At 45.1% G+C, this 72,089-nt stretch overlaps 1 protein-coding gene across 1 annotated transcript; it reads left to right on the forward strand.

The window, feature by feature from the left end:
- Positions 1-31,425: 31,425 nt before the first annotated feature.
- LOC308164485 (importin-4-like) lies at positions 31,426-56,638 on the forward strand (the record flags this gene model as incomplete). Its single annotated transcript, XM_080538565.1, has 28 exons — positions 31,426-31,491; positions 31,946-32,032; positions 33,496-33,575; positions 33,890-33,931; positions 34,134-34,266; positions 38,783-38,962; positions 39,283-39,348; positions 40,133-40,255; positions 40,619-40,702; positions 42,004-42,153; positions 44,308-44,361; positions 45,754-45,863; positions 46,059-46,167; positions 47,205-47,340; positions 47,474-47,593; positions 47,906-48,019; positions 48,435-48,579; positions 49,447-49,524; positions 49,854-49,911; positions 50,128-50,233; positions 50,344-50,414; positions 50,687-50,809; positions 52,391-52,567; positions 53,165-53,391; positions 54,860-54,992; positions 55,502-55,606; positions 55,983-56,052; positions 56,142-56,638. 28 exons carry the CDS (start codon positions 31,426-31,428, stop codon positions 56,270-56,272), a joined length of 3,078 nt encoding a protein of 1,025 aa, XP_080394691.1. The 3' UTR covers positions 56,273-56,638.
- Positions 56,639-72,089: the final 15,451 nt, after the last annotated feature.

The raw sequence follows: 72,089 nt of genomic DNA on the forward strand, positions 1-72,089 counted from the left end.
ATATTCCTGATGCTGAGCTGCACTTTCCCCTCTTTGTGTATTCCGGTAAGCTGTCTCCAGTTAAAAGGTAGAAACCCATGCTACTTTACTGAGCTCTCTGAATTAATTCAGGAAGAAACCACGCTTGTCCTGAAGCCAGAGCTACTGATAGACTATCCTTCAGCTCAGAAATAGATGTACTGCCATGATTATAAAGTCTAAATCAAGTTACTATTTAAACACCATCTCTGATTCTGGCGGTGATCCAACTACATATTGGAAAGCAGTTAAATCACAATAAATAGTTCCTCTCGCTGTCAACGTCATCAACTTTTATCCAAGTCTAACATCATATAGGCGGTGGGCCGAAGCTGTCTATCTGCTTTCGTTTGTGAAATGATCGATCTACAACTACAGACTAGTTGATTTTTTCATATAAGCTAAATAGTTTTTTTTGGAACATGTTTCCGTCAGTTGGTAGACGTTGGTCGATCAACGTTTTATGAAAAGTAAACTTACGATCCATAAGTTAATAAGGAGAATGATTGGGGCTACTATGCCGCTAACCAATCAAAACCAGTTAAAGCGTCACCTGACTTGACGTCTGCCAATGATATTCCTTCAAAATACGGAACTAGGAAGTAAACAACGTATTATCTGGAAAGACGAGAAGACTGAGTTGTTTCGGATAACTTTACTGTCAAGTAATGTTTCAGGTAAGATGTGCACGTCATACTAATTCATATCACATAATTAATGAACAAGTCCATGTCATGTTGTGTCAATACAAACATGTTCTAATATGCTATTTTAGTGAAAAATCCAACCAAACGTCACACGCGATTGTGAAGCTAATGAATTAACAAGCTATCTAACTTTAAAGGGTACAATAGCTAAGTTACCAATGTCAACTATGTCTATTCTCAATCATTTCAGTAATAATTGTGCCAAATTGGGACCAGTAACATTAACTTGTGTGTGAGTACGTTACAGTATATGTGTGTGCAAGCATGTTTTTGATATTGTCAATCGTCTCACTTTTACGAGGTGAGCTGGTAAGACAAAACCCAAGACTAAATGTATCTTCACTTGCCTTGCCTATAATTGACAGGACGAGACAAAGATTCAAGTGTTTAGAGAACATTTATAACACTATTGTGTTTTCGCAGTGCAAACACAGACACATGTCTGTACATGGTAGGTTGTTAGATTTGCATGTGCATCTCCCTTTCACACATTTTGTTTTTTTGCAGGAGCAGTATACAAGCTCTAAAACTGAAATATTTGTCCCGTCTGCATATTATGCACTGGGCGGGAAGAAGATGTGGTTTTTTATTTAGGCTGAACGTAGTGGTAGTCTTTGAGCGGAGAAGTCTAGGCTTTGGTGGTGTATCATTGTCAGTTTGACCTTCTGCTTCTACTACATTGTAAGGGAGGGGGGGAGGGAAGGGAGAGAGAGAGAGACATATGATACTCTATGCATTGTAATAGTAATGCTTCCAAAGTTATAGCCTAGTTTATTTACAACTCTCCTAATCTGTTTCCCCAGGTAACCCCAGATGCTCAGCCCTGGACTGCACTGCACATCTTCTGGACCTGACCTGACAGGGCTGACCCTGACCCATTGATGCCTTGTTCATATCTTGTTCATGTCATATCTTAGCTTGTTTATATCATATTGTTAATAATGTTCATGTCATATCATGTCATATTAATCTTAGCTTGTTTATATCATATTGTTCTTACTTATATTGCTATAAAACACACCTGCAGCCTCCTGTACTGATTTTTCCCTTTTCTTGCGGGCTCTTTCAATGTTTCGTATGTTGGCATACTGCATATAGCATTGTCTATGGTAGCCAATATTGTGGTTATAGTGGTTCTCCAGCTGCACAGCCGCAGAGAGGAAAGCGCAACAGAGAGTCGTGAGATCGGCCCAGAAGATCATCGGCGCCCCCCTCCCCTCTCTGGAAGAGCTGTACAACACACGCTGCCTCAGGAAGGCCTCCAAGATCTCCAGAGACCCATCCCACCCTGGGAACGAACACTTTGTTCGGCTGCCCTCGGGCAGGCGGTTCAGGACCATGTCCGCAAGGACAAATAGACTGAAGCTCAGCTTCTACCCTAGGGCCATTCAGGCCCTGAACACAGCAAATACCTAGATTCTAGGCCCTGGACAATCTAGACAATTTGATGGCAGCTACTAGATTGTAATCAAGTGCAATACTGAAACACAACTGTGAACATTTCAAACCTGCAAACTGCGACACTTTAAATGAATGTGCAATAATACTATGTGCAATATGACAACCCTCGGGTACATAAGGTTCAGAGATAGGAAATGTTAGGATATGTATAGCATAGCATAGAGTACAGCACAGTGTTTTATTTGTATAGTATAGTATAGTGGATAGTGTACATAGCCTTTATTTATGTAAACCAGCTCTTTTCCCTTCTTGTTTTTAGTATTTTTTTTCCTAGCACCAGGGGAGCCCCCTCTCCCAAATATATATAATACCAATATATATAATAGCAATTTGGCTTTCTGCAGTGTGAAGATTCACCCACTGTAGAGAACAATGTACAAATTTGGTCCAACTTGCATCTGAAAATGCTGTAATATTGTCCGTTCGGTTTGTTAAATGCATACAACACTCCATAATTCATCACATCTCGTTATTTCCCCGCGGTTGCTAGGGTTAACATACAGTCAGTTGCTAGGGTTAACAGCCATTGTTTACATTTCGGGGTCCTAATGAAGCCGTACTCGAATTCTGATTGGTTTATCAACTAGAGCGACCAGCGATGTGCCTGAGCAGACAGACTATTAAAAAATAAGTTTGTGAAAATCTCCGACATAATACAGCTGCAAACAAAATTGTTATAGACTTAAGAGAATTACTTAATATCGTATGTAAGAGATCGTTTACTCCGTAGATGGAAAAAGATAAACTTCGCGATAAACGCGTTCGGCCCACCACCTACTTGGTGAACAGGTGGGTTTTGAGGGCTGATTTAAAGGTGTCCAGGGTAGGCGTGTTGCGGATCACTGTGGGGAGAGAGTTCCAAAGGGTGGGGGCTGCCACACTGTCTCTTTCCCCAAAATGTTGTTCTCTTGTTATCCACCTTTCCCAGCAAAAATTTTAATATTTTACATAACCAAATCCTCCTTTTACACATGCACGCCTGCACACAAATATACAGGTACTCTAATGTCTCTTAAGTAATGCCTCTGAACATATTTGATGTAGTAAATCACCAAATTACTGGTTATGAATAAATGTGTGTTTATTATTAATAAACCCCACCCCTCCCCTACATTGATTATACATACATTGATTGTATGTGTTCTATTGTAAAGTGCTTTGATTTGCATTTCATGTACGAAAGGCGCTATATAAATAAAGCTTTACTTACTTACTTACTTATACACCATCATTGAATTTGTTTCTAAGAAACCACTGACAGTTTTCTACAGGAAGTGTAATGATAACACCAAGGTACATTTATACTATTTCGAATTATTTGGGATATTTTGCTTTGTATTAGTTTAAAAGTGAAACAGCGTTTTTGCTTAGCAGCTGAATTAGAAATCTCAACTCGTCCCCATGTGATAGTGTTGTGGCCAGAACGTTTGACCTGCCTAAACATGAGTTTTGAGTGAAGTGCCTACACTAAGGTGACCAGATTTCTCAGATGCAATCTGGGGACATTTCCAACTTTTTAGGAAAAATGTATACATTTTATCATGATGAAATACAGAAACGGGGACAATTGCTGTTTCATTTATTTTGACCTTATTTTGACCAATTCATAGCTTTCATGTGACGTCACAGCATAGTGGAAACGCCCACCTGACGGGCAAAAGGCACTGCCCGTGAAGTTGCAGAGCACCAGGAAACACAGTAGCATTGGTTAGAAAACAATCATGCCAGATAGTTGCTGTGCAATCGGGTGTACAAACCGGCGAGGAGATAGGCAGAGACTCACCAGAGATTCATGCTTGGCCATGATAAGTGTGAGATGTGTGTTGTGTTGTGGTATGTGCTCTTGTGGACGTAACTAATGAGTGACTATACATACGCATCCAATGTCCTTCCAAACGAGCAGTCTTGCTTCGTCTCAAACACAACATGTAAGGTATGTCCAACTTGGCGAACGTTTCCCAGTGTTTCCAATTTGCGCGAGTTCCTCAACTTGCGAGAGTTTTTCAACTTAATGTGATGGCTATCATGTCTGTCAAATTATCAAAAACGAAAGTAATATAATATATTATGTTGCCGCGGTGTGGTATGTACGCGTATGTAAATGTTTGTTTGTATGTGTGTCACTTCTGGGTCGGGCCTATCCCCGATCGGAATTCAAAAGCAAAGTTATCAAACAAAATAACTTGTATCAAACCAAAACGTGTATCAAACAAAACAATAAATATTTTCTAATGTGGTGGTGGTGGTTTATCGTGATGGTTGAAAAACTGTGTCGCACCCTCACGTGTCAGGACTCATCAAGCCCAAGCAAGGAGTACTTTAAATCAATGAAACGAAAATATGATTGAACATGACTGACTGGTTGATATTAAACTGGTTTAAATGATTATTGACACAATTAATGTATGGATTGTCATTCGATGTTGTCTCTCTGTTTTTGTTGTAGCTAATTATGCATTCAGTATTAGATGTGTGTGCAATGTGAGATTACAAATACATTGCTACTCGAACCAATTATTAATTAGTCTGTTCTCATTTATGTTGACCATCGTGTAAGGGTTTGAGTCAATAACATTTCACTTGAATATGCATGCCTACACATTATTCCAAGTGCCTGTTAGCTGCGACGTTTGCAGGAAAAGTGCTATACAAATAAATGTTATTATTATTATCGACATCGAAGCTTACACTTATTCAACGTCTATGCGTTTTACTCAAGTGTTTTTTTCCCGTCTTTTTTTTTTTTTATGTCTTTTTGTTATCAGGATATGGGCTATTGTTTAGCAGGAGTCAGCCACCTGTTTGGTGGTGGCGTTGTGTTGTGTGTAATTAATAAGCTCTAAACGGAGATAGAACCTTATCATTCTAAACGGAGATAGAACCTTATCATTCTAAACGGAGATAGAACCTTATCATTCTAAACGGAGATAGAACCTTCTCATTCTAAACGGAGATAGAACCTTATCATTCTAAGCACACGATACATAGCGACCCAGACGCACGCTGCTTTTTCGCCATGCTTAAACTGGGCATAGTCATGGTCTTTGCTTGGCTGGCTGGCTGCATTAACCTGTTGTTGTTACTTGTATGTTCATTACGTTACTTCAAATGAATGCCCCCTAAGTCAAATCCATCAACTGAAGATAACTCGTGAGTTTAGAATGATAAGGTTCTATCTCCGTTTAGAATGATAAGGTTATATCTCCGTTTAGAATGATAAGGTTCTATCTCCGTTTAGAATTATAAGGTTCTATCTCCGTTTAGAATGATAAGGTTATATCTCCGTTTAGAATGATAAGGTTCTATCTCCGTTTAGAATGATAAGGTTCTATCTCCGTTTAGAATGATAAGGTTCTATCTCCGTTTAGAATGAGAAGGTTCTATCTCCGTTTAGAATGATAAGGTTCTATCTCAGTTTAGAATGATAAGGTTCTATCTCCGTTTAGGGTAGTTCAGAGATATTGAGCGTCAAAGTTTTTACATTCCATTATGTTTTGTGAGATGGAACCTTTGTATTTTATTAACCGTTTGCGTCCACTCGCGATGTTGCTATGATACTTTTTGCCCGTCAGGTTGGTGGTTGCTAGGGAAGAAACCACGTGACTGAAAGCTATGAATAAGACACAAGCAAGAATACTCAAGTGTAACAACTGGAATGTGCCTCTCAACATTAGTGTCAGTGTACTGTAAGTGGTATTAAAAGTAATTCTTCAGGTTGACGAGCCAACCATCAACCAAGATTTAACACTTAATTTCCTGCATTCTGGTGAATTTGTACACACTATTGTGCTTTTTATGCCCATTTTTATCTCCACTACCCTACTCATACTTTAAGCCTAACATAATGTTTAAGCCTAACATAAGACTAATGATGTTGTCAAAATTCTGTATATTGTATTGTATTTTTATTAATAATTTAAAACAACTTTATACACCCACTGCATATATTTCATTGTATTATCATTGACTGTCTGCGTGCTTTCCCCACGCTTGGATGTAATTCACTGAGTGGTGAAGAATGACCTTGTTATTGCTCCATTCAATCATAATGAGCTCGTTAATGGGGAACAATCAGGGCTGAAATGCTTTCTATTGAATGTAACGATCGTCCATTAACGGGTAATATGCATACATTGACGTTATAAAGGGGTGGAGGACCCCATGGGTAGGACCCTTGGCAGCAGGTTCGGTGACAATACAAGCCAAGATAAAAAATAATAATTTAAAAAATGAAATGCTTGAAACGGGGACTTTTCCGGGGACGGTTTGTTGCCGGGGACAGGTCATCCAAACCGGGGATTGTCCCCGGAAATCGGGGGCGTCTGTCACCGTAGCCTACACATAGACGCCATTTTGAGTGAAGTGCCTACACATATCAAGTCTTGTTAGCCGCCCACCGTCTTCGTCCGTTGTAAAATCAATAACTATTTGAAGCCTCCAGTAATTTAACTGTAGTCATTCTTCTAATAGTTCAGACTAATGAGGTATAGTTAATGTAAACACACGTAACGATAGCGCAAGTTCCACCAGAGAACCGACACGGACGGTTTCATGCAGTCCATTTCATGCAGTTAAAACCTCAGCACACACCGGTGTAATTTAGAGCATTCATTGACATTTGATGCGAATGAAACAGCTGCCTACAGTACAGAATACAGATACGGCTCATGTTTATCTTACCTGGCTGCACTCGTGAAATATTCACCTCGACGTTTATAAACTTGTTCTGATCCACCTGCTCAACTTCGTCACGACCAGGACGCAGTCACTAGAAGGCTTAAGAGAACTTCCGGTTTTCCCGGAAACTTCAAAATAAAAGATCGAAATATAAAATGTCTACTAAAACGCTGATAGAGATATTATTGGACCGTTTTCCACTGATATTGTTGATGCAGTAATCACAATATATTAATTGCAAATGAAACAAACATTTTAAATGAAATCATATTTCTTTTTATTATTATTATTATTATTATTATCTGCCATGTATACATTGGATATACAGTCCCTGACAAAAGTCTTGTCACTTATCCATTTTGTAGAAACAACAGTTTATAACCTGACTTTTAATTAATCCATTGGTTTTAGAAATGGCTCATATGAAAGCAAAAACCATCCCAAATTATGTTTAATATACCAAAATAAATTTGCTTCACTGAAGAATTTTAATGAACACAGAAAGGTCAGATTTTGGCAAGACAAAAGTTTTGTCGCCTACAGAGAGTAATGTGAAAATTAAACAAATAATTTACTTCAAATACTAAAATATGTTGCATAACTTCAGTGAATTAAGTAGTGGTGCTATGAGATCCATATCTAATATATTGTATGACTTCCATGAGGTTGAAGGACTGCATCCATGCGGTTCGGCAATGATTCATACAATTTATTGATGAAGTCATCAGGAATAGCAAAGAAAGCAGTCTTACATGCCTCCCAGAGTTCATCAAGATTCTTTGGTTTCGTCTTCCATGCTTCCTCTTTCATTCTACCCCAGACATGCTCAATGATGTTCATGTCTGGTGACTGGGCTGGCCAGTCCTGCAGCACCTTGATCTTCTTCGCCTTGAGGAACTTTGATGTAGAGATGGAAGTATGCGATGGAGCACCATCCTGCTGCAAAATTTGACCCCTTTTATGGTTGGGAATGTAAGAGGTAGCTAATACTTCTTGATATTTTAGGCTATTGATATTGCCTTCCACCCTGCAAATCTCTCGCACACCTCTGGGTGAATCTTGGATCCATGCGGGCTCCAGTAGGTCTCCTGCAATATTTGCGGAGGCTGTGATGTATTTCTCAGATTCATCTGAGAAATCCACCTTCTGCCACTTTTCCAGCGTCCATCCTTTTAGCAGGCTGTGGGTCTTGGCAAATGCCACACGTTTTTTTAATTGCCTTTTGTTTAGTGCTGGTTTCTGGGCACTGATTCGACCATGGAGGCCATTTCGAGACAGAATTCTACAAACTGTTCTGGTTGACACGGGGACTTGAGGTGACCAGGCCTGGTGGAGCTCTGCTGCGGTGGAAAAGGGTCTGGCCTTGGATTTTCGAGCCAACAAACGGTCCTCCCGAGCAGTTGTCTTGCGGGGTCTGCCGGACCTGGGCTTGTCAAAAACATCTCCAGTCTCTTCAAATCTTTTTCTTATTCTTTGTACTTGACGCTGAGACACATTGAAGGTGTCAGCCACCTCAGCAGTCTTCAGCCTCTTGATAATCAACGCTTTGGTCTCAGGGTGAATCTTAGGCATGTTGTCAGAGGTCAAGTTGCAGTTGATGTGAAGGTCTGGTGTGCTGGGTCATTATGCAGTAGAGCTAGGCTATAAGACACACCTAGGACAGCAGCTGGTAAGAGAGGGAACACAACACATCTGTCTGTGTCTGGTGTGATAAGGATGGTGGCATGACCCTATTACATCACCTGAAAGGACTGTGTCAGGAAACACACACACACACACACACACTATGTGGTATCCCTCTTTCTGAGACCGGGGAAAAGTGCACACACAAGCCAGAGACGACACAAAACCGGAGGAACAGTTAGCCACTCTAGGCGTATTTTATTAACACAAAAGAACCAGGGCAATAAGGCCAGCTCAAGGCTTCTCCAATACTCAAACTCAGAAGGGGGGTGGTAGAAGGATAGTCGGGGGGCTCTGTAGGCGTCCTCTCCGGCTGTCGGGGCCTTTCCAATAGGCTGCGCCCGACTGGTGTCTCTGGGGTAGCTGTGGGTAGGAGGTGGGCCAGAGGTGGCTAGTACGGGTAGCCGTTTGGTGTACCGTCCCTCTAGCCTCCGGCTGTCGGGGCCTCTCCAATGCAGTCAAAGGACCTCGGTCTGGCAGCAGAACAGACAGTTAATTACAGTAAAACATAGATACAGTGCCGTAGTCAGGCTCTCACCCCCACGTGCGTGCTTCTCCCTCCTCTACCCCCTTTGTCTGCCCTCTTTATCTCCTGTCAGTTGGTTTTCTCCCTGCAGCTCTTTAATTGGGGAATGCAGGGCAGCTGTGCATATCTGTGGGGTTTCCCTGCATCTCCCCAGGGGCTGGAATGGGCGCTGTCCACGGTGCTGTGTTTCACCCTCGGTCTCAGTCAAGAGAGGGATGCCACAACACACACACACACAAACACACACACACACACACACACACACACACACACACAAATTGGAGATCCTGGGTTCGAATCCCAGCGGTGCCTTTCAATTACGGTAAGCTTGCACTCACAGCAAAGTCTATCTTGAAGCTCCACTTCCTTTTATAGGCTTCTCTCAATTGGGTTTACACTTAACACTTTTCAGAACACACTGCTTTGGTAGTAAGTGTCTTGGTCTGCGGTTTCAGGGTTCAGGCTTTGGTATGTGGACACTATCAGCCTTCTTGTTAAAGACCATGGTACTTAGAGTGGGGCTATTCTCATAGTCCAATTAAAGTTAAAAAGTGGGTGAAGCTTTTCCGTGTTACTTACCATACCACTTTGATAGGGTCAGGGTTAACAAGGTTAGGGGTAATAAGGAGAAACTCTACAATGGAGCATCGTTAGGGGGCCTGCTAACTCAACGTGAGAATGGTTTAACGTTTGCTGCAGTCAGATGTTAGAGGAGACACAAAAGTCAGTATCAACAGTAACCACTAGTGGCCCGTCTGGGTTATTATAGAACGCATACACAAACAAGGTTATTTAAACCCCAACAACTGCTGTGGCAAGCATACTTCCGGAAATGGAGATTGAAGCTTAGCGAGGCAAAGACAGTGTCGGCTGCCTTCCACCTTAACAACAGGGAGGCTAAACGTGAGTTTAGGCAGGATGGGCGGATTATATGTGGCGCACGGAGTGGGAGGCAAACCTCCAAACTCCGCGACCACATCCCAGTCGCCGGCCCTGAGCCCCTCGGGATGGACTTGCCAAGGCTATCCTGGGTGAGGCTCAATCATCTCCGGCCCGGCGTCGGGCGTTTCCGCTCATCAATGCACAGATGGGGCTTGGCCCCAAATGCGTCGTGCGAGTGTGGCGCAGAGGACCAAACCGCAGACCATGTTATCCTGGATTGCCCGGTGTACCACCCACCCAACGGGATGCATCGTCTGTCGGTATTATATGACGAGACGATGACGTGGCTTCTGGAGGGGTGTCCAGAAATATAGCCCGGGTGAGCCCCTCAACCAGGTCTCGGGGTGGTAAAAGGGTAGCCCCTCGGCCCCGAGCCTGGTGGAGTGGAGAGGAAAACAACAACCCATACGCCGAAGAAGAACTCCTGTGGCCATTATGCCCAAATAAATGTCTTATATCCCCTTTTTAATTATTAACGTGGAATGGCTAATTTGCCCACTCCATTCTCAACACTACTGCGCCGCCTATTTTGGTGCAAAGTTTATGTTGATTTGAGCAGACACACCTAGAGGTGACACCAACATGTTTTTACCATTCCTGATTTTTGCTTTTACTTATCTTCATTTGGCTCCACTAGGAGAAAGCTACATGAGTTGGTTTTAAGGACAATTCTCAAACATCTGACTCCGGATGATCATCCATTGTCCTCTCACCTCTCCAGTGTTTCCTGTGTGTGTATTTGGGCTGGTAGGTTTCTGTGTGTTGGAGGAGATCGGACCTGTGGGAAACACAATACTTTTAGCAACAAACACACTTCATTGTGTGTGTGTGTGTGTGTGTGTGTGTGTGTGTTAGACTCTAAATGACACTAATGGAGTTGGAGCTCACAGTTCTGTATGCCACACACTAACCTTAGATGGAGCAGATAAGCTGATACTGTAAATCATTAACCAGAGGGGTTTATAGTTGTTTTTGTTTTTTACTTACTATTGTTTTTATGTTCAGCACTTGGAGTTGCATTCAATGTATGACTTGTGCTATATAAATAAAGTCTGATTGATTGATCAATGAGGATAATAATCAGCACTGTTAGTTAGTGTCTATAGTTTTATTGCACAGTGTTGATGTTATCCTCAATCAGGGACTTTGGTCGGAGCACAGGTAAGGGAAATAGAGAAGTGAACGTTTGTTCCCTTCTCAATAGAGAAGTGAACATAAACGAGAAGTGAATATGTTGTGATCATTTGAGGAGAAAGAGGAAGAGGAGTGTGAATAGAGACTCAGGTGGGACAGAGATGGTCATCACTGTGCAGCATGGATCATACTACGTACCTTACAACCGCCATTCTACTCTTAATGTCAGCTAATGCAAATTAAAACAGGTACAAATGACATATATATATATATTTGTATCTCCTGTACTTCACATGTTTATTGTACAAACCTCAGGCTGAAAGGGGGATAATTATGCTGTTACATATCCACATCTATTTTCCACCCTCTGTCACTTAAGAATATCATGCAGGTTCATGTTATCATGCGTCATCAGACCATCTCACATGTCATGTTGTTTATAATAAATGTACAGTAAAGTGTAAATGTAAAGTACAGAGGACCAGATGGTCACCCAGACCTCTCCTTCTCTCCCCAGGGTGGTGTTGTGGAGCAGGAGTGTTACCAGCAGGTCCCCTGGTTGGAAGGGTTGGAGGGAATGTGACATTTATCACCACCATCACTCCACCAGACATCCCATTTCTTATAATAGAGTGGATATTTAATGGTACTAGTATAGTAACATCCATGCACCCTGGTCTTGACACCATAGGGCTTGGATACAAAGAAAGGATCACTACTGGATCTCTGGAGCTCTGGGATCTGACCCAGAATGACAGTGGAGACTACAGAGCTGTGATAACACCAGCTAACGGCCCCCAACAGAATGGAAGTATTACACTGGGGGTTTATGGTGAGTTATCATTATTGCTTTTTTGATTTCATTATGATGAGGAAGGCTGTGTGGCACAGTGATACAAGTGTATAACCAGGTGTGCCATAATACTGACCCACTGTTAGATGTCTTAATTAGAACAATTAATGTACGAAAATACTTTCGCTGGTGAAAACGGAAAACAGAACAGCTCTGGTAAATTTAAACGCATCAACATTTGACATGTACATATTGTTTCCCCTCTCAAAATATTGTATACATGTTTTTATTTTCTAATGCTATTGTTGAGCTTTCATGTATGGCATTAGAATCAATTGTATGCTAAGTAAAGAGAACGTTGCTATTGTGATTTTAACCAGCCAGCCAGTCTCCAGTGTGGTGATTACTCTCAGTGCTTCTCTTAGTACAGTTCCACATCTATTCTACAGCTCCTCCTCTGGCTCCTCCCTCTCTTACTTCTGGCTGAATTGCAGCTCTGAGGTCACAGCCAATGAGGGACTTTAGCTTGGTGACGGAGGCAGAACTCTCACCATAGCCAATGTGTCCCACTACGACCATACAGTATAGAATTTAATTCAGCTTTTGGTTAACATGCAGTTTTTAATGTTGGTGTTTGACAAGGACCATTTGTGACGGCCCTGGCCCCATATATTGTCCTGGCCTGTAATAACATCTGTTTCCCTGTCTGCAGAGAGGCCTCCTGCTGGACAGGGTTACTAATCAGGGGAATGCAGATCAGCTGATGGACAGCTGATTGTGCCCCACCTGGTTCCAGGATCCGGGACATATAAAAGACCCATGCAGGCCTCAGTATGGAGGCCCCCTTCTAGGCACCATTATTTGTCTTATTTGTTTGTTCCTTGTTTCACACCATGCAACACTCACCTCACCACTTTCCACTACACTCACATTACACCACTGATTTACTGACTACCACACCTCATCTTATTATTGTATTTAGCCTCATTTAGTTTATAATAAAACATTTATTTTCATTACTTTAAAGATCGTGTGTGTGTCTCCCGTCTTTTGTCATGGTCATGAGCCTGGCCGTGACAAATTGGGGGCTCTGTCCGTTTTCGTTTTTCTAGCATTATTTTTGATCACCTTTTGGTAAGTAAATATTGCTTTTTTTTCTATTGAATTCTACCCGGTACTTTTTTGCTTAATTGATAGTTAAAACATTGTGGTTCATTACTTGTGGTGCGACTCCCATGGCTTGTTGCCTTGATTGGCAGGGGGGTGCCTTGAGGCGCGTGTCTCTGTTAGTAGCCTAGGCAGAGATTTTGGTGAATGAACTGCAAACTGGTGTCGTAGTCGATTCCCCACCAGTTCAAAAATTATCGCCTGCGGGTGTTTTTTTTGAAAGCCTTGAGTGGCATATTAAGCATTTTGGAGACACACTTATCGCATTTTTGTATATAATAGCCTATTGTTAATTGATCTGCGCGATCGTTTTGTTTGTAATGGTGCTTAGATAGTTTTTTTTCTATTGGGGCAAGAGGGTGTATACAATTGGCTGTCAGTTGCGCACATGTAGGCTACGGGGCTGCCCTGGTAGGTTTACGGTCTCTCTCCTTTGAGTCTGGCTGAGCGTTTTTCTGTAGTGTTGCGGTACGGCGGCTAGAGCAATTGTCTCGGGGACACATTCTTAGCTGTCAGGTGGGCGACCAGCTTGCTGGGGGTCTAACCGGGCTGACGAGTTAGTGTTTAAAGATCCTCCCGCTAACGCATGAAGACTAGGGTTGAGCTTACTCAGTCAGGTCCTGGGGTAGGCAGTCAGATAGGGGCATGCTCCGTTGCGAGGTTGTCAATTTCCTCTGATGCGCGCTGAGTTGTCAGTGTATACGCCATCTTGGGTCCATAGGCCTACATTGTCCTGTACTTAATATTGTGATTTAATAAAATAAAAATGTCTGGAGTAGAGGGGTTTATAGCAGCTCCATCCTATGACTTATTGTACCGTTTTACTAAAGCTCAATTGTTATTGGTTGCAAAACATTATGATGTAGCGGTGGTAGAACAAAAGAAACATGAGCTTAGGGCATGTTTAGAGTCGAAACTGGTCGAGATGGCAATTTTGCCACAGCCTGTCAAGGGTTTAGCTTCGCCTGTTGCTAAGCACCCTTTTACATTTGACCAGGAAAAAGAATTGCTCAAACTGAGATTAGACCAGGAATTTGCACTTGAGAAAATGAAATGTGAAGTCCAAATGCAAACTGAAACGGCTAGATTGGAGTTAGAGAGACATAGGTTGAATTTGATTGAAGACGGTAAAATCAGTAGTGAAGTCTTAAGTAGTGGGGGTTCTTTTGCTTCCAGGGGAGCAAATAGAGGCTCATTTGATACAGCAGGAAACTTGAAACTTTTACCTAAATTTAATGAAAGGGATCCTGACTCGTTTTTTTCGTTGTTTGAGCGCCTCGCTGACACTCGTGGTTGGCCAGATGCTGAACGCACCCTCATGTTACAATGTGTTTTTACAGGTCGAGCACAGTTGGCATATTCGTCCCTGAGCCGTGAGGATTCTCTGATTTATGAGAAAGTGAAGTCTGCAGTGCTTAAATCTTATGAACAGGTTCCGGAGGCCTACAGACAGAAATTTAGGAATTGGAGGAGAAACAAGAGTCAGACACATCTTGAGTTTACAAGAGAATTAGTTTTGCATTTCAATCGCTGGTGCAAGGCGTCTGATGTAGATGATTTTGATGATTTGTGTGATCTGATTGTACTGGAGCAATTTAAAAATGCTATTCCCCAGAATATAGCCACCTATATTAGTGAAAAGCAGGTGACTACTCCTGCTGAAGCTGCTGCGTTGGCAGATGATTTTACATTGATTCATAGCAGGGGTAGGTTTGGAGAGCCGCGCACGTTTGGTGAGTCTCGCGCTTATGTGCCAGAGCCTGGGTTTCAGAGGAGTACCTTTGGTTTTGATATGCCACCTGCTGGTCAGTCAGTTGCAACTGATTTTGGTCGTAGAGGTCAGAATAGTTCAAGGAGTTATGAGAATCAGAATAGTTCAAGGAGTTATGAGAATCAGAATAGTTCAAGGAGTTATGAGAAAGTGTGCAGTCACTGCCATAAAAAGGGGCATGTTAAATCTGAATGCTATGCTTTAAAGTCTAGAGGTAAGCCTTGGGCTCCAGTGTCTCATGGGGATGGGGCTAAAGGGGCTGGTTGCGCGGCGCCGGTGGTGCAGCGGGTTAAGTCTGCTGCCCAAGCCTGTGATTCGCTGTCCCAGGTGCGCTCTACACATGTTGAGTCTCCACAATCCTCTGACCTTGAATCTTACTTGCCATTCCTTACAGATGGTTTGGTGTCCCTCGTCGGTGGGGATGAGAAGGTCCCAGTAAACATTTTACGGGATACTGGGGCATTTGATTCGTTTATTTTAGCTTCTGCTTTGCCATTTTCTGATGCCTCTGACACAGGTGACTCCATTCCCATTCGTGGTATGGGTTTGGCTGTATTGCATGTTCCTCTGCACAGAATAATTCTTTCATCTGATTTGTTTCAGGGTGAGATGACTGTGGGTGTGCGCCCAGCGTTGCCCTGTGAGGGGGTGACCATGATCATGGGTAATGGCTTGGTTGGTGCACGAGTGTGGGCAGATGTGGCGCCACCTGTGGTGGTTACGTCTGTGCCAGTATTTAAAAGCAAGCCTGATGAAAGTGAACGGGAGTTTCCTGAGGTGTTCACTGCGTGTGCCGTAACTCGTGCCATGAGCCGTGCCACGCCTGACCCTGACAAAATGGTGGATGATGTGGAGCATGTGATATCACTGTCTGATTTTCCCCTGTCTGTCCCTCACAGTGAACTGGTGAGAGAGCAGCGGGCAGATCCAAGTCTGAAAGAGCTGTTTGAGGGAGCTCTCCCTGCTGGGGGGGTGAGGAACAGCGCCCATGCCTATTTCATTCACAATGAGGTATTGGTGAGGAAGTGGGTTCCCCATGGCGTTGAGTTTGTGGGAGACCCCATTTACCAAATTGTTGTGCCCTCCAAGTATCGCAGCTTGGTTCTGCAGGTGTCACATGATGAGGGTGGACACCTAGGAGTTTCTAAGACCTATGATCGCATCCTCCGTTACTTCGTTTGGCCTCGCCTTAAGAGGGATGTGGCAGCCTATGTAAAAACATGTCATACATGTCAGTTGACAGGAAAGCCGAATCAGAGCATTACACCGGCTCCATTGAGTCCGATTCAGGCAACCAGTCAACCGTTTGACCATCTCATTATTGATTGTGTAGGTCCCCTCCCTCCGTCTCGTACTGGGGCTAAGTATTTGCTGACAGTTATGTGCCAGGCTACCAGGTATCCTGCAGCTTATCCCTTACGCAATATCACCACCAAGTCTGTAGTCCGTGCCTTGACTCAGTTCATTTCAATCTTTGGCATACCAAAAATCATCCAGTCTGACCAGGGTTCTAATTTCTCTTCCCATCTGTTCGCTCAGGTCCTGAAACAGCTGCGCGTTAAGCACAACAGGGCGTCAGCCTATCACGCGCAGAGCCAGGGCGCATTGGAGCGATTCCATGCAACTTTGAAATCTTTGTTGCGCGCCTACTGTACTGAGCTGGACGGAGATTGGGAGGAGGGGCTTCCTTGGATGATGTTAGCAGCCAGGGAGGTGAGCCAGGAAAGTACGGGTTTTAGTCCCAATGATCTGGTGTTCGGACACACAGTACGTGGCCCCTTGGCCGTTATCCAAGATGATTGGAAAGAGTCCGAACCACCAAAAAACTTGCTTAGTTACGTACTCGGCTTTAAGCATAGGCTTTATGAAGCCGGTGAGCTGGCAAAAGAAAAACTAGCTAGTGCACAAAAGAAAATGAAACGCCTTTATGACCGCCGAACTGAGCCACGGAAGTTTAGCCCGGGTGATCAGGTTCTGGCACTCTTGCCCATGGTTGATTCCCCCTTTTGTGCTAAATTTACTGGTCCACATACTGTAGTAAAGCAAGTGTCTGATCTTAATTACCTGATTGCTACACCTTTGCGTAGGAAGCCTAATCAGCTCTGCCACATTAATTTATTGAAACCGTATTATGACCGTGTGTCTGATTCTGTGGAGCAGGCGTCAGTTCCTGTTCTTCCGGCGTGTGTAGCCAGTACAGTAGGGGATTCCCCTCAGGTGGTGGCAGAGCCTGAGGAGGATGGCCTATCCAGTCCCGACCAGGAGTTGTTGACTGGAAGATTGAAAAATTCAGAGTCCTTTCGTGATCTTGGGAGCTCGTTGGGGCATTTAACAGAGGTTGAATGTACCCAACTGCTGCATCTTGTTAAGGATTATCCATCCATTTTTACGTCACATAAAAGGGAAGGACAATGTAGTGGCAGATGCATTGTCCAGGGCCCCTTGTTAAAATTGTTTTTGTGTTAACTAATTTCGTGTTTTTACCCTTCTACTGTTCCTGCTCCTCTTAATTATGGCTTCATTGGTACCTGTTGCCGAGGTTGGAGTAATGGTGGTTGGTCCTGAATACAGGTGATTATATATTATTTTACTGTGGGGTGTTTCCCTGTTGTGCAGTGTTCCCTTTGGGACCCTGTTTCTATGGGAGGGGGTGTGACGGCCCTGGCCCCATATATTGTCCTGGCCTGTAATAACATCTGTTTCCCTGTCTGCAGAGAGGCCTCCTGCTGGACAGGGTTACTAATCAGGGGAATGCAGATCAGCTGATGGACAGCTGATTGTGCCCCACCTGGTTCCAGGATCCGGGACATATAAAAGACCCATGCAGGCCTCAGTATGGAGGCCCCCTTCTAGGCACCATTATTTGTCTTATTTGTTTGTTCCTTGTTTCACACCATGCAACACTCACCTCACCACTTTCCACTACACTCACATTACACCACTGATTTACTGACTACCACACCTCATCTTATTATTGTATTTAGCCTCATTTAGTTTATAATAAAACATTTATTTTCATTACTTTAAAGATCGTGTGTGTGTCTCCCGTCTTTTGTCATGGTCATGAGCCTGGCCGTGACACATTTATTAGAGATGGTCCAGTAAACCTAGAAGTGAGGGTGACTCCTCCAGGTGTACTGTATGGACCAGAGACAGACAGACAGACAGGTGTACTGTATGGACCAGAGACAGACAGACAGACAGGTGTACTGTATGAACCAGAGACAGACAGACAGACAGGTGTACTGTATGAACCAGAGACAGACAGACAGACAGACAGACAGACAGACAGACAGACAGGTGTACTGTATGAACCAGAGACAGACAGACAGACAGACAGGTGTTCTGTATGAACCAGAGACAGACAGACAGACAGACAGACAGGTGTTCTGTATGAACCAGAGACAGACAGACAGGTGTACTGTATGAACCAGAGACAGACAGACAGACAGACAGGTGTACTATATGGACCAGAGACAGACAGACAGACAGACAGGTGTACTGTATGAACCAGAGACAGACAGACAGACAGACAGGTGTACTGTATGAACCAGAGACAGACAGACAGACAGACAGACAGGTGTACTGTATGAACCAGAGACAGACAGGTGTACTGTATGGACCAGAGACAGACAGACAGACAGACAGACAGACAGACAGGTGTACTGTATGGACCAGAGACAGACAGACAGACAGGTGTACTGTATGGACCAGAGACAGACAGACAGACAGGTGTTCTGTATGAACCAGAGACAGACAGACAGACAGACAGGTGTTCTGTATGAACCAGAGACAGACAGACAGACAGGTGTTCTGTATGAACCAGAGACAGACAGACAGACAGACAGACAGGTGTTCTGTATGAACCAGAGACAGACAGACAGGTGTACTGTATGAACCAGAGACAGACAGACAGGTGTTCTGTATGAACCAGAGACAGACAGACAGACAGACAGGTGTACTGTATGAACCAGAGACAGACAGACAGACAGACAGACAGGTGTATTGTATGAACCAGAGACAGACAGACAGACAGACAGACAGGTGTACTGTATGGACCAGAGACAGACAGACAGACAGACAGACAGACAGACAGGTGTACTGTATGAACCAGAGACAGACAGACAGACAGGTGTACTGTATGAACCAGAGACAGACAGACAGACAGACAGACAGGTGTACTGTATGAACCAGAGACAGACAGACAGACAGACAGACAGACAGGTGTACTGTATGAACCAGAGACAGACAGACAGACAGACAGACAGACAGACAGGTGTACTGTATGAACCAGAGACAGACAGACAGACAGGTGTACTGTATGAACCAGAGACAGACAGACAGACAGACAGACAGACAGGTGTACTGTATGAACCAGAGACAGACAGACAGACAGACAGACAGGTGTACTGTATGAACCAGAGACAGACAGACAGACAGACAGACAGGTGTACTGTATGAACCAGAGACAGACAGACAGACAGACAGGTGTACTGTATGAACCAGAGACAGACAGACAGACAGACAGGTGTACTGTATGGACCAGAGACAGACAGACAGACAGACAGACAGACAGACAGACAGGTGTACTGTATGAACCAGAGACAGACAGACAGACAGACAGACAGGTGTTCTGTATGGACCAGAGACAGACAGACAGACAGGTGTTCTGTATGAACCAGAGACAGACAGACAAGTGTACTGTATGAACCAGAGACAGACTGACAGACAGACAGGTGTACTGTATGGACCAGAGACAGACAGACAGACAGGTGTACTGTATGAACCAGAGACAGACAGACAGACAGACAGACAGACAGGTGTACTGTATGAACCAGAGACAGACAGACAGACAGACAGACAGATGTACTGTATGAACCAGAGACAGACAGACAGACAGACAGACAGACAGGTGTACTGTATGAACCAGAGACAGACAGACAGACAGACAGACAGGTGTACTGTATGGACCAGAGACAGACAGACAGACAGACAGGTGTACTGTATGAACCAGAGACAGACAGACAGACAGACAGACAGACAGGTGTACTGTATGAACCAGAGACAGACAGACAGACAGGTGTACTGTATGAACCAGAGACAGACAGACAGACAGACAGGTGTACTGTATGAACCAGAGACAGACAGACAGACAGGTGTACTGTATGAACCAGAGACAGACAGACAGACAGGTGTACTGTATGAACCAGAGACAGACAGACAGACAGGTGTACTGTATGAACCAGAGACAGACAGACAGACAGGTGTACTGTATGAACCAGAGACAGACAGACAGACAGGTGTACTGTATGAACCAGAGACAGACAGACAGACAGACAGACAGACAGGTGTACTGTATGAACCAGAGACAGACAGACAGACAGACAGACAGGTGTACTGTATGAACCAGAGACAGACAGACAGACAGACAGACAGACAGGTGTACTGTATGAACCAGAGACAGACAGACAGACAGACAGGTGTACTGTATGAACCAGAGACAGACAGACAGACAGGTGTTCTGTATGAACCAGAGACAGACAGACAGACAGACAGGTGTTCTGTATGAACCAGAGACAGACAGACAGACAGGTGTACTGTATGGACCAGAGACAGACAGACAGACAGACAGGTGTACTGTATGAACCAGAGACAGACAGACAGACAGACAGGTGTACTGTATGAACCAGAGACAGACAGACAGACAGACAGACAGGTGTACTGTATGAACCAGAGACAGACAGACAGACAGACAGGTGTACTGTATGAACCAGAGACAGACAGACAGACAGGTGTACTGTATGGACCAGAGACAGACAGACAGACAGACAGGTGTACTGTATGGACCAGAGACAGACAGACAGGTGTACTGTATGAACCAGAGACAGACAGACAGACAGGTGTACTGTATGAACCAGAGACAGACAGACAGACAGGTGTACTGTATGAACCAGAGACAGACAGACAGACAGGTGTTCTGTATGAACCAGAGACAGACAGACAGACAGACAGACAGGTGTTCTGTATGAACCAGAGACAGACAGACAGGTGTTCTGTATGAACCAGAGACAGACAGACAGACAGACAGACAGGTGTACTGTATGGACCAGAGACAGACAGACAGACAGGTGTACTGTATGAACCAGAGACAGACAGACAGACAGACAGGTGTACTGTATGAACCAGAGACAGACAGACAGACAGACAGGTGTACTGTATGAACCAGAGACAGACAGACAGACAGACAGACAGGTGTACTGTATGAACCAGAGACAGACAGACAGACAGACAGGTGTACTGTATGAACCACCTGTCTGTCTGTCTGTGTTGAATATGTGTTGAGCAGTGGAGAGCAGTTTTGCACTGGGGGAGGAGCAAGCCTGCCACGGCCAGAACAAACTCATTTGAGGAAGTGATCTTCTGCGTCAGCGCCAACATGTCCAGTGTTGCCCCTTTTTAACCTTCTACTAGAACAGTGGTTCTCAAACCTCTCCTCGGGGACCACCAGCCGTTCCACTTATTTGATCTGTTCCACCACCAGCACACCTGATTCAACTAATCAAGTACAAATCATAATCTCTTTTTTGCAAGGCATGGCTCACATCGGCAGATGTTTCTTGTGAATAGCAAACTCAAAATGTTTGAGAGTTTTTTATAAGTCAAAGTATCTCTAACCCACACCCCCAATCTTGTTTCATTGACTGGACTCCAGGTTTGCTAACTCCTGCCTCCAATTAGCTTTTGTAGAAATCATTAGTCTTGTGATTCACATACATTTTCCAACCTACACTGTCAATGTTTGAATGATGTATTCAATATGGACAAGAACAATACAATAAGTTGTGTGTTATTAGTCAAAACAGATTGTGTTAAGGTTAGCGCTAGGGTAAGGGCTAGACAGTCATTATTGTAACTTAGATGAAGATCAGACCATATTTTAAGACACATTTATAAATAAATGCAGGTAATTCCAAAGGGTTCACTTACTTGTCCTTGCCACTGTAGCTGCCTCTGTATGATCTCTGTGTTCCAGATGGACCTGACACAGTTATTATCATGGGTCCTAATGAAATAGAAGTAGGCCAGACGTTGACATTGACCTGCTCTGCTGACTCCACCCCCACCGCCAACTACACCTGGCTGTTGAATGGAACAGAGATACCAGGACAGTCACCTGTGCTCACTAAAGAGAAGAGTGAATACTCGGACAGTGGGGATTACAACTGTACAGCCTATAATGATGTCACTGGAATCCAAAAATCTGTCGTCCACGGCCTGTCCGTAAAAGGTAAAAAACCAATAAGTCTGTTGCTGAATACATTTTCCATGGGACCCAAATAGTATTCGTTCTAAAAGTATTCGAAGATATATCCACGCAATTGTGCTGCTGTTATGTGTCATTTTTTCGTTTAGGACACTTTAGGATTAGGACTTTAGGAGACAAGATCATAGTTGTAGTCTTGTCACTGTTAATTCGCCTCATGTTGAAATAATTGAATAATTACCTCAAAGTAATCCAGCATTCTCTGACTAAAGCACTTTTTGGGGGGGAATTGTTATACTGTTAATCAAGAGTAGGCTATTCATGATTCGTTGTCTGGTAACTGTAGCTCTTCTCTCTCTGTCTATGTGGTCCTGACTCCTGTCCCTTGTGTCTGCAGCGGAAGGCTCTTTAACCCCACCTGGTCTGTCGTCTGGTGCCATTGCTGCGATTGTGATTGTTGTATTGGTGGTTGTGGGAGGGGCAGTTGGTGTGGCAGTCTACTTCATGAAGAAAAACCAGTAAGTAAAATGTTGGTAACACTATATTTGAACTATACTTCATGATACGTCATACTGCTGTCATAAACATGATAAACTTACATAAGAGACATCAAAACCTATACTGCTGTCATAAACATGATAAACTTACATAAGAGACATCAAAACCTTTTAACCCATAAACTCGTGAGCTTAGAATTATAAGGTTCTATCTCTGTTTAGGGTAGTTCAGAGATATTGAGCGTCAAAGTTTTTACATTCCATTATGTTTTGTGAGATGGAACCTTTGTATTTTCTTAATTACTAACTCAAAGATTTCAGCATTTTAAAAATAACACCACACAGGCATTAATAAACACCTAATGGATCAGATTATGTAAAACACTAAATTTTGACAAAAATGGAGATAGAACCGTATAATTCTAATGTCAATATATATATATATATATATATATGTTATAACACCTGCTGTATCATACTGTAACTGTTTACAATGCATGGAAAATGACATTGTCGTGACTTGTTACATGTTATGTATGTATGTATGTCATATTTATGACAGCACTGCTATGATGTACAGTTCATTATTTTACTATTTTTCATTAAGATAGATATTAGTCTTCATACATCTTGCAAGGTCTTTATTGGTGCTTGGTGTGCTTGTCTATCCCCAATGAAGGCCTATGTGTCAAAGCCTTGTTTCTATAATAAACACAGCATGTTCTGTAGTGTGATTTGTTTACCCCTCTTATGTGGAAATCTCTTTGAGAAATGTATTTTCTTTTTTATGACAAGAGTTTCTGCAAATTGCAATAGCAAAGTATTATAGTACAAAGTGTAATTTCCTATAACTCTGGAATGTGTACTTTCTCTGTTTTTCTTTTGTACAGAAGTAAGACAACTGACCCAGTGATTAGAAAAGGTGAGAGTACAGTGTGCTTCATACATTCTAAGGCTATGGCTTCTAAACGTAATAATAACAAACAAAAAAGCAAAGCCAAACTCCAGGAAATTACAAGGAGATGTAATACCAATACTGGATAGCTTTGTTATTCAGGAAATAGCCTACTGAAGATGTTTGTATCTTTGTTTGAAAGACCGTGTTTTACACTGTTGCTACTTGTGTAAAAGACATGATAGCAGCGTCTCTACAGCCTCTATTGCTTGTGCTTTTCCACTCCACAGACGTGACAGAAAATGACTATGAGAACACATCCCCTGTATATGAAAACACCTCCCCTGTGTGTGAGGACTTCTCCCCTGTGTATGAGAACATACGACAACGTCCACGTCCATGACAGTGATTTGCATCTAGTGTGTGTGTGCATGTGTGTACATAATGCACATGCATAATACATACACACGTGTTTTGTGTTCATTTGTGCATGTCTACACTGAATGTGTGTTATTATACAGCATATACACAGTGGCGGGCGGTGCATTTCACACCTAGGCCTTCAGTGATGTCCGACACATTCCTACCTGAATTATTCTACCTCTTAATATCATCGTTATGACGCCATGGCTCTAGAAACTAGACAGAAACACAGTATAACCGGGCGTTGCATCACCTTAACATAGTCAGACAAGTACAACAGAGTTATATTAATATTTCCGAAGCATTTTTAATCAATAAATCCGCATTTACAATGAAGAGTGTTAAACTAACATATTTAAGATCGCTACATTACCCACGTCTGTCGTCTCGTCCACCATAATAGCGACAAAGGGTGCCTTTTTAATCTCCATTTTGATCTCTTCTCCCATCACTTCAGCAATAGCAAAAATCAGGTCGTTTTGTATTTTGCCTGACGTCCCAGTAAACACTTTGTTTGTGGACAGGTGGTAATGTAAATCTGGCTTTCATCGTGTCCCCTAAATGAAAGTTATTGTTTACCCAAAAACAGGACACAATCGATCAGTATTATCGATCAGTCAACGAAAGGGTGACACTTGTTCGTTGAGCTGTAAATCCACTCGCGTGTCCCCAAAGGTGTTCAAAAATCCCACATCTACCGGCATAGTTACACATCTCAATAGTGAATATCAATAGTGCGTATCAATTGTGCGTATCCAATCAAAAGACGTGCTGGGTGCTGACATCATTGAGCCTTACAGCAGGCGCCGTTGTTGCTATTGCTCACCAACTCGAAATCTACGTAGGTTTCCACTAGGAACGCCACAGGTTTTCTCGATCAACGTTAAGTTACAGGTCGTATCCGCGGCACGGTTTTTTGTGCAGGCGGGCAGATTTTGGAGCCCCCTGGCAACACATTTTGATTGGATAAAAGCTCTAACATAAAGGCCAGCCCTCCAAATCTCAATCGGAGACTGGAAGCAGCGCAACCAAGAGGAAAGCTATGAAATGAAGAGAATAGACTATGGGGAATCATTAATACATATTTGTGGAAAAAATATATTAAAATAAAATGTATATTCTGATGATGTTTAGGCCAGCAGAGAAGGCCTTGCTGGCCCTGACGGCACACCACTGCATATACAGTATAGTCAATTAGGTTAAATCAGGAGGCGTCAGTATTGACTCAATGGCCCCCTGCCTTATTCATTAACATAAGATCTCTAAGATTGTTTTTATTTGTATTTTCTCTATTGTATATACTGTATTACAACCCCATTTAAAAGCAACAGTTGATCTATGTGCGATTTGTAAAAGTAGTCTTCTTTTCTTTTCACCCCCCACTCCACCTCCGGCCCCCCCACTCCTTTCACCCCCCACTCCACCCCCACCTCCCCCTGACTCCACCTCCCCCCCCACTCCACCTCCCCCCTTCAATAAGAGAGTAAGAGAAGTAGACAGAAAGGAACATACTTCCACCACCATACCATTTCTGCTTCAAAACACCCGTTATATTAGTACATCACATACTGTCATTTCCTAATTTTATTATATTTCAATGTTTGTTGTTGTGGGTTTGTGTTTTGTATTTTCAATTGGAAGAGTCTTCTAAATGTAAAGTGGCTTATTTAAAGAATTGTTCCACTTTTGCATGCATTCTTTCAGACAATATTCAAATTCAAATGCAATTCTAATGAGTGGATGTGTTTCCTAGAACATGTAAATGCAATTGCTAATCACATTATTGCATTACAATTTGAATATTGACTCAAATAACGCAGGCAAAAGTGGCAAATGAATATGCTATTATGGGATTGCATAGTCATTTTCACATTAGAATGAACATTTGAATTTTGTCAGCTACAAAGCGGATGTGTTAACTAGAACATGTAAATGCAATTGCGTATCACATTATTGCATTACAATTTGAATATTGACTCAAATAACGCAGGCAAAAGTGGCAAATGAATATGCTATTTTGGGATTGCATAGTAATTTTCACATTAGAATGAACTGTTGAATTTTGTCAGCTACAAAGCAGCGCATGACTTTGAAAATTAAATGTCAAATGGCTTTGCATTATCATTTTAATATTGACAGCGAATGTGCACATCAGGTACATGAAAATGAAAATTGCATGTGAATTTGAATAATATTAATAATATTAATAATAATAATATTATTGTCTGAAAGAATGCATGCAAAAGTGGAATCTCAAATTGCATTAACATTTGAATAAAGTCCACTATATGCTTCCATAATTGCTACGCTCGCGTGAACACAGGTTCTTCCATTAGCGCTCGCCTCCCGCTTCGATTGCAGACTGAAGTTAACGAGCGTGCAGAAAGATGCCACGAAACTCGTGTCCGGTAGCTTTCTTTAAAGGAATTTCAAGTCCCGCAAAACGAGAACTGGTTGAAATGCGTGAGTCTCAGAGTCTCAGAGCCCAGTGCTGCCCACCCAGCCACGTCGCGTCGCGTCGGGTCTACTGTAAAGCGGGTTAACATGTCCTTTGCAAAGGTATTAAAATAGACGCAAGGAAACATAACGTCACCCATGTGTTTCCTTGTTGGAAATTATGGATCGTGAATCGTGATTGCTTCTGCACTCTGCAGCAATCGGATTTTGATTGACAGGCAGCTGCATCTCTTCCCCCAACGGCGTTCCGGCACAGAAAGTCTTGCCGGAACGCAGCACCGGACCGTTCCGGCCCACTTTCACCTATGCTCAAGTGTGATTCTGTATTCTTGTGATTTTTTAATTTAGGTGACCTATCCTTAAGTCACACTCAGTATCACTCAACCTTTCTTTTCCCCCTTCCTTCAGTTTCTTCCCTTCAGAGAATGACCCTGAGAAAGAGAGCCTGGTCAAGTCTAGGTTTGTAGCTTGCATGGCAACTTGCCACGAACTGACTAAGATTGAGGGAGAACTTTCCGGAGACCCACTGGACCTCAAGATGTTCAATGCTACCGGCTGGGTTAGTCTGTCTCAATGCCATTTCTGTTCTTTTATGGATCTTATACTTATACTATAGTCACATGCCTATAAACCTTAATACAAGAATGACATCCAACATCCAAACTTTCACACTACCAAGTATGAACTGATGTATTGGCCATGCATACTAAGGTAAAGTGCTAGTGTGGGTATTGACACATAAATGTCATTCCCCTCCATTTGTCTGTATACCATACATTTTTTGTGCACAGGAACGCTACATTGTTGTTGCTTTGTGACAGCACCAAGCCAGCACCTAGTTGCCTAAAACATAAGCAGACAGGTACCCAGGCTAACTCCATCAGGTCAAAAAGGGGCGGTTGGTTCTCGATGGAGAGTTGAGACCTGACATGTTATTGACATGTTACTCAACACCAATAATTGTGATGTATAGATCCTGGAGGAGCCCACAGAGCAGGAAACAGCTCTCCACAATCCCATAATGCCCACTGTTGTGCGGCCACCCAAGCAAATTCTCCCTGAGATCCACCAGAGTGTCAATCACCTAGCCCAGAACATGGTATACTATGGACATACTCTTATACCTCTTAAACCTCCAAATATATGTGTGCCTAACTCATTACATAGTCTGAACTGAGTATACAATATTCATATACCGAGGAGGTTTTTAATGCAAACCTTCTATTTCCTTTCCAGGAGCTATTTGAGTTGTCGGTAAGTAGTCTGGGGCTTTTTCCTCCTGTATCTTTTTTAGATGTATAGAGACAGAAGGAGAGTCAGCCTTTTACACATGTTTCCTTATGGTTATAATTCATCTTGAAGACAACATGCCTGGTTAGAACCTGGTTAGATTTGTGATTACCTCAAGAAATGAAGGAAGAATGCATTTGAAGGAATTGAGACTTGGACTGACAGATGGACCTGTTGGTTGACATAGTGGTTCCCATCTTGTCTTCCTGTCTTTCCTCCAGCAGTCCTATGAGATTGGGATAGTTCGACAGTTCCCGTTCTCCTCGGTGCTCCAGAGGATGAGTGTGGTGGTCAGGAGGCTCGGGGAGAAACACATGGACTCCTACCTCAAGGGGGCGCCAGAGGTTGTGTCCAGCCTCTGCAGAGAGGAGACAGGTCAGCCATCTACTAAACCCCTGAATAGAGGTTGAAACGGGCCTAAAATTTCAAGCCCAGTCTGTGGATGGGACACCCTAGCCCAACAGAGGAGAAAACTGCTCACTAGGAAGAGTGGAGAGAGAGAGACTGCTTGAATACTCACCTTAGTTACTTACTATCAAGAACTGTATTTACTGCACCTGACGTTTTCTGGAAATATCGAAGGTTTTTCCATTGATGCCAATAGTTCTCTATATAAAAAAAGGCTTCACACTTTCAATTGATCTTATACTCTTTGCAGGTGCTGGCATGCCAGAGAGCATGACAGGGGAGAGGCAGATTAGGGAATTGGAAATGTTTATACAATTTTAACGCTACCTGGAAACACAATTTACTAGGACTGATAGAAATAGCGAGAGAATGTAAAAAGGTGCTCAAATACCAAACTAAATGATACTCATTATTTCTGCAGGCAATGTATTACAGTGCCCTGTGTAAACAATGGGACAGTAAAGCATTTTATTTTTCATTAAAAAAACAACAACCTAATTTTAATATTTGTTCTATTTATTATGAAGTTAAAGTAGAGACTCAACTTTTATTTTAGGGTATTTGTGTACGATTATTAATTATAATTATACTATATGTAACTATATTATAACATGTCTGGATATAAGATTGGGCAGGTGTAAGGAATATAGTTGTATTGCATTGCATTATGCAGACTGATGGAATTTTTTGTCATGTTTTTGCTTAAACCTATTCCATCCTCTCAGATCTACCCAAGTGCCCTTACAGTGTTGATTTATTCTGCTCCATCTCTCTCTCCCCTGTAGTACCAGAGAGTTTCCCAGAGACACTGGAGGCGTACACCAGGCAAGGGTTCAGAGTGATCGCCCTGACACATCGCCAGCTAGAGGCCAAGCTCTCCTGGTACAAAGTTCAGAACCTCAACAGGTACAGTACATATATATAAATATATAATCATATATACTATTTAGCTGACACTTTTATCCAAAGCGACTTACATTGCAGTAAGTGCATACATGTGTCAGTATATTATGGTCCCAGCGGGAATCAAACCCACATCCTAAGCGTTGTTAGCGCCATGCTCTACCAACTTAGGGATAAACTCACTGGCTGCGTCAACCTCGCCTTACCTCAGCAGCACGTGTGAGTTTCATTTAGGCGCCCATGTTAACGGTATAGAGCCGCCACATAGCCCGAGTGAGAGGCGCTCTCACGCCCGCCTGATGCTGGCTCCTGCGACTCGCTCGCTACTGAGTCAATAAGGGAACAGGTGTCCAAGAGGAATCTTATCCTTTCGAGGCATTCTTGATTTTGCAATTATAATATTTATTATAATATAATATTATACACTCAAATTAAAACAGTATTTAGAATATCTATGAGCCAGGAGAGACTGAAATCCATGGCTCAGATTTGTCTTGTGAGAATATGCATGTTTTTTGGTCCTGACATAAATCAATTCTCTTTCTTATGCCCTCCAGGGCTGTAATTGAGACCAATATGGAGTTCCTAGGACTCATAATCATGCAAAACAAGCTCAAAGAAGAGACTGCTGGGGTTTTAGCAGACTTACGACGTGCTAACATTTGCACTGTGATGGTTACAGGTAAGGCAACCTCATTCATAACAATACAAATGTTATCAGATAACAGGTTACAGATAACGTGCAGCTGTTGTTAATCTTGGAGATTTGTAAATGATCTAGCTACTTACGGCTAACTCACCCCTCCTACATCTATACTGATATCAATGTAAGTGTAGCATCTTGTTTCCTCCATCTCTCTCTCTCTCTCTCCCTCTGTGTCTCTCCTCTCTGTCTCTCTCTCTGTCTCTCTCTCTCTCTTTCTCTGTCTCTCTCTCTCTCTCCCTGTCTGTGTGTGGTATCTCTCTCTCTCTCTCCCTGTCTGTGTGTGTGTCTCTCTCTCTCCCTCCCTCTCCCTCCCTCTCTCTCTCTCTCCCTCTCTCTCCCTCTCTCTCTCTCTCCCTGTCTGTGTGTGTCTCTCTCTCTCTCTCTCTCTCCCTCCCTCTCCCTCCCTCCCTCTCTCTCCCTCTCTCTCTCTCCCCCCCCCCCCCTCTCTCTCTCTCTCTCTCTCTCTCTCTCTCTCTCTCTCTCTCTCTCTCTCTCTCTCTCTCTCTCTCTCTCTCTCTCTCTGTAGGTGATAATATGCTGACAGCCATATCAGTAGCCAGAAACTGTGGGATGATAACCCCTCATGAGAGGGTCATCATTGCAGATGCCTTGCCTCCTAAAGAAACCCAGCCTGCCCAGATCAACTGGCATTACACAGAGAATGCCACTCAGCTGAACAAGGACAACCACACGGTGTGGGGAGAAGAGCAGTCTAGGACATCTGGATCATATTTGAGTTGTGCTTGATTTAGCTTGGAGTTTCATTTTTGGAACTTTTCTATTGGTTGCATTGTACTAATCAAAACTAAATCAACGGTTGCTCAAGTATTTGAAAGTATCTACAGTAACATACGATTTGTATGTATTTGAATTGACCCAGGTCTGGAGGATATGGACTAGATTTACTAGACACAGAGTATAAACACACATTTCTTGTTAAGCAGGTCTCCCTCGCAAAGGGATTTAAACATATTGCATGTGCCATAAAGTTGCATGGAGTATGTGTTTTAGGAGCAGTAGCCCATTCAGAAACAGGCACACGGTCATAGATACTTAGTGAGAGATGCACTGACCATGGTGTTGCTTGCATGCCTCCTTTTAAGACTTGAATACAGCCAAATGCGTAACACATGCAACAACCTAAATAATAAATACATATCTGAACACTATAACATGTTCATTAATAATATTTCGAAATTATCACCTGAGCTGCATTTGCCATTGTATTTGTAATTCTTCTTCCTCTTCGTGTTAAATGTCCTTTAAAATCTCTCTTGCTTTAAGATCCTTCAAAATCTCGCGGTTTCTCGCGGTTACTTCTGTGATGACGCGCTCCAACCAAATATGGTCCATCAAGCTTCCGGGTGATAGGCGTGATGTCCGCAGCTGGACCCTTCTCGTCCCGCGAGGCGACCTGACGGAACGAAACGGTCGGGGAGCGACACTCCAATCCCAACCGCCACCGGAGTTGGAAGTCCTTTCTAAGGTAAGGCGTTAGCTAACATAGACGTTAGCTAACATAGCTAGATTAAACTATAGATAGATTGAACTATCTAAGCTATTTTACTAGATAGTGAGGATCTGCTGTCATATGCTAATCTTATATTTGCTTACTGACACAGCTGCTGTATAAGGGTCAACTTTGTTGTTTTGTTTTGAAGTTTCGCTTGCCGTTTCACGCTGATCATCTCGGAAGAGACAAAATGTCAGAGGGACTAGAGCAGATTCTGTTACAGCTCACCCAGCCTGACAATGCCGTCATTCAGCAGGTAATGTGAACAGATAGACCTGTCTTAATTGATCTGGTCAAACGGGATGGGCACGACCGTGTGTTTAACCATTAGTACCAACCGTCATTAGTGGCAAAGCTTTGGTGACCCTGGGCTAGCCCGTTTACTACCAACTGCTACACATCAGTTACCAGTCTAATGTCACTACTAGATGAGACATTGATTAGAAGTGTGATCAAAATGCAGTGTGTCTTTGACAGCTGACACTGCAGGCTATTCTTCTGTCACTCATACACGTGACAGTCCCCTGTGTCTACAGTGCCAGTGGTCAGCATTCATGTTCATATAGATTTGTTACTACTTGGCAAAACACTGTTACAGTGTTGTTTGTTTCCTCTCTTTAGGAGGGGAGCCACCCCTCCTAAATTTCGTTGTTTGGTACCTGTACTGTAGCAATGACAATAAAGTCCATTCATTCATTCATTTGTTTTAGGCCATTGCTCAGATGGAGCAGGCTTTCAGAGACCCAGCCTTCATTCCAGCTCTGTGTGCTGTCATGACGAGCTCCCAGAATCCACAGGTATGTACACACAGTACAAACATGGGTCCCCTAACCCTCACATCGGAGAAGAGTTCAGAATCAGTTGAGGCTAATGAGGTTTACAGGTTGAGGCTAATGGGGTTTACAGGTTTGCTTACAGGCAGTGGCGTAGCGGACGGGCCCGCAAGCGACGCACCGCGGGGGGGCCCCAGCCACTAGGGGGCCCCCTAACATTGGATCCCCTTTTTTTTTTTTTTTTTTTTTTTATAATTTAAAAAAATATAAAACAAAGGAAATAAGTGGCCCTTCATTGTGTCAACCTTAATTTTAATATATAGGCCTATATTTAAAAATATATACATAGTTAGCCGTATCCAATAGCAACATCACTTTGACGTCACACGTAGGCAGCGAGACACAAGGAAAATGAGCAAGCGAAAATACAATACAAAGTACAATAAGCATTCTTTAGGTGGTGATAGATTCTCTATTCGGACATTATAGCCGCTATATGTGGGACTGTCGGTCCGATATTGTAAAAAAATCTAATAAAAAATGTATGTTTACGGAAGTACATGTCTCAAGTATTATCTCGGCGGTTAGTCGAGTGAAAGAAAAACAACATACAGATGATAATTCACACAATATAATACCACGAAAGCGTACAGCACTAAACAATAACATTTATTTGGGCAGCATCATACTCAAACTCAGGCAGAAAGGCAGGGTCCGGCCAGGTTCACAGTCACAGGCTGTCAGTGCATCATACAGGTACATAATTCAGCATGGTTAGGCTATATATAGCTGTTTCTTTTTCTATTCTACTATTCTATTCTACTTCTGCTGTCTGCGTCTCCCTGGGTATTCCTAGACCAGATGGCAAACAGTAAAGAAATGTCACAATATACCAGGACTTAAGAAACGAGATGTCCAACAAAGGATTTGACTAACCCTGGCCAATTTTACGCAACAAGTAGACTCTGATGCAGCGGAGACAGGGTTGCCAGATTGGCTGGTTTTTGGTGGATTTAGAAGTTTTTAGATTGATTAGGTTGGAAATTCTCAATCCCATCTGGCAACCCTTAGCGGAGAGTCTACAGATATGTTTACAGATATCACACTGCTGTGCACACCACACTTTGTTAAAATAAATAAAGCTTGTACTATTCTACTTATAATACATTCTACTGATGTAGTGTAGTCTACCATTTGGATTTAGTTATAGGCTATTGCTCTCACTTGTTTGTACCGTTTGCTAAGTCAAGCATTTAGAATGTAGAGTGCATATTGCGAAATTTCGCAACGTCAATAACGCATCGGCCTGGTTTTTTTTTTTTACTCCGTTGCGAAAGGGCCCCCGCCGCCACCTTGCGGGGGGGCCCCGGGATTTTGCGCTACGCCACTGCTTACAGGTTTGCTCACCTTGTGTTGAGTTGTCAATGATATGTGTTGTCTTCGCTACCGTCACCTTCATCCGGGCATTATAAATCCATCTCTCTCAGATTCGCCAGTCAGCCGCAGAGATGTTGAGCATGCGAGTGATGAAACGCTGGAAGAAGATGAGCCCGGATCACAGAGAGAGGTTGGGTGTTGTTGTCATTCCTTCCTTCCTACCCCTTTCTAATGATGACATTCAAAAATACTATAGTTAGAGTAGAACATTGTTACATAAACGAAATAATAAGAGTTGATTATTCCATTGTGTATTTTTGGGGGGTCATAGGAAACAAATGATGGAAAGCCTCCTCCTTCTTGGAACTCGAAGCCGTGGTATATGGTGGATATTGGAGAAGAAGAAGCTGGGCCAACATCCACGATATACCACGGCTTCTCATTCCATAACGCTTCATTGTGTTTGAGATGTTATTTTCTTATTTTGTTTTTGTTTTTCCATAGTCTGAAGGCAGGGGTCCTGCAAGCTTTCCAACAGGAGACAGAGTAAGCTTTTTGTATTGATATGAAAGACAATGTAGGTGGCATTTGATGTTGAAACTTTAGGCCAACTTTGTTTGGCCTACATGAAAACCAATGGGTCATGGCACCCAGTTTTATGCTTATCCTACCATAAACACAATGAATAATACAATGAACAACCCCCTTGCTTTGGTCTTTTATGGTAAATGTGGTATCTCTGTTGCAGCCACACAGTGCTCAGTCACTCCCTCTCACAGCTCAGTGCTGTGATTGTCAAACATGAGACACCTGACCGCTGGCCAGCTCTTCTCACCCTGCTCAATGAGTTTACCAAGAGTAATAACCCAACGGACAGGCAGGTAGGCTACACCACCACCTCAATGAGTAATGAGAGATAAATTGTTGTTGCATGTTATCAGTTTACGGTTCGCTTTTTAAAATGGTGGTGGACTTGATACAATCACTGTGCATAGGGCTGGGTGATAAAACGCTCTTGATACAATCACTGTGCATAGGGCTGGGTGATAAAACGCTCTTGATACAATCACTGTGCATAGGGCTGGGTGATAAAACGGTCTTGATACAATCACTGTGCATAGGGCTGGGTGATCAAACGCTCTTGAGACAATCACTGTGCATAGGGCTGGGTGATAAAACGGTCTTGATACAATCACTGTGCATAGGGCTGGGTGATAAAAAGGACTTGATACAATCACTGTGCATAGGGCTGGGTGATAAAAAGGACTTGATACAATCACTGTGCATAGGGCTGGGTGATCCAATCACTGTGCAGAGGGCTGGGTGATCCAATCACTGTGCATAGGGCTGGGTGATACAATCACTGTGCATAGGGCTGGGTGATCCAATCACTGTGCATAGGGCTGGGTGATCCAATCACTGTGCATAGGGCTGGGTGATCCAATCACTGTGCATAGGGCTGGGTGATCCAATCACTGTGCAGAGGGCTGGGTGATCCAATCACTGTGCACAGGGCTGGGTGATCCAATCACTGTGCAGAGGGCTGGGTGATCCAATCACTGTGCACAGGGCTGGGTGATCCAATCACTGTGCATAGGGCTGGGTGATCCAATCACTGTGCATAGGGCTGGGTGATCCAATCACTGTGCAGAGGGCTGGGTGATACAATCACTGTGCAGAGGGCTGGGTGATCCAATCACTGTGCATAGGGCTGGGTGATCCAATCACTGTGCACAGGGCTGGGTGATCCAATCACTGTGCATAGGGCTGGGTGATCCAATCACTGTGCATAGGGCTGGGTGATAGGTGATAATAGGTGATAGGTGATAATAGGGCTGGGTGATCCAATCACTGTGCATAGGGCTGGGTGATCCAATCACTGTGCATAGGGCTGGGTGATAGGTGATAATAGGTGATAGGTGATAATAGGGCTGGGTGATCCAATCACTGTGCACAGGGCTGGGTGATAGGTGATAATAGGTGATAGGTGATAATAGGGCTGGGTGATCCAATCACTGTGCAGAGGGCTGGGTGATCCAATCACTGTGCATAGGGCTGGGTGATCCAATCACTGTGCATAGGGCTGGGTGATAGGTGATAATAGGTGATAGGTGATAATAGGGCTGGGTGATCCAATCACTGTGCAGAGGGCTGGGTGATCCAATCACTGTGCATAGGGCTGGGTGATCCAATCACTGTGCATAGGGCTGGGTGATAGGTGATAATAGGTGATAATAGGTGATAATAGGTGATAGGTGATAGGTGATAATAGGTGATAATAGGTGATAGGTGATGGGTGATAATAGGGCTGGGTGATAGGTGATAATAGGTGATAGGTGATAGGTGATAATAGGTGATAGGTGATAGGTGATAATAGGTGATAGGTGATAGGTGATAATAGGTGATAATAGGTGATAGGTGATGGGTGATAATAGGGCTGGGTGATAGGTGATAATAGGTGATAGGTGACAGGTGATAATAGGTGATAGGTGATAATAGGTGATAATAGGTGATAGGTGATAGGTGATAATAGGGCTGGGTGATAGGTGATAATAGGTGATAGGTGATAGGTGATAATAGGTGATAATAGGTGATAGGTGATAGGTGATAATAGGTGATAATAGGTGATAGGTGATAGGTGATAATAGGTGATAGGTGATGGGTGATAATAGGGCTGGGTGATAGGTGATAATAGGTGATAGGTGATAGGTGATAATAGGTGATAATAGGTGATAGGTGATAGGTGATAATAGGTGATAATAGGTGATAGGTGATAGGTGATAATAGGTGATAATAGGTGATAGGTGATAGGTGATAATAGGTGATAGGTGATAGGTGATAATAGGGCTGGGTGATAGGTGATAATAGGTGATAGGTGATAGGTGATAATAGGTGATAATAGGTGATAATAGGTGATAGGTGATAGGTGATAATAGGTGATAATAGGTGATAGGTGATAGGTGATAATAGGTGATAATAGGTGATAGGTGATGGGTGATAATAGGGCTGGGTGATAGGTGATAATAGGTGATAGGTGATAGGTGATAATAGGTGATAATAGGTGATAGGTGATAGGTGATAATAGGTGATAATAGGTGATAGGTGATAGGTGATAATAGGTGATAATAGGTGATAGGTGATAGGTGATAATAGGTGATAATAGGTGATAGGTGATAATAGGTGATAGGTGATAGGTGATAGGTGATAATAGGTGATAATAGGTGATAGGTGATAGGTGATAATAGGTGATAGGTGATAGGTGATAATAGGTGATAATAGGTGATAGGTGATAGGTGATAATAGGTGATAATAGGTGATAGGTGATAGGTGATAATAGGGCTGGGTGATAGGTGATAATAGGTGATAATAGGTGATAGGTGATAATACGTGATAATAGGTGATAGGTGATAGGTGATAATAGGTGATAATAGGTGATAGGTGATGGGTGATAATAGGGCTGGGTGATAGGTGATAATAGGTGATAGGTGATAGGTGATAATAGGTGATAATAGGTGATAGGTGATAGGTGATAATAGGTGATAATAGGTGATAGGTGATAGGTGATAATAGGTGATAGGTGATAGGTGATAATAGGTGATAATAGGTGATAGGTGATAATAGGTGATAGGTGATAGGTGATAGGTGATAATAGGTGATAATAGGTGATAGGTGATAATAGGTGATAATAGGTGATAGGTGATGGGTGATAATAGGTGATAATAGGTGATAGGTGATAGGTGATAATAGGTGATAATAGGTGATAGGTGATAATAGGTGATAGGTGATAGGTGATAGGTGATAATAGGTGATAATAGGTGATAGGTGATAATAGGTGATAATAGGTGATAATAGGTGATAGGTGATAATAGGTGATAGGTGATAATAGGTGATAGGTGATAGGTGATAATAGGTGATAGGTGATAGGTGATAATAGGTGATAGGTGATAATAGGTGATAATAGGTGATAATAGGTGATAATAGGTGATAATAGGTGATAATAGGTGATAGGTGATAGGTGATAATAGGTGATGGGTGATCAAACGGTCTTGAACGGACATACCTAGAAGAAAAACATATTGAAAATGAATGTCAAAAGTGTATCATTGTTATTGTGGTCAACTTTATCATGATAATAATAATAGTTATAGATTTATCATTGTTATTGTGGTCAACTTTATCATGATCATAATAATAGTTATAGATTTATCATTGTTATTGTGGTCAACTTTATCATGATAATAATAATAGTTATAGATTTATCATTGTTATTGTAGTCAACTTTATCATGATAATAATAATAGTTATAGATTTAGTTGATCTTGATTTGAAAGAATGACAACAACAAACTGCAATAGTCTAGGATGGTAGGTGGCCTCTAGGTTCATCCCTCCTGCCTGGCAAGCCTAGCATTGTTTGTCTGGCATTGCCAGGACACAGCGGAGACACTCACGTTTCACATGAAACATGAAACTTTCCCAGCAGCTGTGCATTCATACAGTGACAGAAAACCCTGTCATGGATACCCTACTCTACACTAGGCCATTCCCAAGCCCCATTATCTCCCTAAAACACCCGCCCTCTCCCCGTTGTGAAGCCATGTCTGTCACCGAGGGCGAGGGTTGCATGACTGGATACAACTTTAACCCAAAGTTACAAACAAATCCCCTCATTCCCAAAACAAAACTCAGACATAGTAATAGTATAGGCAAATGTCAAACAGTATATTTAGTAGGACAAAGTGATCAGAATACATGTTAGAAATGTTTTTGCATACAAAGCTTCAGGTGCTTAGGTGGGCTTCCAGAACGAGGTGCTTGCTGTAGGCAGGTTGGTAGCCAATGAGCAAGTGACCGTCAGAAACTTCCAGGAACGTCCTGAACATGTTGGAAAAGACCATTCAGGCAGAAAGCCACCATCTTGGCAGGTGCACACATTGTCACAGACTGCTAATGCGTCATAAGTAATGACTGAGCATGGTTATTACTGTTTCAACAGGAGAAAGACACATATTGCACCTTTTTAATGTTTTGAAAATCAATTATTTTATGATTTTGAATCCACAGTGAACCCTCTGGTTTATCAAGCATCAATCCTAAGCAGAACTTGTCCTTCAAACTCTACATAATGTAGAGCATGTTGTGATAATAATTGTTATTAATATTTTATTTTATTTAAATATGATTTTTTGGGGGGCCAGTGCATTTACAAATATGTCAATTGGGTGATGCATCTTTTTGAAACTATTGTGTTTTGCTATGCACCACCAAACACATTTCCCTTGTGAGATAATTTGACTTTGAAATTACTTCTGAATAGATTCACTGTTGGGTCTTTCTTCATGGACTGAAGAGTTTTTACTTATTGTAACTTATTCTACTCTTGTCCCCCTCCTCTCAGGTGGGTCTCCTCCTGCTCAGCAAAGTGGTGGAGTCGAACCCGGAGTCCTTCAAGCCCCACTACCGCCAGCTGCTGGAGCTGTTCGGCACTGTACTGGAGGACTTGAACAACCCCAATGCACTGTACTACTGCATCCTCACTCTTACCGCCATGACCGCTTACACCGGCACAGAGGAGATGGTGAGTCCCCTCTAGTCACATGTCATTATTGCCCACTTAAATTCTTACATTTCACCCTATTCTGCCCGTGACCCATACCATGCGAATATTTCCTTTTCACATTGCGTAGCTGTTTTAAAGCGGGCTGAACTGGCCCGGAAAAACATTGTGTTACCTCTGAGGAAAGCAGAGAATGTGCAGTAAATAATGTAAAGTGCACGGTTTGGGTGGGCAGCATGATTGTGTGGAAGACCCTAAATGCATCATGTTGGATGAGCAGATGGTCAGTCTTTCCTCATTCCGCATTCATTGATTGACAGCTGTAATGACATGTCTTCCAGAACTTCATGCGTTCCCTCATCCCAAGACTGATCGTTGCCCTCAGACACCTCATCCAAGCAGACCAGGTTTGTTATGTGCTGATATGTCATTCCCTCAGTAGAACTGTGCTGTGGTGTGTGTGTGTGTGTGTGTGTGTGTGTGTGTGTGTGTGTGTGTGTGTGTATGTGTGTGTGTGTGTGTGTGTGGTGTGCTGTGGACTTGTAACTGGAGCTCTCGGACAAGTAAAAGATAAGTTCACTTGTCCAAAGGACAAGTACCTGAAAAAGCTTAATGTCAAGCCCTGACAGGACATAGTAAAATCACATCAAACAGAACTACAGGAAATAAAAACATCACAGAATTACAGGACATAGTAAAATCACATAAAACAGAACTACAGGAAATAAAAACATCACACTTTACACTCAAGAAAACATTACATCATAAAAAAAGATGATATATAATAACCCGAAAGAAATACGTTTTGGGTCTGTGGTCAGTGGTCACATGATTGGTTATCTATCAGCCTGTCAGAGTGGAGCATTGTTTGATAGAGCTGGGTATTAAGTTCCAGAAATGTACAGCTACCACATAGTATGACACATCTAGCCAGAGCAAGACAGATGTTTTACAGACACACATTTATCATAAAGAATGTTTTGAAGTAATGCAAACCTTCAGGTGAGTTAAACTCAATATGAAGTGAAAGTTGCACGCTCATGTCTCTCTTTGCCATTAACCTTTATTTGCCAATTTTGGAAAATTTGGCCTGGAATGGCTTGGATGCTTTGGATTAGGATGTCAGATCTATTCTAGCTCGTAAGCCACATTATCTGGATGTATTTAGAGCCCTTTGTGTGTATTGTGCAGGACCAGGCCAGCGAGGCCATGAAGGTGTACGAACGTACGGCGGTGTACGATGAGCTGATGGAGAGCGAAGTGTCCATCATTGTGCCTGAAATCATCACTGAAATCGTCCACTTCTGCCTGGAGGTGAGAACACAGTGACTACATTTACATGCACACCATATTCCTGTATTAATTAATCAGAATATGCTCAATATTCCGATTGGGCAAGAGTCATTTAGAATTAAAATGCTCAAAAAGAAGTAGCTTTTTTGATTATGACAATTTCTTAAGCCAACAGACATGATTGACTGGGTGTGAAATTCACATTTTTAATTGACACTTCAGTTGTTTTTTTAAGCTCATACTCTTGTGAGCCTTTCATTCGTAAATTTTTTAGCTGGCTGTAATGTTGACCAATACATGCAGCATACAGTATCTCTTGTGGATTTATGCAGCATTTCTGTTTGCAGTTCAATGAAGTGTGTGTGTGTGTGTGTCTCTCTCAAGGTCAGCGCAGACATCACACTCAGCGACTCCCTGCGGGTCCAGGCTCTCTCATGCATCAATTTTCTCATCAGACTTAAGAGCAAGGTAAACTATAACCAGGGGTGCACATAACTTTTTGGGGCCAGTGCTCAGAGGAGCACCTAGGGATGCTGCTTGGTGCTCCCCGAGCTCGCGAGTCACGACCCGTCCCACAGGATGGATAAAAAAGGGATACATGGATAACTTATATTAGCAAAACGACATTTATTCATAAATAAAGATGAACGAACAAATTATTGTGTGCAAAACAAAAGAAACAAATGCACAATCAAATGACTGCTCTTTAAGCATGAAAGTCTGTCAGACTCCTTTAAACACAATGAAATCAACTGATATCTCTTTAAGCACTGCTCTGTTCTGTAAACACTGAAATCAACTTTTCAACAAAAAGTTACAGCCTAAGCATTTATTTATGCTACAAAGCTTAATCATCATCAATGCTCTCTTGACTGCTGTTAATACTGTCCTCAATTTCAACCATGGTAGAGGATGTTGTAGGCTATCACTTTAAATAGCTCATTATTTTGATTGTGCAACAAAGCCTTTTTTTTTTCCTAATAGAATTCCCAACCATATTCCCTGGGTCAGGGGTCTGAATTTTCACGTGGCGGCGTGATAACCGTGCGATACGCGATATGCGGAATGAAAGTACGAGTTACGATACTTTCCGAATGTTTTCGTGAGGGGAGTCGCCGTGGTCGTCGTCGGTCGACTGTTGTGATGGATTACTCGTCGGGCCTTCGGCTGAGGGGACGGCAAATAGTTACTTAGTGGGGCTTGCACTGCAGTGATGCAGCAGTCAGCAGTCAGCAGTTGGATTTTGAGGAAGTAAATTCCTCTCCCAGCGTTTCCAGCTGTTTGTGCGCAAGAGCGCGTTCATGCGGCTGATCTGCCGCGCAGCATGCATTTTGGCGACGCATGCGCACTGGCGCACCAGTTATGTGCACCCCTGACTATAACCATACTATAAATGGATGCCCTACATACTGCTCCTCTATGCCTAATATAACCCCCAGTGACTTCTCTCCCTCCTTAAACTCAGGATGTGCCATCCTTTCCTCATCCATTTTCTGCCCTTTACACTCAGGCTGTGTTACAATGCTCTACCTTTCCCCCTGTAGCATGCTTTTGTGCAATGCCACGCATTACAAGACGTCATCCGTTTTGTGATCCATCTAGTAATGTGCACACTCCGTACTAGGCAGAAGACGGTAGATAATTGGGACGCTGCAGCAGTTTTTCATTGGAGAAATTAAGAAAAGAAAGCCATCTCTGCATGCATTGCACTTTTCCGTTTTTGCCATTGAAAGTATACGGAGCTGGTGATGACTCTCCCTCCCCTTTAGACGGTGTTGAAGCAGAAGCTGCTGGGCCCCATCCTGCAGACGCTCTTCGCCTTGCTGAGCGCAGCACCCCCGCCTGGGGAGGAGGACCCTGAGGACGAGGAGAAAGACACAGAGGACGACCCCTACAGCCCCAAATACATCGCGGCTGAGGTGATCCTCTTAGTGCCTCTTTTTTTTATTTTATCCCTTTTTCACCCAATTTGGTATCCAATTGTACCCAACCTAGCATCCAATTATCCCCTGCCTATTGCGTAGGATCCGCCGCACGACCCCGTGGCCGGCAGCCCCAGAGGAGATCGCCAGGCAGACTAGCTGTCTGGCTCCTCGAGCCCGACACCGTTACTCCAGCACCAGACGGGGGCGGTGTTGCGCGACGGATCCTTGTCCGGAAATAGTCCTATACCCCCCTTGGGAGCGGCCGCTCAATATGCCGCTCCCTGTGAGCCCCGGCCATATCCGGGTCTGGCGAGACCGGGATTCGATCCCAGTCCCCGGTGGGCAGCTTGCACTAGAGGCTAATGCTTAGACCGCTGCGCCACAGCAGTTCACAACATTGCGTGATACACAGCAGACATAATAGGACAGTTTCCTGAACACATACTAGGACGACTTCTGAAAACTGAAAAACTGAATTGTTTGTAAACTCTTTTTAGTCAATTTTAGGCTTAATCTGTGTTTGGCCCAATATGTGTCAAACACATTGGGCCCTATTATGCACTTCTTAACTTGCCGTCTTAAGTCTTAATTAAGACGCACCGCCAGGTTAAGACCTACCGCAACCCTTATTATGCGCTTCATACGCGCTACTGCTATTATGCAGGTGTCGCTAGGCGCCCACACATAAGACGTAAGACTCCCGTGCATATATTACTCATTGTGGGAGTGTTCATATGTTAATGAAGTGCGCTAGGCGCCCCTGCTATTATGCGATCTGACTTTGCGCCTAGCGCTAAGAAGTGGTTTGAAAAGTTCTTAACTTAAGACGTCAAGGCCACTTTGCTATTCCGCGGTTTGCGCTAGCGCGCTGACCCACTTCTTAAGAAGTCGGTCGGCGCGCATGCGCAAACCGCGGAGGCGCGCTCGTGTTTCAAAACGTGCATGAAGTCTAGCGCCTATGAACTGCATAATAGCATAGCGCTTATGACTTAACGCAGCCGGTTCTTAAAGGGAATGGCACCTGGCACGCTGATTGGGTTGATTGAGAAGACGCCCAAAACACACCCATGACTAATTTCTGGGCTTAGCGCCGGGTCTTAGGCGCCCACTACCGCACGCATAATAGCAAAGTGGCCTTGACCACGCCTCCACGTCTTAAGTTTAGATCTACCGCCTCGTCTTATTGCTTAAGACTTAAGGCGGCTACACACTAGACGATTTTAACCCCGATTTAGCTGTCGCCGACCAGTTTTTGCGGTCGGCGACAAAATCCTCCAGTCGTTGCAAACCCGGGGACGCGCCGTCTCCGACGCTCGTTTAATGTGACAGGCTCAGAGACGCAATCGGAGGACCGCCGACCCCGTCGTTAGGGCCGTCGCAGGGCTCCAGATCTTTTCAAACATGTTTCATTTTATCGGCCGACGGAATCTACATTCTGCTAGTCTGAGATGGGCAACGACCCGTGTGGACAGCACAGCCAATGAGAGGTCGGGGAAATTAGTGATAATAGCCTTTAGCTACGGCGCTAGTTGTTGTGCTAGGTGCATTGACTGACTGTGTCCGCGAATGCTATGCTATTGTTGTGCTAGGTGCATTGACTGACTGTGTCCGCGAATGCTATGCTATTGTTGTGCTAGGTGCATTGACTGACTGTGTCCGCGAATGCTATGCTATTGTTGTGCTAGGTGCATTGACTGACTGTGTCCGCGAATGCTATGCTATTGTTGTGCTAGGTGCATTGACTGACTGTGTCCGCGAATGCTATGCTATTGTTATGCTATGTTGAATGGTGTACTAGTTTTCACTGAATAAATCGCGATTTCTTTCAAAGAAGGTAGCAGGTGTGTTTATGTCCATGTCAAGGAATCGTCCTGACCAAGTGAAGAATCTTGTAGTCTGTGAGCCCCCGTCGTTAACACATCCTGTAGTCGGCGCTGTGCTGCGACGTCTGCGCGCTGCTGCGACACGGACACCAGCACGACGGTCGTTTAGTGTGAGAGGCTCAGCGATGTTACAACTTGAAACGTCGTCTAGTGTGTAGCCGCCCTTATGAAGTGCATAATAGGGCCCATTATGTCAGGTACTGTTAGGTTGACATCTTTCTTTCTCTTTATTTTCCTCAAATAAAAATATTGTCTTTGTCAGCAGGTTATTGACACTATGGCTCTCTACATGCCCCCAGAGAAACTATTCCAACAGCTGGTTAGTATACACCTCGTTCCAAATTATTATGCAAATTATATTTTTCTCAGATTTTCCTAAATAGTCGATGCAAATGACAATCAGTATAATTTTCAAGTCATCAACCGTTAGAGTATAATTCATATTTTATTGAACAAACCTCCCAATGATAACAGTATTTTTTTATTTTATAAAAAGCTCAAAATGCACTGTTCCAAATTATTATGCACAACAGAGTTTCAAAACATTTTATAGGTTGTAAAGAACTAAAAATGGTAATTTGATGAATTTAGGGTTAGGAGGTCATATTAGGAGGTCATATTTACTGAAATCAAAAGCTATTTCAAACAAAAACATCTTAACAGGTCAAGTTACATGTTAACATAGGACCCCTTCTTTGATATCACCTTCACAATTCTTGCATCCATTGAACTTGTGAGTTTTTGGACAGTTTCTGCTTGAATTTCTTTGCAGGATGCCAGAATAGCCTCCCAGAGCTGCTGTGTTGATGAGAACTGCCTCCCACCCTCATATATATTTTGTTTGAGGATGCTCCAAAGGTTCTCAGTAGGGTTGAGGTCAGGGGAAGATGGGGGCCACACCCAGAGTTTCTCTCCTGTTATGCCAGCCAATGACACAGAGGTATTCTTTACCTGCCTGCTTCAAATGTGTACTGTTTGATGATATTCTTTCAACCTGATGATTTATTATATAATAAATGTTTTAGTTGTGTAAAATGATAGTTGTCGGGCTCAGCGTCTCGGAATACTGTATGTCCACAAGACATTTCAGCTTACACCTGGCACCTGACATTCTATTGTTTCTATTATTCTATTTAGACAATACAAACTTGATTCATTGTTTAATGGATTTCATTTTCAGAAAGGTGAGGGCAAGCAAGCAAAAAACAAAAAAAACAGTATCAAAGTACTTTGAATATCCATCAAGCAATATTCGCACGGGACTAGTATTATGTGGTGAGGTCCGTAATTTAGAAATCCCCCCCTCGACGCCTGTGTTTCATGTGATGCATTCGCGCGGGATAAGTGAAGTTTTACAGCAGACTATCTACAGTTACACCAATTATGTCTTCCAAATATGTTATATTCAATATGTAAGCTCTTTCATATAAACATTTTGATATTCTGATGATTCTAAATTCCTGACTAAACACACAAACACACAAACACTGTTACACTAACATCAACAAATGGAGGTCTCCAGTCATCACTCTGAATACTGGTGAAGTGACAGGCATCCGTTAAACAATTTATCATGTTTGTGTGGCCTTGTTCTATTTATTCTCTCATCTGTCATCCCTTGAGTTTTCTCTCTGAAGAAAAACGTTTTTTTCCTTTTTTTAAAGTAATATGAGAAAAATGATAAAGTGCTGCTGTCTCTCTTGTGGCCCAGATGTCCCTCACTCAGGCATGCTTGGCCAGTGAGAACCCCTACGAGAGGAAGGCTGGACTGATGTGTATGGCCGGGCTGGCGGAAGGCTGCGCCGACCACATACAGACCAAGTGAGTACAACTCCTGTTCAAGTCCCCTAGACAAGCACACTGCAACTAACTGGGACTGTTTCCCATGTTAAAGTCCCAGTTAGTTTTGTATGTCTCCTCTTCTTCTCCTTTTCATTCACTTGTAGATGTGTCCAGTAGTTAAGTGTGTGTGTGTGTGTGTGTGTGTGTGTGTGTGTGTGTGTCTGTCTGTGTCAGGTTGTTGTCCTCCATGCTGCAGACAGTGTGCCAGAGTCTGTCAGACAGTAACCAGGTGGTCCGCAGCGCAGGCCTCTTTGCTTTAGGACAGTTCTCTGAACACCTACAGGTCAGTCAGACCGGACGTGATCAGTCGGGATTTTTTCAGATTTAACCGTATTAATAATGAGATTGAGAGGCATCCTTTGAAAAGACATTCTAGCTGAACAGGTTTGTATGTGGAGATGTGGACTTGTTTAGAGCTCCTATCTAACCCCCCCCCCCCCCCCCCCTTCCTCTCAGCCTGAGGTCAGTAAGTATCTAACCCCCCCCTTCCTCTCAGCCTGAGGTCAGTAAGTATCTAACCCCCCCCTTCCTCTCAGCCTGAGGTCAGTAAGTATCTAACCCCCCCCTTCCTCTCAGCCTGAGGTCAGTAAGGACAGCCTATCTAACCCCCCCCTTCCTCTCAGCCTGAGGTCAGTAAGTATCTAACCCCCCCCTTCCTCTCAGCCTGAGGTCAGTAAGTATCTAACCCCCCCCTTCCTCTCAGCCTGAGGTCAGTAAGTATCTAACCCCCCCCTTCCTCTCAGCCTGAGGTCAGTAAGTATCTAACCCCCCCCTTCCTTTCAGCCTGAGGTCAGTAAGTATCTAACCCCCCCCCCTTCCTCTCAGCCTGAGGTCAGTAAGTATCTAACCCCCCCCTTCCTCTCAGCCTGAGGTCAGTAAGTATCTAACCCCCCCCTTCCTCTCAGCCTGAGGTCAGTAAGTATCTAACCCCCCCCTTCCTCTCAGCCTGAGGTCAGTAAGTATCTAACCCCCCCCCTTCCTCTCAGCCTGAGGTCAGTAAGGACAGCCTATCTAACCCCCCTTCCTCTCAGCCTGAGGTCAGTAAGGACAGCCTATCTAACCCCCCCCCCCCCTTCCTCTCAGCCTGAGGTCAGTAAGTATCTAACCCCCCCCTTCCTCTCAGCCTGAGGTCAGTAAGGACAGCTCCTATCTAACCCCCCCCCTTCCTCTCAGCCTGAGGTCAGTAAGTACAGCCTATCTAACCCCCCCCTTCCTCTCAGCCTGAGGTCAGTAAGGACAGCTCCTATCTAACCCCCCCCCCTTCCTCTCAGCCTGAGGTCAGTAAGGACAGCTCCTATCTAACCCCCCCCTTCCTCTCAGCCTGAGGTCAGTAAGGACAGCAAGGAGCTGATGCCGCTGCTGCTGGGCTACATGTCAGCACTAAACCAGTCCAAGATAGGCCACGTCACCAAGGCTTTCTACGCCCTGAAGAACTTCCTGGAGGACCTGGGTGAGAGTGCTGCCCGTTCACTTCACCTGAATCTACTATGGCTATGCCTCCACTCGGAGACGGGATTTTTAACTGGTCAATCAAAGATTCTTTGTTGTGGGTTTTCACTGACACCATTCAACCCCTTCCCTCTCTCAAGAGATCCAACCCTACCTGCCCACCTACCTGCCCACTCTCATGGAGACAATGTTGTCCGCCTTGAGCAACGCAGACAGTCTCCATCTCAAAGAGCTGGCGGTCAGCGCCACCGGAGCCATAGGTAATGCTTATTACTGCTAATAATGAACACGTTTGTGATCACTGGTAGCACACAGAACATCAGCTTAGTATTGGTAACACTTAGAAAGTTAGTTATATCACAGCTAACAGTTTATTATTGGGTTAGGGTTAGGAAAAAGCATGTTCCCTTAGTGGACATTTACCATATTGCTTTAGCTATTATGTTCTTTCGTGTCAGTGCAGATTGAGATGAGGATTGGTAGCCACGTCAGACTCTGTTTGTTAATACACCCACCAGGGTAGTAAACCTTTCAGACTGTATTAACCCCCCTCCCTTCCTCTTGCGGTTCAGCCAACGCTACTAAAGAGATGCTGGTGCCTTACTTCCCCCCCGTCATCGAGAGTCTGAAGGGCTTCCTCACAGACACCCGTGACGAGATGAGGTCCCTGCAGACACAGGCTCTGGGTGAGCTAGCGCTAATGCTGCTATCTTGTCATCTTTCATGTTGTCAATAGGCTAGGTGCACGATCTCCACTACTTCCTGAAAGGCACCTTGCATGAACATATCCTGTCTCACTCTATTGGTTGAATTGATTAATCAGCTGTGCGGTAAACTGTTGGAACACACAGTGCACTGCTGATTAATCAATTAAACCAATAGAGTGAGACAGGATATGTTCATGCAAGGTGCCTTTCAGGAAGTAGTGGAGATCGTGCACCTAGCCTATTAAAACACGTGTTGTGTTTTTCTTCGCATTTTGACTTCACTCATGTACAAGCTGCATGTCACTGCAGCGTCATCCCAGTTTAATTTACCACAAGTGTGTCCTGGGTTGGAGAAACGGAGGTTGATGATATGTATCCTCGGTCCCCGTGGCAGATACGTTGTCAGTGCAGGCACGCACCATCGGGAAAGACGTGTTCAGCCCACTCGCAGCTGAGTGTATTCTGCTGGGCCTCAATCTCACCGATGCCATAGACCCGAGGTTCCCAAAGTGGGTCGACCCAGACCTGCGCCGCTGCACGTAAGTAGTAGCCGTGTGTGTGAAGTGGCATACAGACACACACACAGCCATTTTGTCTTGAGATTCCACCAAGATCGGCCTGGATAGATCATCTGTGGGCGTTTCTACTCCACTACTCGGAGATTGCAGCCAGTTCAAAACAGGCTTAGTTTTAACAGACTTAAACGAGATGTGTTCGTTCCCAATCATTATAGGTTTCATTTATGTTGTGTCCTGACTTTTTAGCTAATGTACATGGCCCAACCTGTGGTAAACTGTAGCCAGCATTATACAAGTATGGTTGTACAGTTAGGTCCGGAAATATTTGGATAGTGACACAATTTCCATAATTTTGGCTCTGTATGCCACCACAATGGATTTGAAAGGAAAAAAATCAAGATGCAATTTAAGTACATACATTCAGTTTTAATTTAAGTTGTTGAACAAAAATATTGAAAGGTTTAGGAATTACAAAAAAATATATACACAGTCCTCTATTTTCAGGGGCTCAAATGTAATTGGACAAATTAACGTAATCATAAATAAAATGCAAATGTTTAATACTTTGTCGAGAATCTTGTAGGCAATGACTGCCTGAAGTCGAGAACCCATGGACATCACCAAATGCTGGGTTTCCTCCTTTGTGATGTTTTGCCAGGCCTTTACTGCAGCTGTCTTCTTTACATTTGAAAGTGTCCAATAGGGTGTGCAGATCAGTTGTTTGATGCTCTGGGGAAACAAAAGAAGAAAGTGTTGAAAGAGGGCTGAATAATTTCTATAAGCACCGTACTGTATGTGGATGAAGCCATGGAGAGAATGAAAGAAAGGGGCCATGCTATTTCTACAAGCACACTCATGATCTCTCTCTCTCTCTCTCTTCTCCCACAGGTTCAGTGTAGAAAACGCCTACATTGCTGAGAAAGAGGACGCCTGCGACTCCCTAGGAGAGATTGCCTTCAACACTGGGTAACACACATACACATGCTGCTGAATCCCAAATCAACCTCCAGCCACATACTCCTATAGATCTGAGAGGAGTGAGATGGATGAAGGGCAAATAATAACAGCTCTACCGTGTACTCTGATGATGATAGTAGAGTGGCCATTTTGCCACCACCTATCAAATTCTTTCCAGATCTACAGGAATGGCCATGGAGTCAGTCCTTTTTGGAACATAGTAATTAATAGCTGCTGTCGATAGTTAGGAGTCTCACTCACTCGGTTCTCACCATAGATATAGGACACTGGGATATCCGCTATGGTTCTGACTCTTCTGTTCTGAACCCACTCCTCAGTGCTGCCTTCCAGCCCTTCCTCGAGTCCAGCTTCCAGCAGGTTTATAAGCTGAAGGATGTAAGTAGCTCTGCTTGCTCTGTCCTTCTTAAGAAGGAGAATGAGGAGGAGGAGGAGGAGGAGGGTGTTGTGTGTGTCGGTAAATGGATGTCTGATTAAATGATGTATGCTAGCTACTATGTGAGTATGAATAAGTGTGCTACTGTATATTATGAGTGAGTAACGGAGGCATCTCTTACCGTGTACACCCTCTGTTTGCCCGCCTCCCCCTGTCAGTTCCCCCACCAGGATGTGCGGAGGGCCGCTTTCGGGGCCATGGGCCAGTTCTGCCGAGCTCAGCACAAAGTGTGTCAGGAGAGTCCCTCAGAAACCAACCGTCAGGGTATAAACCCCCCCCTTCCCTCTCTCTCTCTCTTCATCCCAATCACTGCTCTGTGCCCACTTTCCATAAAAGGTTGTTAGCTAACATGCTGCTTTGTTTGTCCCTCCTAGTCCTCCAGAAGCGTCTAGAAGTGGTGCTGCCCAGCTTCCTGGAGGCAATACGCAAGGAGCGCGAGCGGCAGGTGATGATTATGATGATGATGAGCCATTTATAGCAATAGAGTAGAGACTGTCTTTGATGAAATCAGTTTTTATATGTATGGCATGTGTATAACATTTTAAGAGATTTTGGTGAACCACATCAAGAGGTATCAAAATAATGGCGGTTGAAACAGCTATATATATCCATAGTGTTCTATGCCCTAATCATGATGTTATAATATAGTTAAATTGGTCAAATAATGGTATGATAATGTGATGATACAGGATAATGTAAATGTCATGTATAACGCAGGTGGTGATGGGCGTGCTGGAGGCCATGAACGTGGTGCTCAAGGCCTGCCAGGGGGATGCGCTGCAGGCATCCGGACGCCTGCAAGAGATCAGCCAGGCCATCCGCGACGTACTGAAGAAGAAGGTGAGATAAGCTGGGCCGGCTTGGGTCTCCAGTAGTACTACTTCCTGGTTCTGAGTAGAGTAGATCTGCTTTCTTCCTCGCTCGTTTTTTGCTCTCTACTATTTTTACTATGCCTACTATCTGTTAGCTGTGTGGATCTTTCAAAGAGAGTCGACTTATTAGAATATAGCCTGCAAAGAAGATTCGCTGCCCTGGAAACTCGCTACGCTAATGATCCTCCGCTTACGCAAGCCTTTCTAAAGGATCAATATTATAATTCACATTTTCCAGAGCTAATGAGACAGCTGACAGCTGCAAAATTCACTGGACAGATTAATCATCCCCCGGAAAGATTCCACAGGCTACAGAAATCACTGAAAAGCAGCCAACCGAAGCCTATCATTAACTAACTTGCGGCCTTGCATGACTGCACAACGCCCGGATAAGAGTCAGAGGCACTCCGACACGGAGCCGAGGCAAGCTCCATCTTCACCTCACAGAGATACTTTGTTGATTGGTAATCCAGCCATCAGAAGCGGGATGGGAAAAGAGCTAGATTTATGCTACCCCCCTGATAAAAAGGTTCCAGACAAAACAAATAATTTAATGACACTGGTGATGGACAGGCCTGGAAAGCAGTGGGCTCCCGTGGACACGGAGCGGAGACACCAGTCAAACCACACAGAGCTAGTACGCCCTGGAACAGACCCCACCGCCTTCACCTCCAAATGATACTTTGTTTATTGGAGACTTGACGATCAGAAACGTGAAAGGTAAAAAATGACATATCCACTGTCTTCCCAATGCAATGGTTTCACACACAACAAAAGATTTGGAAAAGACACTGTCTGATCACCCAGAGACAAAGCGATTCATATTGCATGTGGGAACAATCGATTCTCGTAAAATGGGCTCACAAGACTTGAGACGTGATTTTATAGAACTTTTCAATAAACTTGGCAAGCTTGAGATTGATACATTCATCTCAGGAGTCCTCCCCACGGTAGGCCGAATTTAGCCAACTCCTAAGCCTTGACACTTGGCTCGCTGGAGCGTGCAAACTTAAAGGGATGACATTTATTCACCATTGGAACATTTACTGGAGGCTGAGAGTTATTCAGAAGAGACGGCCTCCACTTAAACAGATCGGGAGAATATCACCTAACAAGCAATATACGTATATGTAAAGCACTTTGAATTGCCCCAGTTGTATGAAATGTTATATACAAATAAACTTTCCTTGCCTTGCCAGTATTGTATATATCAAATGAAAAGCTCAATTACCCAACAAACTAGCTACATTTTAGATACCTAAGGAAATTCCAATACAAGCTTTTGCTATGGTTGTCTCCAGACAGCTTTCATCTGTTCTGGAGACGACTGTCGTTATGATGCAATCGCTTAAGCAGCGTCTTATATGTCTGTATTTTATTTCTTAAATGACCGGTAACTGGCCATCCTCCGCCCCGCTGATTCTCTTTGTTGTTTCAACCAGTTAAACATATTTGGAGAACAATATGGCTGCCTGACAGAACCCAGCCAGTCATTTTGCTGTGTATTAGAATGTCTCAGTGACCCTCCTGTCCCCTCTTCCCCATACAGACGGTGTGTCAGGGTGGAGGAGGAGACGAGGCGGAGGATGAGGAGCAGCAGGCGGAGTATGACGCCATGCTGCAGGAGTTTGCCGGCGAGGGCATCCCGTTACTGGCGTCTGCCGTGCCCGCCGACGTCTTCTCCCCTTACCTCATCGAGCTGCTGCCCCTCATCATGAACAAGGCTGTGAGTCAGGGTGCCTCTGTCTCTCTCTGTCTGTCGCTCTCTCTCTCTCTCTCTCTCTCTCTCTCTCTCTCTCTCTCTCTCTCTCTCTCTCTCTCTCTCTCTCTCTCTCTCTCTCTCTCTCTCTCTCATCTTTGTCTCCTTTAATCCACTGTTCATACTACTATATCACTTTATTTCAACTACTCAGCCATCATCCTTTCTTCTTATTGCCATTCACTACTGCTGTCCCAGTATAAGTCATACTTATGAAACTCTTAATTGTATTGATCTGTCTATACTTCCTCTCTCTCATCTCTCTATCTATCTGCATATATGCTAACCTCTGACTAGCCAGCAAATCTGTCTATTGTCCAAACCATCTTTAATCTATTTCCACAAACAAGCAATCCCACAATGTTCCTTCTTCTTCAAATGGCGCCTGGTCGTGCTTGATTTAGTGAATAACAACCAAAATAAAGTTATGCATGAGTTTTTAGTTTGTAATAATCAAATGTAATTTTACATTTAACCAAAGTATCCCTCGGTCTAAGTCTGCTGAGATGAAAGCATAAAGATATGAAGTGTCAATGAATGAGAGAATGTGTACTCTGTTTGTAGAAATCTTCGTGCACGGTGGCTGACCGCTCTTTCTCCCTGGGCACACTTGGGAAGACCCTGCACTCTCTGGTGGGTGTGTCTGGGGGCAGGACCGTGGCCGGAAAGCTGGCCAACCTGCTGCTGCCGGTGCTGGTGGGCGGGGTGAGGGACAGCAACGCAGAGGTGCGCAAAAACAGCGTGTTTGGGCTGGGAGCACTGGCTCAGGCCGCAGGCCCTACCGTTGCCCAGTATCCTTTCCTGAATGTCTGAGACCGCTTATGTAAGGGGAGGTCGGTAGCTTATCTTATCTGAGTGACACACAGCTCAGCTCTCTCTTTGAGTAAGTTTCAAGTTTATTGTTACGTCACATTACACAAATGTAAGAGAGTAAAATTCTTGGGCTTCGATTATTTACAATAAGCAGTATCTTGCAATTTGTAGACATTAAGGCACTAGGCATAATTCAATAAAAAAGTGTCAATATTACAGGACATAAGTGACAGTAGTAAACTGACTGTGAGCTTAAGCTTAGGTAGTCCATATGCATGGGATGTGTTTGTGGATGATAGTCAGTTGTCTACAGCAGCGTTTCTCACCCTTCAAAAGTCGATCAAATCTCAAGGCACCCCAGTCTAAAATATAGCTATTCAAAAACGACACTGCATCACCCAGACAGCCCCATACACACACACACACACACACACACACACACACACACACACACACTCAGCGGCTATTGATACAAATAAAAGTTGTATTATTATTATTATTATTATTATTGAGAGAGAGAGGAGGGAGGGAAAAAGGCAAGTGTGCATCAAAGGCATCAGGCACGTAACCGTGCTGTATAAACATGACACAGTGACCGAACAAACGCGGGAATTTATGGAACACATTCATTTTCATATTCCCACATTTGATTGGAAACACCTATCCAGTCCATTCAACGTAAACACCGGGGATGCAGAGTTATTAAGCCAGAAAATGCGTCTCTCTCTCCCGCTGCGCGCATCCTTGTCTGGATGTATTAAATTAATTGCATGAAAACGAAACCGTGCGTTATTTCCCGAACTTTCCAACCCTGCTTAGCTTCCGAAGTCGGACGAGAGAATAATGTCACCGATCATCCATATAGAACAACCACCTCCACACGCTGCCGGCGAGCATGCAGGCTAATTGCAGACACACTGACCTTACGCTGAACCCGGTATTGACATTGTGACATGGGAAAGGGGCGCGCGAGACAGATTTTAATGATGTATTGCATTTATTTATTTATAGATTTATTCATTCATTCATGAACGTCAGAATATAGAATTATTTGACGGCACCCCTGAAGACGCCAGGCGGCGCCCCAGTGTGCCGCGGCACCCCGGTTGAGAAACGCTGGTCTACAGTAAGCTTGTTCATGAGCCTGATCGCCTGGGGAAAGTAGCTGTTGGTTAGCCTCTGAGTTTTGACCTTGAGGCTCCGGAAAAGGCTACACCTTTCAGTTCCTGTGTGTGTGTGTCTGTGTGTGTCTGTTGTGACTGCCGTCCTCAATGCAGTAAATGTCTAAAGATGTTTGTGTGCGTGTGCTCGTGTGTGCAGATGTGTGCTCACAATGTCCGTGTGCAAGATTATCCACTGACTATGTAAGTGGGCCCAATACAAGTAGCCCTAGTTCTGTCCTATCTGTCTGTCTCTCAGGGTGTCTTGTTCCTCAACTTGTCTCAGAGACTACCCTATGATGCTGTCCCTCTTCTCCAACCTGCTGTCTAAAGAGAAGGACCAAGCGGTGATCGACAACCTGTGCGCTGCCCTCTGCAGGATGATCATGAGCCACATGGAGGGTGTTCCTCTGGAGCAGGTAGAGTTCAGCCTTAACCTCGGTTATTGCGTGATTATCACATGCGGTAGATTGGCTTTGGGACTATTCCTGAACTCAAAACTAGTGCAAGCGTTGTGACCTAGAGGGTTTGCGGAAATGTACCATTGGGAGTTGGTAAAAGTCTGAGTTCTGCGCCAACTGCAAGTTATTTAGTTCTCTTTAGTTTCTGTGAATCAGCGCCTTTTTTAATAGATTTTATTGTTCTATTCTTTAACAGTCAACATGCAGAGTTTGCCAGCAGCTTACTAAGTGGATTTATCCAATTCAGGGCCAACCAAAACCATACTGTGGTTTTCCTTTCAAATTGTCCTTTCCAGCACTGTTTCAGCAACTATGGTGGATAACCAGGCCAGTCCAGTACAGCTCAGCTTGGCCCGGCTCTGTAGTGTAAATGAGGGAAGAGTGCTGTAGACACAGTCAGATGTTTTGAAGGAGTGTAGTGTTTCAGAGTGTCTCACTGACTAGGCACACCTCTTCTCTTCTCCTAGGTGTTTCCTGCCCTAGTGGAACGTCTCCCTCTGAAGGAGGACATGGAGGAGAATAAAACTGTGTACAGCTGCCTGGCCCTCCTGTATTCCCGCAATCCTGCGCTGGTATTTACATTTTTAGCTCAGGTTTAAACCAGGTTTAAACCTGGATTAGCAGAGGCTTAGATTTAAACCAGGATTAAATTAAACTAGGTTTAAGATAGGATTAAAGTTTGGTGCAACAGGATTAGTAGATAAACCTTGATTTAAACCGGTTTAAAATGTAAACCAGGTTGGTGCAACCCAGCCCAAGTGATTTACTTCTAACCAAATATTCAGCAAGATCAGCGGGCGTACTCACTGGTCATGCTTTGTGTCATAGCTACTTCAGCAGTGTTGAACAGTGTAATTGTGCAGTGAAACATGACACGAACATCGCTGTGCTCTAGATTTCTATGTTGTCCCTTCGTTGTATCATATTTGATATCGTTGTCCCCCTCAGGTGGTAAGTCAAATGAAGCCCATCATATCTGCTTCCAGTCATGTCTTGGGAACCAAAGAGCTTGACGCAGGTGAGAAGAGAACCACAAATCATGTTAGGCAAGTCCCTTATCTTACTGCATTAGTATGCGCTTGCTCACAAAATCTCTCCATTGTCTAGAAACCCAAAACACCCTGCTTCTGTTGGTCCGAGGCTTCGCTGAGCACCACGCACAGGAGTTTCAGGGAGCTGTGAACTCACTTCCTGCAGAACAGAAGATGAAGCTGGCCGCAGCAGTCACCCCATCGTAGTCCACATCAAACATGTCTTCCATTCTCCTTTGATGAGCTAGCAGATTTACACATTTTTACGAAAGGGCTGGGAAAATAGGACAGCAGTTGAGAAATTCTAAAATTGGACAAACCCTAGCACTTCCATCATTCTACTACTAGTCAGCAGTTATGTTACAAGTATTAACTTATTGTCTGTTTTATTATTTTTATGAAATGTGATTTGAATTCATGTGTTATCTATTAGTTCTGTTCTTTTTGTTTTTTGTTTTCTTTTTAAAAGTCTATTACTTGCTTACCCCATGTTATAATTGAGAGCCACCTATATCTATTCTCTGCTGTCCCCTTTCACCACTAATTTGATGAATGTCTGCCTTAGAGTGTGAAGCAATGAACTCATGATAAATGCCTTTTTCTCAGACTTGTCTGTCATTCTGTGTTAGTGAGGTTATGGTAAAGGACTGTATACGGTGAATAGTTCAATGGGAGTATGCTCCATTCGCCCCCGGGGCGTCGATCAGGACACACATGACAGGAGATTGACTTTTGGTTTAGATTTCTTTAGTGGGTCAAACAGGGTACAGTTCAGGCATGGGTAGGATGCTTGCAAACACTACAAGGGGTGTATGTGTGGTTCTGCAACAAACAGAAAGAGGTATTACAGTACACATGTTGTTACTAATAATACAGTACTGATCTACAATATCAAATGCATTCTACAGTACAAAAGTACATGTAACTTAACCATACACATTAAGCTACTTAACAGTACACACATACAATCTGAATTATAACACCAACTTAAGACAGTACTCAAATAACAAACTCTGCAGCGTGAACTGCGCCAAACGAACTTCATTGAAGAGCACGCAATAACGGCGGCCATAGAAAGCACATGTCCAAACTAATTGCAAGTGCTAGTATAGAGTGCAGAAAACGGCAGTATCCAAATCAACACAACAAATATGTACAACCTAAATACTGGGTGAAACATTGTACTTACAGTAGTTCAGTGACGCACATTTACACTGTAATGCTGCACAATGTTTCTAACTGATTGGAGTGGTAACACGAGAAACTTGTGTGGTACTTCCAACTTCTTCTCCGATCTGAATCAATGCGGCCCAGATTCCCAGAATGCACTGCGCACTTAAGGTGGCAGGTGATATTACGCACCTTAGCTCTTAAGGAGGAAATGATAACCAAATATAACCTAGAACATTGGAACCTTTCTAACAGCCGCCCCCGAAAGTACGGAGTACATTCGCTCCCAAGAAAGGTGACAAAGTCTCTAATGTCTTACGAGGGGGTGGCGGTGACGACAGTGCTGTGGTCTTCCTCGTTGGTCGGGACCGATGGCAGGGCGATCAGCCTGGCCACTGGTCTGGTGTATTCACGATCTGAGGTAAGGACCCGTCGGGCCGCCCCATCAACAGAACATTTGGCGTCACAGGGTCAAGGTCGGTGAGGCTGGACGAGACGTAACCCAGTGGCTTGGAGTTGAGTATCCCCTCCACCTCAAGCAGCACGGTCCTTAGCACTTCCTCGGTGACTGACTGGACTCCCACCGTAGTGTACAAGGCCGCCTTTACAGAACGGATTTCCCTCTCCCACACTCCTCCGAAGTGGGGTGCTGCCGGGGGGTTGAAGTGGAAACTGATCTTCTGCTTGGCAAGCTGCTGTTGTAGATCTGGTGACAGGGCAGCGAACGCCTCTCGCAGCTCCTTTTCTCAGGCGGGCGGGCGGCAGGTCTGCCATCTTGGGAACGGAAGGTCTGGCCTTCCAGCGTCGGCATTCCGTGCAGGTGTGCTGGTAACGACGTATCGCTTCACGGCCCCGCAGGATCCAGTATGAGCGTCGTATCTCCGCCAACACCCTCTCGGGCCCAGGATGGTGCAGACGACTGTCGAAGTCTTGAATGAGGAGTCTGGTAGAGGCGTGGCTAGGATCCAGCACGATAGGATGCACAGCTGACGGCTCGAGGTCTTCAGCATGACGGAGTCTGCCGCCAACACGAATGAGCTCCTCCTCTTCATCCATCTCTGGTGACAAGGTGAGCAATCTGCTGTTGGATGCAACAGATTTACCTGCTTTCAGGAGCCGCAGTTCGTCTGGGAAGCTCTCCCGCTGGGATCGTTTGAGTATGAGGATCTCTGCCTTTCGGTAATCTTCAGCAGTACAGAGGCTGTTCTGATCTGCCGCCCCGTGTAGCTCCTGCACTGTAGCTTCTAGCAGCTCCTTCCATGTGTCATACTGCTTCATGTCTGCGTCGGCTGCGCTGACTGTGGTTGAAGTGACGCCACATAAGATAGAAGACTTTCGCAGCTCGGAGGCGTCTCCATCGTGTTCGATACTGGGCTTGACAGGCCACTCTTCGGGGGGTTGGAGGAGTGGTATGCCTCCCTTGCGCAGAAGAGGCGTGGCATAGCGCATGACTCCTGCAACCTCTACGCGGGTGGTCTTCTCTTCTAGCAGGGCTACTGCTGCATGGTCTTGCTTCGACCTGGTCACTACCTTCTCACTCCTGTATGGAAGAGTGTCTAGCTGCCAGAGTCTTCTAACATGCTTGAACAGTTCTGAATCTTGTGTCGGAACTGATGTCAACAGACACTGCTGTGGACGTAAAGGCTGCTGGATGAACCGTGCTGTGCCCTGAAGGGTCCAACCCAGTCTGGTACGGACAGCGGCGGGCCCACCTCGAGGACCCAGTCTGACTGGTCCGATGGCGGTGATCAGTTCTGGGTGGTCGGAGCCAATAAGCACCAGTGGTCTAACACGCCGAAAGGGCTTGATTGGCAGGCCAGCCAGGTGGGGGTACCTCTTCTGGAGTCGGTCCATCGGGTAGGACTGGTCTCCCAGACCCAGGCGAGCGGAAGTGAAGGCCCGGGAGACTAGGAAGCTGGTCTTTGGATCAGAGGCAGGAGAGATGTGGAAGGCTACTGTAGAGCCGCGGAGAGTCTGGACGTCCTGTCTGATGGTCCGCAAGGTCAGGTCCTCACGTGTGCCTTGTAGGCCGAGCTCTCTGGCAGCCGCTGACAGGAGCATAGTCCTTTCAGACCGGTCGTCCAAGATGGCATAGGTGGTTATAGTGCGATTGCCATGATGGAGGAGCACTTTGACGACCTTCAGTAGAACTCTGTTGCCCTCTGGTGGTCGACCGATGTACAGGGTCTCAGTGACAGAGCTCACCTGGCCACTCTCCTCCTTCACCGATGGTCTCAGTGATCGCTCGTTGACTTCATGTAGGACGCGGAGATGTTTCCCTTGGCACAGGCTGCAGGGCTTCTTGAGGTCACATTGGGCTGCTTGGTGAGGCCTTGCACAGCACCAGCACCTCTTGTTGGCCTTTATCCAGTCTGTGAGCTTTTCTTTGGTCAGCTTTGTGACTTCTTCACACTGGCTGAGGAAGTGTTCCTCATTTTCACAGAAAGGACAGTAGGGCTTGATTCTCCCCTTCTTCCCCTTGGAGTCTCCCGGGGACTCAGGGCCCTTTGATCCGTGGAGGACAGTAGTGGGCCGCTGTCCATGGCGACCCTCTGACCTGGATGCGTGCTGCTCTTTCACCACTTTGGATGATATCTGTCCGTCGAAGTCCTGGCACCACGATTCATACTGGAGCCACTGTGCCAGATCGGGCAGGGTGGGAACAGTTCTTGGCTCCCGGAAAGTGCATCGGCGGAAGTCCACCCGTTGCTCTGGGGGTAGTTTGCATAGCAGTCTTGCCACATGAGACCCACAGCGGAGTTCCACATCCCCGTCAGGGCCCAATGTCTTTAGAAGGCCGACCAGTGACTGGACATGGAGGGCAAACCGCTCAAAGGCAGCGGTGTCCCCACGGTGAACATCAGGTGAGTCCAGGACACTGGCTATTTTCTTGAGAGCTATTTGGTGGGGCTGGCCAAATTTCTCATTGAGGGCTGACATGGTGTCCGTGTAGGGCGTGGGGGAGTTGAGGAATGAATCTGCTAGCAACTTTGCCTCCTCGAACTTCAGATGGTCTACGAGGATCTGGTACTTGAAAAGTTCGGTCCCATCTATGGGCAGGAGATTTCCCAGAGCTATCTTTAAACGTGCAAACTCACAGGGGTCACGGCTGCTGAAGTTGGGTATGGTTGGGCGTGGGCCCCTGTAGATCCTTTCAACTGTGGCTGCTGGGTCGTAGCGCGGTAGAACAGGGGTCTGATGGCCCTGTCTCTGCATCCATGAGGCTGGTTGTGTAGAGACTGGAGGGTGGCCAGGCGGTCGAGGTGTATAAGTTGCTGCATAGGACGGGGCTCTAGGAGGTATATGCTGTGTATATGCAGGCTGTTGGTAGTTTGGAGGCTGCTGAGGTACATACGCAGCGGCGTAGGGTGTAGCTCGGATGGGTGCAGTCTGGTACGCAGGCTGGTACTGGTACGGGAGCTGCGGCGACGTAGCAGCGTGGTACGTAGACCTCGGGGGTGGAGGCTGTACTGGAGGCTGGAATGGTTGTGGAGGCTGCTGAGGTGGATAGCCCGCCGTGTAGGCCTGATAGAGCTCCCTTCTTAGCTGCTGGGGTTGTAGGTGTACCGGTTGACTGCCGGTCTTCACTGGTGCCGCTTGCCGGCGGCTAGCTGACATGGCTTGGCTCTTCATTAGCTGTAGCTCCACAATCATCGCGTCCAACCGGTCTATCTTCGGTTGAGATGACGGCTCTTCATAGTCCGCTGTATCTGGCCAAGGCGGCGGGGGTTCGGGCCAGTCTTCTTCATCCTCAATGTGGACAGGATGGGTGTGAGAGTAGCTGACGGAGTGTGGCCTAGCTTGCTGAAGGCGGGTTACTGTGTTGGTTAGCCTCCTAATCTCGGCCTGAGCTTCACGGAGTGTAGCCACATCAGCATAAATGGCCTGCTGTGACTGCTGTAGCGTGGCGGTTTCTCTCTGTATTTCCCCGAGTTCGTCTCTCAGGGTGTGTTCGTGGGGTACATGACGGAGTGAAGGTTGTTCTCGAATCTCCTCCCTGGGCTCTCTCTCTGGATACTGTAGGTGGGCTAGCTGGGGTTCCGGACTGTACTTCAGACGCTCTGGATAGTACAGGTCCGCCTCCTGGAGGACAGCATTCCGCCTGTAGTGATCAGTGTAGGGAGAGGGGGTGGAGTAGAGGGTGGTCATCCTGGCCGCTCCCTCCTCGTGAGATGTCCACTCTTCTTCGTACCCATGCCTGTCTCGTTGCCTGTTCTGGTCATAGTTGACGTGGTAGTCGTCCAAACGGGCTGGTCGGCGTGTCTGACGCTTAGGACGTGTTACGCAGTCTTCAAGCCCCATGTTGTCCAGGGGTAAATAGAGCATCCGGCTCGAAGGACCAATGTTAGTGAGGTTATGGTAAAGGACTGTATACGGTGAATAGTTCAATGGGAGTATGCTCCATTCGCCCCCGGGGCGTCGATCAGGACACACATGACAGGAGATTGACTTTTGGTTTAGATTTCTTTAGTGGGTCAATCAGGGTACAGTTCAGGCATGGGTAGGATGCTTGCAAACACTACAAGGGGTGTATGTGTGGTTCTGCAACAAACAGAAAGAGGTATTACAGTACACATGTTGTTACTAATAATACAGTACTGATCTACAATATCAAATGCATTCTACAATACAAAAGTACATGTAACTTAACCATACACATTAAGCTACTTAACAGTACACTTTGCCATACAATCTGAATTATAACACCAACTTAAGACAGTACTCAAATAACAAACTCTGCAGCGTGAACTGCGCCAAACGAACTTCATTGAAGAGCACGCAATAACAGCGGCCATAGAAAGCACATGTCCAAACTAATTGCTAGTGCTAGTATAGAGTGCAGAAAACGGCAGTATCCAAATCAACACAACAAATATGTACAACCTAAATACTGGGTGAAACATTGTACTTACAGTAGTTCAGTGACGCACATTTACACTGTAATGCTGCACAATGTTTCTAACTGATTGGAGTGGTAACACGAGACACTTGTGTGGTACTTCCAACTTCTTCTCCGATCTGAATCAATGCGGCCCAGATTCCCAGAATGCACTGCGCACTTAAGGTGGCAGGTGATATTACGCACCTTAGCTCTTAAGGTGGAAATGATAACCAAATATAACCTAGAACATTGGAACCTTTCTAACATTCTGTATTCTCTGCCAGAACTGGCCAATATCAATCTGTTTCTTTCAATCCCTTCATTCAGTCATATGTGAGAGAGAAACTGAATTGAAGGATTGAAAAGCTGCCATTTATTTCCAATAAATACATTTAAAAAATGGAAATTAAACTATTATTAAGTAGACACTTCAGTTTACGTCATGAATTGACGATATTGAAAGTAATAAATTGACCCTAAATACGGCCAATCCCATGACTAGCTGGAACTGCTCTCTGAAACAACATTGTTTCTCTTCCAGTTGTACCCCGCTCTGTCAGTCCCCGATCCTGCTTAGTAAGGGGGTTCTGACGCAGGGCAAACCTGCAACAATGCACTGATCTTAACTTCTGTTTGCATACTGTACATTCTCTTTGCACAACGTGTACAGAGTCGTGTGTGTGAGAGACGGAGAGATTGAGATGATGATAATGAGGAAACTTTATGAAAAAACAACACATCACACTAGTGTAATAGCATCAAACAAAGCATTTTCTTGTTAATATATACATATTCTACCCTAAATAGTTCACAAAAGAAGTACAACATTCATAGAAAAATAATGGTGTGATTCAGAAAATGGTACAACAGCATTGACCCAGCTAGCAGGGAATGTTCCCACAACATTGGCTAACATTCCCGACAAGTTCTGCTAATGTTTTAAAGAAAATGTTTTCATCTAATGTTCAAAGAGCATTTTAAGGATGTTTACCATTTCAAATAATGTTCCTATAACGTTAAATGTTAACAAAGTAAGAACGTTTTAGGTGAAACATTCTGAGGATGTTTTGGGGACATTGTTTAGGTAACAGATTATAGAATGTTCTTTTATAAAATGTTTCCACAATGTTACATGATAACAAAGAATGGACATTTTCAAAGCAACATTCGGATAATGTTTTCAGGATGTTATTGATGCCTCAGATCACAAAACGTTTTTTCTAGAATGTTCCTGTAATGTGATATGTAAACAAAGGAAGAACGTTTTACCTGCAACATTCCAAGGATGTTTTGGGGACATTGTTTAGGTAACAGATTATAGAATGTTCTTTTATAAAATGTTCCCACAATGTTACATGATAACAAAGGAAGGACATTTTCAAAGCAACATTCGATAATGTTTTCAGGATGTTATTGATGCCTCAGATCACAAAACGTTTTTTCTAGAATGTTCCTGTAATGTGATATGTAAACAAAGGAAGAACGTTTTACCTGCAACATTCCAAGGATGTTTTGGGGACATTGTTTAGGTAACAGATTATAGAATGTGTTATGTTTCTCAATAGGTTCTGTTATGTTTCTCAATAGGTTCTGGGTGTACCCAATAATGTCGGATCTAGGTGCGGTGTAAGTAAAGAATGAGACGGAGATGTAATAAAATAAAGATTCTCTTTACTGAGACGTATGATTCATAGGTACAAACATAAACTCTTAGCCGGAATAACAAAAGGGGAGCAGTAGGGCTCAGCACGTAGGTAATAATAACTCAGGCACTGCGGTCAATAATAAAGTGCACGAAAACTAAAGATTGAGCAAAGGGCTCCAAAGGCGGTACAAGGTTGCAAACCAGCAAACAAAGTCAAAGTTCAAATTACGTTCCGGGTAACGGATACGTGAAGTGGTAATACATACACAGGGTTCTGAACCATTCCATACGGGGTAACACAAGTGATCGACTGACAAGGGAACAAGGAAATGGGACACACCTATATACACTGACAAACACTCACAGGTGACAACAATCATTCGATAATTAGTCCAGGGCTGGAGCACTGTCGCTCTTCGACCAGTAGGGGCGATGGGGAGTCCTCTTCGCTGACCCCCCTTGTAACAAGAATGTTCTTTTATAAAATGTTCCCACAATGTTACACGATAACAAAGGAAGAACATTCCCAGCTAGGAATTTTTTGTTCTAAAAATGTTCAAAGAATGTTACCTAGAATGTTCTCGTAATGTTTTCAGCGGGAAGTTTTCTTTAAGTTCCCAGAATGTTCTAGGATAATGTTCTCTAAAAACATTTTTAAAATGTTGTGTGATAACCTTCTTAAAATGTTAAGTGACAACATTGCTAGAACATTATGCCCTAATGTTCTTGAAAATGTTTTCAGCGGGAAGTTTTCTTTAAGTTCCCAGAATGTTTTAGGATAATGTTCTCAAAAACATTCTACAAATGTTTGGTAATAACCTTCTTAAAATGTGAGTTGACAATATTGCTAGAACATTACACCTTATGTTCTCAAAACATTTTCAGCTTAAGTTTTTTGTTTGTTCCCAGAATGTTTTAGGATAACGTGCTCTAAAAACCATTCTAAAAACGTTTGCTTATAACCTTCTTAAAATGTTTACTGAAAACCCTGTTAAAACATTATGCCCAAACTGTTGTGCCTCCTAATCCGACACGCCCCCGTGAGCCTCGTTCTGGCGCCCCCTCCCGGCCGGATTGAGTGGGCCGGATCTCTGGCTCTGTTTGCAGCAGGTGTGGGCTATTACGTTTCAGCCCAGCTGTCCCAATCACCACCTGGACAGCCGCCTACTTAACCCTGCTACAGACGGAGATCCAACGCTTGGACATAACTTTCTGTATGGACCCCCTCTGACTACTCTCATCTGGATTTCCCTCCCTGGCTCGACCCCTGGACTCCCCTCTGGACTACTCTCTCATGGATCACTCTCCCTGGCCCGAAAAGGATCTCGGACTTTGCTCACTAGGGTAGTATCGCAGCACATAATACAACACCCCTGACCTCATACACGCACACACACATAGTATAATTACACACCCCATAACTATCGCCTGCATCACACCTTATGTTTATTTTTCCACTAGTTAGTGTAGGGCCTATTTCTTTGTTTATCATCCATAATAAATCATTATATATTCTCCTGGCCTCTGTCTCTGTTTCTCTGGGGTTCCACCACATTTGGCTTTTCCAGTTTCAAGGTGTGCATAACAGTATGTCCAAGCCATTATGAGCCAAGGTGGAACTCCAGAGAACAAGGGTGGTTCCCCGGGTATTGGGGTTCTCCCATTAGTCGTAGATTTACGCAGAGAGGTAAATAGCCATGCTACGCAACTTACCAGTCTGCAGGCCGAGCTCCTGAAGGCCTTCCCCACGGTCCAAGGCCAGATAGCCGTACTGGAGAATACCACCCGTGCCACCGTCGGGGCTGTAAATAGTCTCGAGACGAAGATGGACGCCCTGTCCGGGTCTCTCGCCTCCATCCAGCGTTCTCTGGACCTCATCGCCGCTGGCAGCAGACCACCCCCTGACACGAGTTCCATATCTGGGCAGATGACTAATCCCCCGGTCGATCCTGTGAACCCCGTTTCGCTCTATCCTCCTGTCGCTCACTGGGAACCCAGGTTAGTCAGCCCCGCTCCATTCCATGGTGACTTCGATTGTTGTCGGGGTTTTCTGACCCAGTGCGAATTAGTATTTACGCACCAGCCTTCCAAGTACTCCTCCGAAGGGGCCAAGGTAGCGTTTATCATGTCTCTACTCGCTGACAAAGCGCTCAAATGGGCCATAGCCGCTGTCGGGAGCAGTTCAAGATACTCCACGGATTACCCCCTGTTTAAAGCGGAGTTCCGGTTCGTGTTCGACCACCCCCAGGACGGGCAGGATGTAACCGGCCGCTTGTTAGCCATCTCCCAGGGTTCCCGCTCTGTAGCCGAGTACATGGTCGAGTTCCGTACTCTAGCCACGGAGACAGGCTGGAATGACGGAGCCCTCCTCAGCCTTTTCCACAAGGGGTTACATGATTCCATCAAGGACCTGTTGGTGCGTGACGATCCCGGCACCCTTAATGAGCTGATTACCCTGGCCCTTAGGATGGATGCACGCCTCCAGGTACGACGCACCGACCGCGTCCAGCGAGCTGTCACGCGCCCCACTACCTATCGCGCCGGAACGACCCCGCCCCCTTCTCTGCCCATGCTGCCTCCTCTCGTGGCTACTTCCGGGGCTGGGGAGCCCATGGAGATCGGCCGCTCTCGGCTCTCGCGAGAGGAGCGAGAACGGAGGCTTCTTAACAAGCAGTGCCTGTACTGCGGCAAGGAGGGGCACATCATCCGGGCGTGTCCTGTCCGGCCAAAAGACCCAGCTCACCAGTAGGGGGCATACTGGTGAGCAACACCTCTCTCTCTCAGCCCCAGGTCACCCCCAGTCGCCTATTCCCTGCCACTCTCACCTGGGGGAAGGACACCCTGTCTGTCAGCGCCCTCATCGACTCCGGGGCTGATGGTTGTCTAATCGATGAAAACTTAGTCCACCAGGCGGGCATCCCCCTAGTCCTTCTAGACCGCCCCATCATGCCTAGGGCCATTGATGGCCGTTCCCTAGGAACTATCACCCACACCACTGGGCTTATATCTCTTACGATCTCCGGGAATCATACCGAGGAGATCCGGTTCTTTGTCCTTCAGATCCCCACGTCTCCCCTGGTGCTGGGTAGACCCTGGCTCGAGAGACATGAACCTCACATCTCCTGGGCTTCGGGCCAGATCCTAGGCTGGAGAGGTACGTGTTACGCCTCCTGCCTTCGCTCCGCCCTGTCTCCCTCTAGCGACCCCAAGTCTAAGATCACTCCGCCTGACCTCACCGGGGTTCCTCACATCTACCACGACCTAGCCCAGGTGTTCAGCAAGGACGAGGCACTCTCCCTTCCACCCCATCGCCCGTATGACTGTCCTATAGACCTCCTGCCTGGTGCCACCCTTCCTAAAGGTAGACTTTACAGCCTCTCACTCCCTGAAAAGGAGGCGATGCGTAACTACATTACGGAGTCCATCAACTCTGGTATCATCCAGCCCTCCTCCTCTCCCCTCGCGGCTGGATTCTTCTTCGTATCCAAGAAGGACGGTGGGCTCAGACCTTGCATTGATTTTCGGGCTCTGAATGACATTTCTGTAAAGAACCGTTATCCCCTTCCCCTCATTAGCTCCACCTTCGAACCCCTCACCCATGCCAAGGTATTCACCAAGCTGGACCTACGTAACGCCTACCATCTAGTCCGCATCAGGGAGGGGGACGAGTGGAAGACCGGGTTTAACACCCACCTCGGCCATTTTGAATACCGCGTCATGCCTTTTGGTCTATCTAATGCCCCTGCTATTTTCCAGGCCCTGGTCAACGATGTCCTTCGGGACATGTTAAACATTTTTGTTGTTGTGTACCTTGACGACATTCTTATTTTTTCTCGGTCCGTGGAGGAGCACCACCAGCACGTCCGGCTAGTCCTGCAGAGGCTCCTGGAGAACCGCTTATTCGTGAAGGGGGAGAAGTGCGTTTTCCACACCAGCTCGGTCACCTACCTGGGTAATGTGGTGGAGGACGGACAGATGCGGGCGGACCCTGCCAAGGTCAAGGCCGTCGTGGAGTGGCCTCAGCCCACGGACCGGACCCAACTTAGACGCTTCCTGGGGTTCGCGGGATTTGTGAGGCGGTTCATTAAAGGGTTCAGCCAGGTCGCAGCGCCGCTCACTGCGCTTACCTCCACCTCACGGCCCTTCTGCTGGACCGCCGCTGCTGAGACCGCTTTCGGCACACTAAAACACCTGTTCTCCTCCGCGCCAGTGCTGATCCACCCCGACCCCGAGAGACAGTTCATCGTAGAGGTAGATGCTTCGGACACGGGGATCGGGGGGGTCCTCTCTCAACGGTCGGGGGAGGACCAGAAGATACACCCTTGCGCCTACTTCTCTCGGCGCTACGAACCCGCGGCCCAAAATTACGACGTGGGCAACAAGGAGCTGCTGGCGGTTCACGAGGCCCTGAGGGAGTGGAGACACTGGCTGGAGGGAGCCAAACTACCGTTCCTGGTGTGGTCTGACCATAGGAACCTCACTTACCTTGGGTCCGCCAAGAGGCTCAACTCTCGACAAGCCCGCTGGGCTCTTTTTTTTAGTCGTTTCGACTTCACCCTTACCTACCGTCCCGGCTCCAAGAACGTCAAAGCTGATGCTCTCTCCCGCCAGTTCCCCAAGGCGGATTCGGGTGTCGCTGAGGGGGGAGATACCATCCTGTCCCCGTCCCGGGTGGTGGGGTTCGTAACCTGGCCCGTCGAGGCTTTGGTGAGACAGGCTCAGCGGGCCGAACCAGACCCTAGGACCGGACCCCCTAACCGTTTGTTTGTGCCTACAGCTGTCCGAGCCAGGGTGTTGGAGTGGGGCCACTCCAGCTGCTTCGCTTGCCACCCCGGCGAGCGGCGGACGGCGGCATTCATCGGGAGGAGGTTCTGGTGGCCCAATCTCAGGGGGGACACCAGGGAGTTTGTGGCCGCCTGTACGGTGTGCGCCCGTAGTAAGGCCTCCCATCGGCCTCCTGCGGGTCTCCTGCAGCCTCTCCCGGTGCCCAGCCGACCGTGGTCGCACATCGCCGTGGACTTTGTTACTGGGCTCCCTGTCTCCCAGGGGTGCGACACCATTCTCACCATCGTGGATCGGTTCTCCAAGGCGGTCCACTTCGTTCCCCTCCCGAAACTGCCCACAGCGGCCGAGACGGCGGACCTCCTAACTCTCCACGTCGTACGCCTCCACGGGATCCCCTCGGATGTGGTTTCTGACCGGGGCCCCCAGTTCGTCTCCAAGGTCTGGCGGGCCTTCTGCAGAGGCATTGGGGCCACCACCAGTCTCACCTCCGGGTACCACCCTCAGTCCAATGGGCAGGCCGAGCGGGCCAACCAGGCTCTGGAAGCCGCTCTCCGATGTGTCTCCGCCCACAATCCCTCCTCCTGGGCGAAATACCTGCCGTGGGTGGAGTACTCCCTCAACACTATGGAGAGCGCCGCCACTGGTATGTCCCCATTCGAATGTTCCCTGGGTTACCAACCCCCTCTGTTTCCCCAACAGGAGCTGGAGGTGGCGGTCCCAACCACCAGGGCCCATCTCCGCCGGTGTCGCAACGTGTGGAGGACCGCCAGGGCGGCGTTGCTCCGCGCCACCGAGCGCGCCCGGCGGAGCGCGAACCGGCGGAGGGTGCCGGCCCCTGACTACCAGCCAGGTCAGAGGGTTTGGCTGTTGGCCCGGGACCTGCCCCTCCAGACCTCCCAAACCTCCACCCGGAAACTCAACCCCCGGTACGTTGGTCCCTATCCCGTGGACCGTATCGTCAACCCCACGGCGGTACGTTTGACCCTTCCTCCCTCCCTCAAAATACACCCGGTGTTCCATGTCTCCCAGCTTAAACCTGTGGCCGCCAGCCCTTTGTCTTCCCCCAGCCCGGCTCCGCCGCCGCCCCGTGTCCTGGATGATGGGGACCCGGTATGGACGGTAAACAAACTACTGGAGGTCCGCCGCCGGGGTCGCGGGTTTCAATACCTAGTGGACTGGGTTGGCTACGGGCCCGAGGACCGGACTTGGGTGCCTGCGTCCTATCTCGCCGACCCGTCCTTATTGGAGGATTTCTACCGAGCCAACCCCGGGGCCCTGGGTCCGTCGTCCGGTGCCTCCCCTGAGGAAGGGGGTACTGTTGTGCCTCCTAATCCGACACGCCCCCGTGAGCCTCGTTCTGGCGCCCCCTCCCGGCCGGATTGAGTGGGCCGGATCTCTGGCTCTGTTTGCAGCAGGTGTGGGCTATTACGTTTCAGCCCAGCTGTCCCAATCACCACCTGGACAGCCGCCTACTTAACCCTGCTACAGACGGAGATCCAACGCTTGGACATAACTTTCTGTATGGACCCCCTCTGACTACTCTCATCTGGATTTCCCTCCCTGGCTCGACCCCTGGACTCCCCTCTGGACTACTCTCTCATGGATCACTCTCCCTGGCCCGAAAAGGATCTCGGACTTTGCTCACTAGGGTAGTATCGCAGCACATAATACAACACCCCTGACCTCATACACGCACACACACATAGTATAATTACACACCCCATAACTATCGCCTGCATCACACCTTATGTTTATTTTTCCACTAGTTAGTGTAGGGCCTATTTCTTTGTTTATCATCCATAATAAATCATTATATATTCTCCTGGCCTCTGTCTCTGTTTCTCTGGGGTTCCACCACATTTGGCTTTTCCAGTTTCAAGGTGTGCATAACACAAACATTCTTAAAATGTTTTTGGGATGTTATTAAAAATTCAAGTTTCAGACTTGCACCAATAACCGAGGAGGCTGAGGACGTGGCAGACCAATCAAACGACTCTGATTAGATTTCAGACCAATCAAACGACTCTGATTAGATTTCACTAAGCCTGACTGAGATGTTCAGTTCACCTCCGTGATCGGGCACAGGTAGACGGGTTTAGTTGAAGACAGCACAAGGGAACGGGACACTGTGGATTAAACGGTAAGGTTACAATAACTGTTTTTAATTGATTAACGTTACTTTGTATGGATACATTTACTTTCTTGACCACAAACTAACCGTTAATGCGAATAACGTCGAGCGTGTGTGTTGTCAGACAAATAATGCACTCTAGAGCACATCAATACTACCATCTGTTGCTACCAAGAGCCCCAGAGAGACCCTGAGCTCCAGGAGGTTTATGACCCACTTAGGTCATAAATCTGTCCTCGGACAGACTAGTAGTCTATTCCCACGACACAACGAGAGGGACAACTCAGACGGTGGAAACGAACAGAGTGCTGAAGCGAAGACCTCACGAGTGATTATTACGTTTATAGCTGTGTCGGAGGGCAGACATTACACCTTAAATCTGCTACAATTCTCCCTGGTCGTGAAGAAGTTGAGCAGGTCGATCATAACAACTTTATAAACGTGGAGATCGGTGAATGTTACATGAGCGCAGGTAAGGAAACATGAGCGTCTCTGTAATGCAGCTGTTTCATTCACCTGAAATGTCCATGATGCTCTAAGTTACGTCGGAAGTGTTTCAGAAATCTCATTCTTAATTAATTGACGATATCATTTGTCATCATATCATATTGTTTATATTCATATTTTATATAAAAAAAAGTGAAGGTCTTGAAGATACAGATGACAGACATACAAGTTCACACACATGAATATGTATAGTTTTCAGAGACAAAGAACTGGGATTCGTACACGCTCAATTGCATAAGCATCTTGTTTATTTAGTTTATTTATTGGAAGGATCCCCATTAGCTATGCCCATAGGCATGAGCTACTTTTAGTGGGGTCCACATTTAAAACATACATTACAAATAACATTTAACATGTAAAACATACTTAAATTACAAATATAAAACATTAAAATATATCATACATCATACAATTTTACATTTGGCATAATATAAAACACTTATATATCTAATTGGAGTCCACATTTAAAACATACATTACAAGTAACATTTAACATATAAAACATACTTTAAATTACAAATATCAAACATTAAAATATATCATGCATTATACAATTTTACATTTGGCATAGCCTAATATAAAACACTTACATCTCTAGTTACATAAAAATAGAACAAAATTACAACCATGTTAGAGATGACTACACATTTCCATCTAGTGTCACAAGTTTGCTGTACCCAGGTGTTTCCTTATCTGCTTTTTGAACATACGTTTACTTGTCACGTTTATAATTTCTGTTGGTAGTAGGTTCCATGACTTCATGGCTCTGTATCCCACTGTGCGTCTAAGAAAATGTGTATTAGCTTTAGGGAGTGAAAACCTTCCTTCTGTTACTCGTCTAGTGACATAGGTACTGTATGTGAAGCCAAGTTATTATTTAGTTTGTTATACTGATCTGCTGGAG

Source organism: Nansenia antarctica (genome assembly GCF_963989245.1).
Source record: "Nansenia antarctica genome assembly, chromosome: 8".
Lineage (NCBI taxonomy): Eukaryota > Metazoa > Chordata > Actinopteri > Argentiniformes > Microstomatidae > Nansenia > Nansenia antarctica.